At 37.2% G+C, this 64,491-nt stretch overlaps 4 protein-coding genes across 4 annotated transcripts; 2 read left to right on the plus strand and 2 right to left on the minus strand.

The window, feature by feature from the left end:
- Positions 1 to 22,453: 22,453 nt before the first annotated feature.
- On the minus strand, positions 22,454 to 24,744 carry LOC134650644 (putative nuclease HARBI1). The gene is made up of 5 exons (XM_063505577.1): positions 24,521 to 24,744; positions 24,278 to 24,408; positions 23,490 to 23,688; positions 23,158 to 23,302; positions 22,454 to 22,716 (listed from the first exon to the last, which is right to left on the minus strand). The coding sequence occupies exons 1-5, from the start codon at positions 24,707 to 24,709 to the stop codon at positions 22,466 to 22,468; spliced, it is 915 nt and encodes a 304-aa protein (XP_063361647.1). The 5' UTR covers positions 24,710 to 24,744; the 3' UTR covers positions 22,454 to 22,465.
- Positions 24,745 to 31,999: 7,255 nt separating this feature from the next.
- Positions 32,000 to 33,396, plus strand: LOC134650645 (polyglutamylase complex subunit TTLL1-like). The gene has a single exon (XM_063505578.1). It carries the CDS (start codon positions 32,047 to 32,049, stop codon positions 33,304 to 33,306), a length of 1,260 nt encoding a protein of 419 aa, XP_063361648.1. The 5' UTR covers positions 32,000 to 32,046; the 3' UTR covers positions 33,307 to 33,396.
- A 446-nt stretch (positions 33,397 to 33,842) lies between these two features.
- On the minus strand, positions 33,843 to 35,207 carry LOC134650892 (polyglutamylase complex subunit TTLL1-like). The gene has a single exon (XM_063505829.1). It carries the CDS (start codon positions 35,158 to 35,160, stop codon positions 33,859 to 33,861), a length of 1,302 nt encoding a protein of 433 aa, XP_063361899.1. The 5' UTR covers positions 35,161 to 35,207; the 3' UTR covers positions 33,843 to 33,858.
- Positions 35,208 to 56,790: 21,583 nt separating this feature from the next.
- On the plus strand, positions 56,791 to 58,147 carry LOC134650646 (polyglutamylase complex subunit TTLL1-like). The gene has a single exon (XM_063505579.1). It carries the CDS (start codon positions 56,849 to 56,851, stop codon positions 58,145 to 58,147), a length of 1,299 nt encoding a protein of 432 aa, XP_063361649.1. The 5' UTR covers positions 56,791 to 56,848.
- The last annotated feature ends 6,344 nt before the right edge of the window (positions 58,148 to 64,491 follow it).

Here is a 64,491-nt window from a genome sequence, read left to right on the forward strand (position 1 = left end):
TTTTAAAGTGTAATTCTATGGAACTTGCTAACTGTGTTAACAAAAGTCACTAGTAAATTCATCATTCAGAGAACATTTCAACATGGCGGTTTATTTACATAGTTAGCAAGTTCCATAGAATGACACTTTATATACATAGGTATTTGATAAATTTGCATTATTCTGTTTAACCTAGTTACCGATTTAATGGAAAGCTTTACCCATAACTCCCCCTTCCAGCTTTTATAATTATATATGTAGGTCGTTAAACTTTTATAGACTAGTGGTGTGCTGTTGTTTCAATCGCATCCTGCAGCGGTATTGGTCGCATTTTTATCACTTGTCATATCATGCGTCACTTTCGCACTCACAGGCATGATGACAGATGATAAAAAACCGATCATCTTAGCCCTACTGAGCTCTAAGTACCAACCATCTAAGTCGTGAAGATGGAAATATTGTCGCGTAGAGCGATGCTCTTTCTGAAAGTATTTATTTAATATGCAACTCAAAACGCAAAAATGAGGGTTAATATTTTGGGGTAGAATTAGCAGGTAAATTTTAATGCAGAAAAATATATGAAGTATCTAACTTATCCAATTTTAGAATTGTGCATTATTAACTTATAATTAGTGATGGAATTGATTATAATTAGCAATGAGTTTCTGAAAATTCTTTAAAATGAAGAAATATTTTCTCAAGTTTCTGGAAACTTACACGAGAATTTACCTTTTTTTTTAAAGGGGAAATGCTTCACGCATACCACCCGGCGCGGGGACGGGCCGGGATGGTTATGTGGGAGGCCCTGTTGTGGGCTAATGAGACCCCAGGTCAGGTGTACCCACTTAAACCGCCGCCTCGCTGCTATACGGCGAGGCCCCAGGAACGCCGAAGTACTCTTCCGCAACCTCGCCAGACACGAGAATTTACCTAACTTAACTTGTTAGTGATGGAAATTCTCAGACTATAGTTTCAGGAGGCAGTCACTAGACACGCTGTTGGAATACCAGACGGCTCTGGTAAACGCTGCCAGCCAATTTAAAGTTTTAAGCCAGTTATGCTGCAAATAAAAAAGATAGCGAGCCCCCATTCAACTCTCCCTCACATAATGCACTCCCGATATTTCAGTCTATAAAGCTGCGGCTGGGAAACTTATTTTCCGATATTTAACAAGTAATGGTGACTATAATTTAATTTGTATATCGTCGTCTGGTGATATAGTGTCATTCTATAGAATTTGCTAACTATGTAAACAAACAGCCATATTGAAATTGTCTCTGAATAATAAATTTACTAGTGAGTTCTCTGTCGCTCTTGTACCGATAGGCTAAGTCTCAGTCGCTTTCGAAAAAAAAAACCTATTTACTTACGCTAAGCTTAAGAACATTAAAGAGTTTCAATTAGTGATGAGGTTTAAAACCAGTTAATTTTTGGGTTAGGTACTGAAAAAGCAATGAAATAAGTACTTAAGAGCTGCATATTACTTGTGAGTTTAACGACCCCCGGGTAGGCCGCCGTACCGATAACTCGACTTGAGCATCCTGTACTTTGCAAAGACAAGCTATTTTCCATAATCGAATAAGTCGGGAACGCCTCTGGATTGCTTGGGAAGGGGGAGCACAGACATTTGTCTGCATAAACGTCGCATGTAGGTACTTATTTTGGAAATCCAATTCCAGTAAGTAGAGGTACACGAAAGTAACATCTAAACGTTAAATATAAGTTTGTTTTAAAATGTGATGGTATGTATTTTATGAGCATTTCTCAAAAAGTTTGTACATTTCGATCACCTCTTAGATTTCTATAAAAATTGGTATGCTGGTAAAGTACCTACATGAATCTGAACAACTTCCACCATATTTCCCAAAATGTCCCAGAAAGTTTCTATGAAACATTCCTGTTTTGTTACCAGATTTCCTTACACATTTGAAATTTAAGAGGTGATCGAAATGTATAAACTTTTTGAGAAATGCTCTTATATTAAAACAGTATCTTTGAGCAACGTAAATGCCGCCACGACAGTAATAAATGTAATAATTCAACAACAAAGAATCTAAAACAACAATCTAACTTTGAAAATGATAAAAAACTTAATAAAACCACAAACTAATCGGGGACAGTTCTGTCAAACGCCACCATGGCAGACATTTGAGCCTGGGATTTACGTATCGTTAACTAAGTATTTGAGATAATGTGCTACCGAATATGTCTCAAAGTCTCAACGTCGCACTTTAAGACAGTTTTTGTCAGGCGAAGTTATGCGAATTCGGACTTCGATTTTTAACTTTATTTACGATCAAAATCGGGCGTTGTCGCGATGTATGTCAAGCGAAGTCTTATAATATTACTGACACATGTTTTGGGACATGTTTTCCCAAGTGAACCCCTCGTCTTAAAGTCGACGTGACTTAAACTTAACTTTAGCCGAGCTTTAAAGTTCTCACAAGTTATAATGAAAGATAGGATTGAGTTCTACAGAACGTGACTAGCAGACGAATTAGTCCGGTATGTTTGAGTGATCTACTTTGATAATGTCTATGAAGGGTGTTCATTCTGATACCGCTCGACACTTTTACTAAATTCATTATGAAGTTTGAAACTTTTAAATTGTCTTCAATGAACAGAGCCTCGTAAGGTCAAGGCACTTATGGGGCTTTTCGAGGGCACCATCTGTGTAATTTAAACTTTTAAAGCCTTTGGCTTCATTATTAAAACATTTCCAGAGACATAAATAAATTATTCTGGTTTATATCACTCCTAAGGACTATGTAAGGACCCAATTTATATAGTTAGACCAAGAAAAGCCTGCAGCGATTTTGATAGCCCACGCAGTGCAAGTGTTATTTACACGTCATAAATTCATAGAAGTTTGACGTTTAAAATGACACTTGCACTGCGTGGGCTATCAAAATCGCTGCAGACTTTTCTCGGTCTGACTCTAGTATAAAATTTGCCTGCCTATTCAAACTTAGAATAAGGTAGGTAAGAACCAGATCAAGAACCAAGTACTTTAGGCATGAATCTAGTATTAAACTGGATTGGGCATGAGTGGTGGGGTTAACTGACAGAACGGGATAGTCTTAAGTACCTATCTTTCAGTAAGAGTAGCAGAGAAAGCGCTATTGAGCGTTTTCCAAAAAAAGTGTACATTTCATTCATGTCTTCAAAATATTGACTTCTTGGGCTCATTTTACTCAGAATCATTTGTACATTCACGCCTCATACATAAAAAATGTGTCCAAAAATTTCCTTTCCTGATCGTCACATTCTTGTATTAAATTTTTTTTATTTGTATGAACGTGACGCACTGGAAAAAAAAAATTTCATACAAAATTTTGGGACACATTTTTTTATGTATGAGGCGTGAATGTACAAATTATTCTGAGTAAAATGAGCCCAAGAAGTCAATATTTTGAAGACATGAATGAAATGTACACTTTTTTTGGAAAACGCTCTATTATTGTTTGTCCTTGTCGCATTCTCACATTTTTTTTATTCCCCACCGTTAATTTAGTATGTATTATGGTGGGCAACAAATAAATTCGACCAATCATAGTGTCGCATTGCCTATGTTTTGTCCCTCACGGAGGCACGCATATACCACTTCTATAGGATCCTTCCTTCTATGACCTTAGGTTTACACTCGACCCTGTCGTTGGTATTTCCAACAAATCGGGATAGAAGTCGCCTCGCCTTTTCGGTTTGCCTGCACCATCTATGATGATCCGTGGATCCCACTGGGCACCATTTTGACTGAGTTTTGCATGCTCAGGTACATGCGGTAGACATGTCTAGCCCAATATTTTTTTCTGATAGGATAGGCAAAATTACTCATTTGCGTTTAGGCCAATAAGTTTATCACGATCAAAGTCCTTAGCAGGTTTTTATGAAACATTTTTATTCTTTAATGCCATTGTTTTTAATGATTCAGACCATGAGTCATCGTCTCATATCTACCTATCAACGTTCTCTATCTGGGTACCTATATAAAAACCCAAGTATGTTTTAATTTTTAGAGATTATCGATTTTTTGAGAATACGCCTCTATGTAGGCACCGATGAACTAAGATAATAAGGATGGAAAAACGAAATCGTGATACTCCATCCATAAAATTTGAATAAAATTGTACTTTGAATCCGATATGCAATTAACCATTAGGTATTCGAAACACTGAAACGGGGAGAAGAAAAATTAATTGTCCAATTGTAATCAAGCTCCATTATTATCTGCCCATTATTTTTACGTATAAATAAAAATTGTATTCTGTTCACGTATTTTCTTTTGATTTAGTACACGGTAGGTTCGTTCCTAATTGTATGGTATTCTGATAGAATGATTGATGCCTGAATTTTTTACTGCAATGCCGCATTACAATAAGCAGCACTAACGCTGGTGTAGTATGAATCTAAATTTTACCTTAAGCCAAGCCAATAGTAGTTTGTGTAATTTGTGTTACAAGGGATCAAAATGATATATTTCCGTCAAGGGCGTACATTGAATCCTGAATGAAGCGATGGATTCTAAAGTAGAATCCTGAGCGTAATGAGGGATTCAAGTGTTAACGCCTAAGACGAAATAATTTTGATACCGTGTGACATATACTGCTTTTCACATCAACTATGAGGAAAATTAAAAAATCATAGTGTTGACACAATCTGATGCTTAAACAGATTATTTAAGCTAAAAAAATAATGTGCAAAAAATTTTTAAAAGTAATGTGCTAGAACAGAAAAGTGTTACTTTGATCCCTCCTAGCAGGGAGGAAAAGTGCCACTTTGATCCCTCCTTGCAGGGAAAAAAAAAGCTCTTTTCCGAATAGGTGGTGTGAAAAATTTATTGTTCGCAGTGACTAATAGCCGTGAGATTCAGAAAGAACAGTAAAGTTGCCAAGTTTATTGCACTTTTAGCACTACCCAGGACGTGGTGCAATATCGTGGTCAAACTCCTTGATAGAAAACGTCAATCAAGACTAAAACAAAGTATGAAAATAGTCACGTGACTTTTCAAAGCATCTTTCATCGTCATCTCAGTACATTTTTAACCGACTTCCAAATCTCAAAAGGAGGAGGTTATCAATTCAGTTGTATGTTTTTTTTTATGTTTTTTCTTTTCATTTAAGTAGTTTTTGTACCTATACGATTGTCATCTTGGCCCTCCTTATTAGAAATCGGAGGGTTCTGGTAAGTATTTGGGATCACGAAACCATATATTTCAAAAAAGGATTTTTTTTATTTCATACACAAAGTTATATTGAAATAATAATTCATAGTATTATTATTATTGGGGTTTTGTGGGCCTTTGAGTGTCGCTTCGACCAAGCTATGATCTATTGTGACAGCCCTTTAAAGTTCACTACTGATGCCCGTTGAATCCAGGAAGCTCCAGATTCTTTGGGCCGTAATGCTCTGTACCTCATAGGGTTCCAGTATGTGTCGCCCTAGGTAGGTACTTCTTTTGGACATTAGTGGTCCGCAGGAACAGAGAATGTGCATAGCAGTCTCCTCTGACTCCTGACAGAACCTGCATGTCGCATCTTGTTTTTTCCCTATTCGGAACATGTGTTTGTTCAACTTGCAGTGTCCAGTCAAAATTCTAGTCACCGCGCAAGTTTTGTGTCTTTTGAGCCCTAGAAGCTCCTTAGCAGTTTTGCTGTTGAACCCTTTGATTAGAGCTTTCGAGTGTTCTTGTCCTCTGACGAACTTCCACCAATCGATTGCTCTCGCTTTTTCCATGTTGTTGAGCAGAGAATATGCGTCCCGTTTTGTGATTCCACAAAACGGTTCTGGGCCGACCAGGGGTGTGTCTGCGCCCTTCCTAGCAAGTTCATCCGCTTCTTCGTTTCCGTTAATGTGGGAGTGCCCTTGTACCCATCTAAGTATGACTTTGTTGGAGTTAGCCAGTGCATTTAGGTTTGATTTACAGTTCTGGACTAGTTTTGAGTTTGACTCAAGAGATTCTAGTGCCAGCAGAGCAGCCTGGCTGTCTGAGTTGATGTAGATATGCTGGTGTCTCAGGTTTCTATCCAGGTTGATCTCCGCACATTTGTTGATGGCGAAGACTTCTGCCTGGAAGATTGAGGCCTGTGTGCCCATGCTGACGCTAGCTCTGAGCTTAGGTCTCTCACCATAGATCCCACATCCTACATCATTGCCTTTCTTGGAACCATCCGTATACCAATTGAGGCTTCCCTCTTCGACGAACATTTGGTCGTTAGACCATTTGTCTCTAGGAGGTATTTCTACTGTGTACAGTTTAGTAAAGTGACATTGAGTGTGCGTGTCATCTGTGGGCATGCTAAGGGTTCTATTTGCAAAAACCCAGGCCTTTAGTTTGGTTAATGCTTGAGAGCGCCATTTTGGCCTGTTTAGCGTGCAGACTCTGTAGATGCACTGCTTGGCCTCCTTTTGCACCTGCAAGTGGAGTGGTATAATGTCCAGCAGTGCATCTAGGGCCGCCCCCGGCGTCGAGGAGAAGGCGCCTGTTGCTGTTAAACAAGCCGTGCGTTGCAGGCTGTTTAATGTGTCTATTGCTGTCTTTTGGCTGGTTTTGTTACACCAGACTGCGGAAGCGTAGGTGATAATTGGCCTCACTACAGCTGTGTATAACCACATAGCAATTTTGGGTCTTATGCCCCATCTTGCTCCTGCCATGCGACAGCATGACCACATGGCCATTTTCGCTTTTTGTATGATGTTTCTCAGGTGAGGGTTCCAAGTTAACTTTTGGTCGAAAGTGACCCCTAGGTACTTGACCTCGTCTGAGAATGATATTATTTGTCCATTAAGTATTGGTTCTGTGAGCTTTTCGAGCTTCCGTTTTCTTGTGAATGGTACTATCACGGTCTTGCTCGGATTAATGGACAAGTCATTTTCTCGACACCATTTGAATATGGTGTTTAGAGCTCCCTGCATTATGTTTGATATCGTGTGGAGGCAAGGGCCTTTGACGATGACTACAAGGTCGTCGGCATATCCTTGTGTGTCATAGTCTTGGCCTGACATGATTGCAAGAAGTTGGTCCACTGCTAGGGTCCATAAGAGTGGGGATAGAACGCCTCCTTGTGGGCACCCTTTTGTGGTATAAAATTCATGCTCTATAGTATTGAGGGTTAGAGTGGCTACTCTATTGGAGAGCATGCTATGTACCCATCTGGTGGTGGTTTCGTCTACTCCCTTTGATTTCATACCATTAAGTATGGTCTCTGTGGGCGTATTGTCGAAAGCACCCTCGACATCAAGGAACGCACATAGAGCGGTTTGCTTGTCCTCTAGGGTTTTCTGCACCTTGTCAACCAGGTCAAGTAGGGCAGTCTCCGTAGATTTTCCCTTTTGGTAAGCATGTTGATTTACGCTTAGTGGTCTTTCCACAAGGTATTTGGCTCTAATGTGCTGATCAATGATTCTTTCCATCGTTTTGAGTAGGAACGATGTTAGACTAATCGGTCTGAAGGATTTAGGCTGTGAGTAGTCCTTTTTCCCTGCCTTTGGTATAAAGCGTACCTTGACCCGAGTCCATTTATCTGGTATAATTCCCCACGAGAAGCTTGCTCGGAATATTCTGGCCAGATGTGGGAGGAGGAGGTCTTGTCCCTGCTGTAAAAGCGCCGGAATTCATAGTAACATAATGTTCTTGTTCGTACTCACCTATTTGTATTACAGCCATTGTGACGTGTGTAAATAAAATATAGGCTTCTTTCCACAAGAGAATTAGAGAAGCGGATTCGGTTTTAACAATTTTGACATGGTTTTCATCTCATTTTTATACAACCTTGAGTCGGGACATATGGCATCTCACGCGCACCCATAAAGTACGAACGAGATGCCGGGCCTTATCAGACAACTCCTTGTGTTTCGTCGGCACCAATCAGCTGACGCTGATTGGTTCTCAAGGTCACGGTCGTATTAACAAGAAAACCATATCGAATTGTTGTAAATAATACCGTATCTAAAGCACTTAAGGCTCTTTATTCACAAAGTAGATTTTGGCTGGAGAAAAAGCATTGGAAACTTAGCAAAAGATAACTCCAAATTGTAAGATGGGTCATGAGGGGTCATGGCCAAGATACGACACTCTGACAACGTCGATTGTCAAATGTTTGGTGAAGAGGAAGAGACAGAAAAATGTGTGAATATCATGCCCTCGACTCATGGTCGACTGCAATGGGTCGAATTGCCCCCGAAACCATAAGATAAGATATCAAATTCCTGAAACAGAATCGGCCCCAGTGTTTGTTATTGACAGACAAACCGAGCGGTATAAATATTTACACATGTAATCTGCTCACACCAATGTAGCGTAAATGTGTTTAGACAGAAGCGTGTAGTAGACAGATGATAGCAGTACGAATATGTGTGTGAAATCATGTAGGTATAAAAGAGTTACAAAAATCTGGCGTTGTCCGGCCATGCTGAACATTGATAATTTAAAATCTATTAGCATCCTGAATTATTTTATAAGGCTAAATTTAATCGTTCGGTAAAGTAAGGACGCTAAGCATAAAGATTTTCGTAAATTGACCCACCATTTCCTATCTCTGTTGCACGTTAATCGTTTAAAAAAGTTTGCCCACCACTGGTTTAAAACAATTGAAATTGCATTAACGTATAATGCTTTAAACAGTTTACTGTTTGTACGTTACGTACGTACGTACATTTGTTTATATTGCATGTAAAAGCAGTTAATCTGAATGAAATCATTTTAATGTGTGCTGGTGCTGATAGATCATTTTTTTTTCAGTGTAATTAATACGCATAGTGGCATTGATCGCCGGCATCATGAGCTGGACAGCAAAATAATTGATATTAAACTTTCGTGAGACAATATTAAACTGTTTATAGGTACGACAACGGTTTCACTCACTTGAATTTTTAGTCGCTATTGGTGCACGAGTTGCAGTCGCCGCGAGCACTCGAGCCTGAGGAAGGACCCCCGAAAGGCCCGAAACATGTCGCCAATAGCGACTAAAAATTCAAGTGAGTGAAACCGTTGTCGTCTAAACAGCAAAATAATTACCCACAGAGATGAGAAATTACGAGTCTCGTAAGTAGCTATTACTAAAACATAATAAACAACCTGAAAGTATGTTCATTGATCATTATAGGACCTATCACTACACCTTATATAACAAAGTCCCCCACCGCGTCTGGCGGTTTATGCGTATGTTTGTTCGCGATAAACTCAAAAACTACAGAACGGAATTTCATACGGTTTTCACCTATCAACAAAATGATTCTTGAGGAAGGTTTAGATATATAATTTGTTAAGGTTTTGTGTAACCCGTGCGACAGTTAGAAGTACACAGGAACCAATACATAGGGACTCCGTGCATACTGAAGGAGGCACTTAGAACCTGAAGGCACTGCTAGGTTTCATGGGGTGGCTAGAGTAACGCAATATAGGCATAATGGTTGTCGACTTGCGGAAACTGCCCAGTACAACCTGTACAACAAACCCGTGCGAATCCGTGGGTCGCTAGTACCAACTATACTTAGACTGTATAAGTAGCACATATACCTACGCCGCTATTCCTACATGTATAATTAATTCCCCCTGTTCTGACATGTAGTAGCTTAAATTGAGTTCCGATCCCAGCTTAAAGTCCAATTTAGCTGAGTCCATTGTGTAGTTAGGCTCCGAAACTAACTTAATTCTGTATTGTGTGCCTACTGCAGGTTTAGCAGGATAAGTTGACCAAACTCGGATGCATGCAATTATTCTGCACTTCACCGAGAAATTCGTACATTTACTATGAGTTTATCAAAATTATAATTACAGAAAAACAGCCGGAATACAGTTCAGTAGAAAAAATATTAAATTGTACAACGGGACTTAATCGCGTATTTAAGTTTTAAGATTTACCTCCGATGTTTCGAGGACCCCGTGGAGGAGGAGGTTCCGTGGTCTCGGAGAAGACTGGCTAAAGTTGACATCAACATCTTCTAGCCGCGCGAGTTTTTCGAACTACTTTCAAACTTCTATAGTTATTCTAGTGCGTAATGCTATGTAATGCTCAAATTATGCTCAATTTATTGGATCGAGTATGATCACTTAACTCGTGGTAAGGGTGTCGCTTAATAGTGCACGGAAAACTATTGGAACTACCTACACCGACGTCTGCGTGTAATTTAAACTCTGTTTTCACTCCTCATGCTCGTAAAGCTGTTCAAATCGCATGCAAGCGGCATAAAGTTGCTTTTAAAGCTTTAGTGCATAAAGTAAAATCATCTATTGCGAATTTATCTAATTAGCAATAAATTCTGCCATACAAACTACCATTACTACGCTGCAGCTGGCTTAACCTCATTGACATAGATGTCTAGGGACTGGCTTTACGGGCAATAATAATGAGACATGGCATGGGCCAGTACAGCGGTGTGAAACCGCTACAACCCGATTGGTTGATGAGTTCGCATCACGCGCGCGATTGGTTGACGAGTTCGCATTACGCGCGCTATTGGTCGCAACTAGTTGCGTTAGACTGCACGATTAGCTGGAATTCGTGAGTAACACCGCTGAACTAGTACCATTTTTAGTGCCCCGTTAGCCCGTCCTTAGATATTGTACGTCAATGCTTAACCTAACTTTAAATATTTGATATTTCTCGCTTACGATCGGATTGATATATTGTCCCGGATAGAATGGGTTACTTTATGCTCTAATAAAAGCACATAAAATGTTAGTGCTGTACCAACTAGTTAGTAGTGAGGACAGTGAGGTGAGGCATTCATAAAACTTGATACCTCCCACTATCCCCACCCTCATAGAAATAGATTGGTCGATTGAAAATAGAAGTTAGCAAAGTTTTGCTCTTGCCCTGAAGCTAATTATATTACATGGAAAGCCTTTCATTGGTAGGTATACGATAAGTTTATAAGATCTATGTTGTGTATTTTGAACTGTATTTTTTATTTTTGGGGTTCCGTAGAGAGTTATGAACCGTCGCCGATAAGATGGTAAAATAAACGTATATACCGTTCGGATTAAGACTGCACCAGCGTTACTGCTGTGGTATTGCGGCGCGACATTGCTGCCGACTGCATTTATGCTGAAAATACCAAAATCAATGTTTATGCCCAGTTTATTGATTTATTGTATGGCTAGAAGGATCTCTGTAGGTATCGTTTTTCGTATTTTATTTACTACGGAGTTTTACCTGTAATACTTATGGGTTATTGAAAGTGGGCTTTAGTAGAAAATGATATTCAAGTTCCTTTCATACGTGTACATACAGTAGAGTATATAGTATACATTGTATCTGTACTGTATAACTTCAGTTTCACAAAAAAAATACTTACTTTGAATCTTTTGTCCGTCCGTCTGTCACCAGGCTGTATCTCACGAACCGTGATAGCTAGACAGTTGAAATTTTCACAGATGATGTATTTCTGTTGCCGCTATAACAACAAATACTAAAAACAGAATAAAATAAAGATTTAAGTGGGGCTCCCATACAACAAACGTGATTGATCGAAGTTAAGCAACGTCGGGCGGGGTCAGTACTTGGATGGGTGACCGTTTTTTTGCTTGATTTTTTTTTGTTGATGGTGCGGGACCCTCCGTGCGCGAGTCTGACTCGCACTTGGCCGGTTTTTAATTTATTTTGGCAATGAAATTTTTTCGTACCTTTACAATTCCGGAGGGCTATGATGCTTTGTCACCAAATCATTAATCATTTATTGCGTGATATGTGAAATACCTGATAAGTGATTAAATTTGGTAAAAAAGACGCGAGGATAAAGTACAAGTGACTAATGATAGCGTGACATGATTTGAGCTTTTGAAAAATCAATTTTAATCTCGATGACTTAAGGCCTATTTTAAAGAATAGATCACTTAATCACATTCCACCACTTATCTACTTTTGCCATTGATCATAAACATCATCCGTGGTTTGAGCTTTTGAAAAATCAATTCTAAACAAGTTTACTTAAAGCGTATTTTAATGAATGACATCCTATCACCACTTATCCACATGTGACATTTATAGTTAAAAGTTATCCATGGTTAAAGCTTTTGAAATATAAATTCTAATGGCGTTTATTTAAGGTGATTTTTAAAGTGAAACCGATTAAGGTAGACCCGGCTGCAATACTTAATTAACGAAGGCTGATATTTGCTTGTAAATTCATACAAAGTTTTAAGGACAGTAGATCTTATTAACCTCAAATACGGTGAATTGTATACGTCAAACCAAAGAGTAAAGTAAGTACATATATAGGTAAGTATATTCGCCCGTGTTGGATTTACATGGGATTTACACACTGTATAAGATTACAATAGGGAATATTACGCAAAACTCTGCGTAGAGGATGTCACTAGCACAATCACTAGGCCTACTGAGAAACACGAAAATCGAAATTTTTGTTTCTGCCTCTCTATCACACTTATTGGATCGATAGAGAGGCAGATAAAGAAATTTCGATTTTCGCGTTTCGCGGTAGGCCACCTGTCAAACAAACCGCCTTGTTGCATCAATGTCATAGTGAAAACTTGTCAAAAAACTGTTTAAGGCATATAGTATGTATAAATTACTCCATGGTTTAGGAGCTGCACTCTGGCGACAGAACATTGCAGTAATATTCCCTATATTCCTTCACAATGGTCATTTTTTTAGTGTGCCGCACAAACTTTGTTCGCGGTACACTTATTTTGTGGCTGAAGTTATTATGACTCACGAGTCTCACGACAGTATCAATTCGAAAAAAAGTTTACGTGCACATGTAAAGGCCCTTTTCGTGCGTAGCGCGGGCCGCGTGCTTGAAAATGGGGAATGTGGATACAAACACTTGATGTGCACCGTGCGTGGCGTGCGCAGCAGTGGGTTTCCGGCTTAATACGTACCTATGCGTCTACAGAGGCAATGTCTATGAAGGTAAGTACTTAAAAATGTATACTACTGACACTGGTACTCGGTTGATTTTCTTTGTCAATATTGACATTCGTTCATGTTAATTCGTGTATGTACAACTATATTAGCAGAAAATTTGGTATACTTATTATACTACTATATAAGCATGCCTCCGAAAATGTAAGTGCACGACATTAATTATTTACGATACAAGTGCGGAAAAGAGGAAATACGAAACGAGTGGCGATAAAATAAAACACGACCGAAGCGAATGTTTTAAATCGACACGAGTTGCGAATTACCTATTCGCACGTGTATCGTACAACGTTTTACAGTACGTATGGCACTAACTTTCGACATACGCACGGAAAGTGCTCTTTCTCGCACTAGTTCGAGAAGTGACATTTTCTTCACATGTGAGGCAAAGCAATCAAATGCAAATTTTGAGTTGTTTTCTTATGTTTGCTGGTAGAATGTACTAAATTTTGAATGATTTTAATTTTGTCGAATCGAAGATAGTGCGACGTGCCTGTACCCAGGGCGTGCTCTGCCACTGCGGAGATGCTGCAGTCCATCTTCTTTACACTCCGTATGTGTTCTACGAGTCTAGTGGACACGTTGCATCCGGTTTCTCCGATGTAGGACACCGCAATCGCATGGTATCTCGAAGATGCCCGGGTTACCCAGCGGATCCTTGTCCTTTGGAGAGCGCAGCACACTTCTAATTTTTATGAGGACGGAACATTGTCCTAATGCTAAACCTCCGGCGTAATAGGCGTCCAATTTCATCCGTCACTCCCTTAATGTACGGTAGGTAAGCAGGTGCGTAGGTAAGCAGGTGCTCTCTCCGCTGTATGCTTCTTTCGAACCGATGACGAACCTGCTGCCCGCTGGCTCTGTCTCCAACCATACCCATTCCTCTCTAACGCCTGTCGTACATGCCGCAGCTCGCCTTGTATATATTGCGGATCACAGAGACGTAGAGCTCTGTTAATCAGTGCACGTGGGACTGACGACAGTGTGCGGTTCAATGTTAGTATGTCTCACAACAGTTTAAATTCGATGATTCTATTTTGTTTGATATTTTACAGTTAGTATTTCCCTTGTATTGGTATGGCGAAAAATTTTGTTTCACTCGGTGGCAAAATTTGTTTAACCCTCGTGCCTTGAAACCGTCGCAACGCTCAAGATTACATTTTCTTTTTTAATTTTTGAATCTTTCGCTTGCTCGGGTATTTTGCCCCCTTGTAAAACAAATAGGTAACTATTAATAGGTACAATTCTAGTATAGTTCGTTAACTTGGTTGTGATCAAATTTGGCAATGAGCTTCTTTATTTCAGCCGATGCACTGCGCAACAAAAAAGAATATTGTGCGAATATATGTCGAACCACCGCTTATTCGCCAATGGTGAATACAGCGGGCCTCTCGGGGCAGCAGGGCATGAAGCCCAGTGGGCCAAACTAGCCCAAGAGCTGGGTAACTATGGGCCAAAAAAATCGGTACAGGCCTGGAAGGTGGTAAGTAATTACGGTGTAATTTATTATATTAGGGGGAAGTCCCCCAGTGGCCGACGCCTAAGCCTTTTGAAATGAATAAAAGTATTTGAAAAAATATATCGTTATTTATGAATTACTTTAAGTAGTAAACAAACTTTAGAATCGAAATAAAATAATACAAACGCAACTTCTACACAAACTTGTAAAAACGAAAAGTAAAGTTTTGTGAAATAAAACGCACAGGCTTAAAATGGCCACTCATGGCAACTGGAGTAGGTACCTACTGCATCCAGTCTTTGTCATAGTCTCATCTCAACATACTACGAGAAGCTTCAACCAATCGCTGCCGTTTTCCCTCCTTTCTTAACTTCGCTCTTCACTTGTTTAACGGTAGCTGTCGCTGCCCGTGGCCTACCAGAGTGAAAGGTAATTGAGAGTTAAATTACGTTTGTGTTTATCACACATCACACATTTGTCCTTTTATTAAGATTAATACCGCAGATAGGCTAACAATACTACTAAATGTGTAGGTTTAAATATTAGCATATTTTTAATGTCAGACATGGCGCGACATAAGAAGGAAAACGAGGCAAAACAATGCGGCCGCAAACCGTGCTCGCGGAAGGACGGGCAATGTGGTGGAGGTGCCAGCGCTTAGTGAAGAGGACCAGCTGGTGTTATCAGCAATCGGGACAGCGAGCTCGGAGGGAGTGGGCCCTCGAGAAACTGGAATTGGGAATGTGATTAATTGAGTATAATATCTATATATGGTAAGGCTTACCTACAAAAACAAAAGAGAATCCATTGCTTACATACAATAAATAAATAAATATTGGAGGACATCTTACACAGATCAACCTGGCCCCAAACTAAGCAAAGCTTGTACTACGGGTACTAGGCGACGATATACATACTTATATAGATAAATACATACTTATATACATAGAAAACATCCATGACTCCGGAACAAATATTGGTGTTCATCACACAAATAAATGCCCTTACCGGGATTCGACCCCGGGACCATCGGCTTCGCAGGCAGGGTCACTACCCACTAGGCCAGACCTCAACTAATAATAATAATCCAGTAACTTTAGTTATAATTTTCAAATAAATAATAATAAATAATAAATAAATAAATCTTTATTGTTCAAAACATACATGCTACATAAATAATTTAGGGATTCCTTATTCTATAAAGTATCACTTCAAAGGATTGAGTGGCGATTTCCATAGATATGTAAAATTATGGCCTAAGCCAATGATTACAAATGTAAAAAAACAACTCTGCGTTTTAAAAGTATGAATATAATGTTTTCAGCCCTAAATTATATGAAAATGATAAACGAAACGACACAACCATTATTTGTTTGTAAACTATATAAAACTGTTTCTTTTTTGTTAGGTATTAATAATTATCTTTTAAACTTGCATGTGCTGATGACCCCAGTTGACAGACTGCCTGCACTTTATCGCTGCTGGGTGCAGTGATACTACCTTAAATAGCATGGACTTCTTTGCGCCCTCGTCCACACCCATCGCCACTACTACGCATTCCTACGTCTCGCCAGCCAGCCCTGCATATTCCTTCCCTACTCTATCCGCACCTTTCATTTCCGCTCACCCTCCCACTCAGCCTATACGCCTTCCCCCTGCACGTGCAGCTCACGCTTCTTCATATGTTGCCCCCCGAGCCGCCACCCCTCCCCAGCTGGCTGTCCCACAACATCACGCACTCCCACGCACAGCTCAACCAGAGCAGCCCGCCCGTCCTTCCGTCCGCAACCGTGCAGAGCCTGCTACAACCACAAATTTCGTGGAGATGCAGAAAGAACAAAACGGAATTTTAAAAGTAATTACACCCTTATACAGAATAAGCAAGAGTAAACTGACCGGAAACTGACGGTTGTCCCCTTTCATCTTAATGACTTTATTTTCACAGGACATACTACAACAGTTGGTCAAAAGGAACACTATTGAGGAACAAAAACTTCTAGCTTTAAGAGAACGCAATCGGATTTTGGCGAACAGGTAAGAGTAGGGTTTGCACGACGGATCCGAAATGTATGGGAAGATCCGCGGATCCGGATCCAGATCCGGATAATTGCATACATTTCGGATCCGGATTGCAAACCCTAGGTAAGTGTTTTGACATAAACGCGAACTAATTTCTATAAGAAGATCTTTTTTTACTTCCAATATGATTTAAGTAAAGGTTACAGTTAATTTTGAAACAATGTCAAGTAATGCATAAAATTGTAAAAAAGATCCCATATAATTGATCTTAAGTTATAGTTTTCCCCTAATTTTCATTTTACTATTGACTGCTTGTTTAAGTAGATTCAAAAAGTCTATGACAATCTTCTTCACTGCTATTATATTGCACACAACTGTACTTATATATAGACAGGATGTTTGGTGCATTAGGCTAAGCTATCATCATTTTCCTCGCGTTGTCCCTGCATTTTGCCACGGCTCATGGGAGCCTGGGGTCCGCTTGGCAACTAATCCCAGGAATTGGCATAGGCACGTTTTTACGAAAGCGACTGCCATCTGACCTTTCAACCCAGAAGGTAAACTAGGCCCGTATTGGGATTAGTCCGGTTTCCTCACGATGTTTTCCTTCATTTCTGATATTTAATTTATATAATTTCATATAAATAATTTGAAAAAAATAAAAAATTGCTATTTTATTTTTTTCCGAATAAATGCCAAAATTTTTCTTATTTTAATATATACACAAAAAATAAAAAAATCATGAAATAGCCCTACTATTCCTCGTTATAAAAAGTTTACACATGGTATATTTATTTCTAAAAAATGTGAAGAAAAAAAATGTAGACCTTTCGACCACAAGCTCACCGAATAGTATACAACGATGTGTGTTATAGCAATTTTTTATTTTTTATTTTTTTCAAATTATTTATATGAAACCATTTAAATTAACTATCAGAAATGAATTTAGCATCCTTGAGTTACACGAAAATGGTACCAAACTTGACCAAATAGCAAAACTTGATTTTTTACAAATTTCGGGGGGCACCGCCCCTGAAGTCAAAATTTTGCATGAAAAATTCGATTGGCTCCCCTTCCTAAATCAATCTGTGAGTCAAAAGGAGCAACTCTGCAAAAGGAAATTCCATCATCATCATTTGCCGTAAGTCTGCACCATGGACTACTAGCCCACCAGCGCTTATTATATATATATATATATTATATATGTATATAAATAATATATTCTTTTCTTCTTTTCTCTTCCCTCGATTTCAAATTAATGAAGATTGGCTTAGAAGGGTCATTTTTGACAAACTTTTTTTTGATGCCAATCGATCCCATTCCTATTGAGGATCAAAAACTTGTATGGAACAGAAAAAAAAAATCCGGCTAGAAAAGCCACAAATCGAGGATAACTTTTCCCATACAATTTGTATGAAAATGAAAACTCTTATTTTTCACATGATATTTTTGTATGCCAATCGATTCCATTCCTATCAGGTATCAATAGTTTCCTAGGGGTCGGTAGCCTAGCCTTAGGCACTTTCCTAAAGCCATAATATATATATATATATATATAATATATATATATATATATTATGGCTATATATATATATATAGCTAGGGGATTAGGACTAGGGACTTATAACTTCGTAAAATAGTGTCTTATTGATTGATATACAAGAAAACTAATTTCAGTTTTTTTTTATTTTCGCGTTTTTTGTTTCAGGCAAACGACAGGACTAGACGACACGGAAATTTTGGTAGAAAATTACTTGCAATAATTTTAGTAGACACTAACACTAAAAGCTATACCAATTATCATTTTTATTCATGACACTAATAAGATTCTGACTTTTGACAAATGTCATCATTGCCGCACATTTTTGAACAAATTGTCTAAACTAAAGCACTGTCAATGATTATGTAGTCGGTTTTCGTTTTCTTGTAAAAAGTGTTTATTTTCATACAGTTTTTGAATTACCTACACTAGTAAGTACTAGCACCCAAAAGAAAGGGATGTGTATAGTTTTCCTGAAGCTTACTGACTGACAAAGTGTTTATTTTATGTTTTAATAAATTATTTTTTTAAATACTTGTACATTTATTTATTCAAGCGAATTGGCGTCTACAACTCTATGGCCGCTACTCGACGCAACGTCGACACAACTGCACAGCGACGTCATTTTCCATAGCGCTGACCAGACGCCGACGCTCGAAAGACGCTAAATGTGGGGTGGCCCTAAGACACAAACATACACATACAGACAGAGAGAGAAGGACAGAGGTTTGATCCTGACGGCCCGATTCGAATTTTGGTTATTGGACAGATCAGGAGCATATTGGAAACGGATCGAATTACTAAAATTCGAATCGGGCTGTAATAAGTCCAACACAGTGGCGTGGCTAGGCGTGGGCGAACGGGGGCTTCGCCCACGGCCTCGCACTTAGGGGGGGGCTCTCAAAGCCAACCTTTTTAATACCTTGGGAAAACACGTTGAAAAGGGTTTCGCAGTAGTGGTTTTCGCCCACGGTTAGATTGGTTTACGCGACGCCACTGGTCCAATATTCTGCCACGTTTCACTTGAGAAGGCACAGGCAGTCTTACATAAGCTACCATCTGACCTTCTTACTCAGGGAGAAACTTTACTTGGGCATAGCTCGGTTTCCTTAGAATGTTTTCAGGAAGGCAGTGTTAACATAACAAAACAAAATAGTACTAGATAAGATAAGATAAAGATAAAAGATAGTTTATTCAAGTAGGCATAATTACAATGCGCTTATGAACGTCAAATAAAGCTAGGTAGACCGGCTCCAACCCTACACCTCTGCCCCGAGAAGATTTAAATCCCCCCTCAATTGGAGGAGGGTATCCCAATATGGGACCGGCAACAAAACTATACATCTTATAATTAACATGCATTACGAGAAAATAAGGAAAAAAAACAATTTAAATTACTAAAGAATTCATGCAATTATACACATAAGGTGTAATAGAAATAGAGAAAAGGATGGTACGGCCGTGCCTCTTTGTTTTGCTCGACTTGGCGGGGGCACTACCGTGCCCCCAGATTTATATATGTACATGGAATCATACAAATACGTAGCTTTTTCAGAAAACATATCAAATTCTTACAAAAGGAAAAGAAAATAAAGTTATTAAAAATAAATGGGAAAACATATATATAAAAAAAGTTATGAATTACCAACATAAAATATTTGATGTGCTTTCTTAACTGAGCTGTAATCGGAAGATTTACGATCAACCTTAAAAAGTAATGATGTGTCATCAGCAAAAAGGACTATTTCACAAAGATTTTCTACTATACATGGCAAATCATTTATATAAACCAAAAACAGGAATGGACCCAAAATAGAACCTTCTGGTACTCCTAATTGGACTACAGCTCCGCTAGACTGGGTTTTGTTTACAACAACTGTTTGTGTTCTATTGCTAAGGTAAGAAGACATAAAGTTTAGCCACTCACATGATTCCGATTTTAACAAAAGGTGCCCTGAACTGCTCTGCCATTTCGCAGATACGACGGCACAGTGTCATGATATTTTCAAAAATCGATAACTTTACTTCTGCTAAAGCATTTGCAACGATTCTTTTGGTTTTTTAATGATAAAGAAACAAAGAATTTATTTTACTACTATAGCATTGTGCTGTTATAATAAAAATAATTATTAAAAATTCACAAAGTTGACCCAATGAAATAATGTCCGCGTTATAGTAGAAAACTATTTTTAATTAAAAATCTAAATCGATAACGTATCTTTTTTTTGTATTCAATTTAAAGAAGACTTAATAAGCTTTTAATTGGTACTAAACATCTTGATAGCTCACCTATGAAATTGCCGAGTAAAACTAATTCAAATTCCGATAAGAAACTTTCGAATTGCTCAATCTGCTGTGAAACTATATATTATGTTCATGATTTTTTTGTGGCTAATTTAGACACTGAAGTACTAAAATATAGTAAAAAACAGTTTAAGACACTAATAATCTTGAAATAAAATGCATAACTTATGCAATTATAACGATGATAGTAGCTATATAACTTAAAATAACAAAAGAGTATCTACGTACCTACTAAATTTTGGTGTTTTTATAATTGCCGATCACCAACAACCGAACTATACTATTACACTTATAACTACACTAACACGTTTAATACATCCACCATAACACACACTTCACAACATATTAAGCACAATAAACCAATAATAACTATTAACACATAAAATTATACTGATTACAAACGTAAATAAGCCGGTAAACTGACTTCTTCCATCTCAAAAATAAAGATGGCTACCCATTTAGGGTGGAGACACAACAGCGCGCGGTGCAGATGTTCAACAGAAATAGGAACTTTAAAATTGTAATACCTAATTATTTATTTATTTAATCGTATAATTATTTAGTTTATTCAATGTAAATAGCAAAGAAATATTAGTAAATACAAATTATAAGTAAGTAGTAAAAAAAATCCCAAAACGCGTATGCAACGCGTCTAGTACACCACATGCCTTACGATATGCAGAAATGCTTTAAGCAACCACAGTTGCCGGGTTTGTACTTACAATTTACCGTCACATGTTTTGATCGCTAATCCTGTGTAATACACAGTGATTTAATACATTCTATGGTTTATTAATGTAACTTAATAATCGAACTATTTAATGTCTATTGGTTGCTCAAGATATATTTAGTAATCTTAGAAATGTAGGGCATTCAAATAAGAAACACGTCAAGAATCTACAGAACTATTGTTTTGAAGTGATATTATTTGGTCATCAATATTAAGTAGGTCTAAAATATAGTTTTAAACTAATAGACCAATAAACGCGGAGTAGTTTAATATACATTACTAATAGAAATATCTAAATTTGAATACTTGAGGCATTTTAAAACACGCAGCAACTTTTTACACATCGCACTTCCTGAACAACTTGCAAAGTAAAATAGATAAGAAATACTGTGGTTGTGTCTATATGGTTGAAACATTTTTTAAATATTGTCACGTTGGTAGTCTGTATTTTAAAAATTGTTTATACCGTATCTGTGCAGCCCTTCACAGATAATAAATAAAAAACCGCATACACTCCTTTTGCAACTCGAGTTGCGACGATCATTTTAGAGGTGCGCAATCTTGAAACTCTAGTTGCTGGAATCATGTGAGTGGTTAGGGCATTTTCTGACAGATCATAGTGTTCTAATTTCAAAATGAGCGTTCCATGATCCACACAATCAAATGCTTTAGAAAGATCACAAAATATGCCAATTGCATCACAAGAATTTTCCCAAATATTATAAATATGTTTAATGAGTACCGAAGCAGCATCGGTCGTGGAACGGCCCTAGGCCCCGTGGAACGGAACTAGGCGAAATAATCGTTTATTAATTGGGCACGTTTTTCCTGTGCCACCCTTAACAGAAGTCCGTTTTGCGGATAATGCATCCCACCTTGAGCAGCGTCTTCTTCAAATACTGCCTCTGGTTCTATTACTGGCAGAATTCTGGAACAAGGAAATACCTATATCAAAGAGAATTTAGTAAAGAGGCGTATTGTCAAAGTAAATTTTGTAGTCACAGTAAATTTACTGCCATCTTTAGACACATGATTAAAACTTGTAGAACGCCATTTGACTTTGAACCTTGTTCTTTCACTGATATGTGTTAAATTTGTGAAATTTCAAACACCTTTAAATGTTTTTTGCGGATGTATGCTGGTTTCCTCACGATGTTTTCCTTCATAGCTAACTGTAAAAATAAAATAGTTACAGGCCATCAAACAATAAATGTTTCAATTTACCCCCGTCTACCCTAGTCTAATTGTTGAGTAATTTTAATGTTTTTATAAAGTGTTATCCTCCTAAATCTTAAATGGGTCATTCTCAAAAAAATATGTCAGTGGTTTAATTACGCGACAACCGGACGGATAGAAAGATTCGAGTGATCATACAAGGGTTACTATATAGGTATTAGGTTCTTTAGTTTTGAGCAGCGGAGCCAAACCTTATTATTTGCGGTAGGCAAACCTTATCTTTTCGTGAACCTACTACCTAGGTACAAGTACTGTATTTTAAAACATTTTTGTAACATACCTACTTGATTCTCTATGTAAATGCTAGAGCTCACTTACTTGTAATGCTCCATTATGTTATATAGTGTACAGCAAGCATAAATAATAGCCGAAGCCTTAGCCGGGCTATAATGGAGCACACGGTCGTGCCCCAGACAGCGGAATATATTTTTTAAGTATCCATTTGTTCTTTCTATTGTGTTTCGCACGCGGCAGTGCCAGGCCGTGAACCTTTGTTCCGGACTATTCGGGGCAGCGTTCATCACGGGCGTCATGAGCCATGGCTCAAGAGCGTACCCCGAATCACCTGAAATGTTTATATTTATATTTTATTTTGGTGTTCTACGTTTTCGGACATACCTATATATATTTTAGCACGCTAAGTTTACACCGACTAGTCAGTCTTGGCCGTGGCAATCGATGTAACCCTGCCGAAATATTACATGGTCACTTTACGAATTTAATTAATTAATTCATTCATTTACAATTTTTATTTATTTACAATTTATGTTTAGTATAAACTAAAACATTATAACAATGGTTATATTTTATGTAATATCTTAATTATCTTCAAAATAACAAAATACTCGACCACCTATTTATATCCTAATTTAGTTGAATGAATATTAGGTGTTTTTTTATTAAATAACAGTAAGAACAGAAAGATAAAGGCTTTTATAAAAGATTAAACTTATGAAAAAATACTTATTTCCATGATAATACGAGTATATTATAACTTGCTGCTTACCCAGAAGAAAGTATTCTCCAATATGCTCGTTATGCAATCTTCGTAACTCGTCTTTTATTGAAGAATTATTGAAAATGAACGAGTCATGTACCCGGCCCGGAAACCTCGCATTCACCGACAGTATTTTGCAGTTAACGTCCGCAATCTAAAAACGTGTACTTAATTAAATAAGATGTTTACCAGTTATTTGTAACAAAACGTACCAGTCTGTGGTGAAGCAACGCTAATAGGGATTACTTTACTTTGGCGATCTTATGGTTTACAAGCAAACGAAATGCATTAGATTTATTCAAAATTATCAAATTATGAGTTTGAAGTTATTATTTACATACCAACTGAACGTTGAGTGCATGATTTCCTTTTCTGTTTAAATACTGTACACCGTGTGGTAACGGAGGTGGAAATATTTTTACTTGGGTGCAGTCTACTGTACCCAAGATGTTAGCAACCCCATATGCCTCCTGAAAACCTCTGGCGATGGATTGCCGGGACTGCTCGTCTCCTGGAAAGAGTATCCATTTGTCCTTGAGTCTGTAAACAATCCACCACTTTAATGATTTGGTACCTTAGCTACATGTAGCTAATATTGAATAATACTTACATAAATATGGAAGTAATAACAAAAGTTAGGTATGATTATTATGCAATTAAATATTTTGAAACAATTCAAATTCCCTATAAAAGTACAAAATTAAAAAAAAAAATTATAACACATTCAAGCCTAATAAATTTCTATTTCATACCTATACGGCTACCATCAGTTTGGCACTGACATAAACGCCGTCGAGAACGTAATTTACTTTCTATACATCTCGTTTGCACTAATATGCGAGTACGAGCGAGATGTATAGAAAGTAAATTACGTTCTCGATAGCGTAAATGTCAGTTTTGACACTGTCAGAGACTCATGGTACGGGCTCTAGTCCCCAAAATTCTGCGTAAGAAAAAAGATTTAATATGATGTTACTGACTGAGTCATTTTTGCGTTCCAATGTATCTGATTGTAGTGATTACGCCGTATAAAAGGAACATCATTATAGAAAAAATATCTCACTGCACTCTTATATTTTTACCTTGTTACCCCCTGTTTCAGTGGTGTTAAGTACCAAAATAGACATACCTTCTATTGACTGCAGTAACAAATTGGTCCAGGTACTTGCTGACAGTGGACTGAGCAATAGACAAGCCATGGTCTTGACCAGTTCCCCTTTGGTAACTACCGTCAGCCAATAGGTGCAGTGATGTTAGAACCTAAAACAAAGAGTTGTAAGTTGGTATGTCATTATTAAATAAGTATTATGATCAAGGTGGTGCTAAAAGTGACAATAATGATTTGAGGAATAGTGCAACATTATATCTTTACTTTAAGATGTGCCGGCAATCCATCGTCATGGTTAGGTTTGAGGTCGGCGTCGAGTTCGGCACACAAATAGAGTGCCAACTCTTTGCGCACTCTATATATGTGCCGAAACTCTTCGTTGGGCATATCAAAGGGGTTGCATATGTCCCTTATGGCCCGTCGCTGGATTTTCCTTTGTTGCTTTTCTTCCATGACAGCCGCGGCCAAGAAGAAGTGATATCTTGCCATTCCTACAAATAATGTAATGATATTGTTATATGGAAACAAATGGAGTTCAAATTGTACCTATATATTATATTGAAAAAAAAAACAGATACTTACTGATATTTAAGTAATTCCAAAAATAAATATTTTTCACCACTTTTAAAACACGAGAGCACCTTATCGTGACCCAGTGAGCACTACGATAAATTAATCAAAGGCTAGCCGTCAAAAATCGACTATATGTCTAATTATCCAACAAACGTAGCCATTTACCGTCTATCGCTGTCAAAGTGGACAAAACGGTATGAATGTTATAAAAATGTATAAATCTAGACAAGTGTCTTTTATATCATTTAACTTATCCACTTATCAACTAAGTTTAAGTTGGAAAAGTAGACAAATGACATATTATCCAACGACCATGTTATGCAGTTAATCATTTAACGACTATCGCTGTCAAAAGTGGAAAAGACGACAAATCAATAAAAACTGGATAAAATGTCAGTTTTATCACCATTTATACAGCTATATCATTTATACAGTCGACCATCATAGCCCTACTGTACGGATATGATGGTCGTTCTTGTCTACGTGACAGCGTGATAAAACGGTGTCCGTCACTTTCTTTCCCACGGTGTTAAACAGTGACAGTTATTTTATCACGTGGATAAAGATGGATAAAGCTATCCATAATAGGCTGGCTGGTTTCTGTAATGTTGATAAATAATCTACATTGAAAAATAAAACGACAATCAACTGACAAAGGACGGTATTACTCGTAGGTACTAACGTTCAGAGTTATTAGGGTTCCGTAGCCAAATGGCAAAAAACGGAACCCTTATGAATTCGTCATGTCTGTCTGTCTGTCCGTCTGTCCGTCCGTATGTCACAGCCACTTTTTTCCGAAACTATAAGAACTATACTGTTGAAACTTGGTAAGCAGATGTATTCTGTGAACCGCATTAAGATTTTCACACAAAAATAGAAAAAAAGAACAATAAATTTTGGGGGTTCCCCATACTTAGAACTGAAACTCAAAAAATTTTTTTTCATCAAACCCATACGTCTGGGGTATCTATCGGTCTTAAAAAATGATATTAAGGTTTCTAATATCATTTTTTTCTAAACTGAATAGTTTGCGCGAGAGACACTTCCAAAGTGGTAAAATGTGTCCCCCCCCCCCCTTGTAACGATGCACGTTACTATAGGCATCTAAATCAAAAGTATTTTTTAAAATAATGTGAAATTAAGAAATTAACATAACATTTCTGTGCGCGACTGTACTTTCCGCCGAACGGCGATGTCAGCAGTTTTACCCTTCTTATACCACCGGCCATCACTCCGCGCCCCACTCTGCGCTCGATCGTCTTTAGGGATAGACGCTGCCGGTCGCGTTCACGGCCGTGTGCCGTGTCCTCTCACGCGCCGGCGCAAGTCGGCCTAGCCAAGTGTAGCTAAATCTTTAAAATTTGCTATAAGCAAATGATTTTAAGTACTAGTTAGTTCTACCCGTCCTGCACCCCGTTTGGGTAAGTGTTGAACGTTACTTAGTTTTAAGAATCTAGTGTGCTAAATTCTATTGTGCTAAAACGCTTATTTTCACCTTATTTTTACCTAATGTTAATTGTGCCTTGCCGGTGTCATGTATTTTAAAATAATTCCTTTCTAGTAAGAGCTGTTAGCCGCCGCGTCGCGGCGTAACGGTAAAAGTACCGTTATAACATGGCGTCTCATACATTTTGCCCAGCGTGTTATTTAACTTCAGATTATTAATAGCCTTAGCTCACAAGCTTAGCTTATAGCATTTTTATCATTTTAGTTGATCCCCATTATTGTAATTTAATTTTCTAATCTTGCACTCTGCTTTTGGTACCTACTTGCCATATCACATAACCGCTGTAACTCCGTTCTGGTTATGAACACCCACCATCTACTTTTTGCTACTCCCTTGCTTACTTAGCGTCATCGTTGGGGTTCATACCGAGCGGCCAATTAATACGTGGACATAAAGCTGGACGATGTACATTCCAGGGTGCAATTAGACGGCTTAAAACTACGGCGGCAGGGGGGACCTGCTGATCCGACCGCAGAGTAGGAGGCCCTCCAGAGGCTTCCCGGCTTCACGCACCAGCTGACCTCGGCGCTTCCCGAGACGTCCCGGCGTCCGAACACAGGGCTCGCACGACCACCTTGCCACGTCAGGGGAGTACCCACCTACGTCAGTGAAATCAGACAGGCTAATTTGAAATTTAACGGACCACTACCACGACCACCGCTCGGGTTTTTTTTTTTAATAAATTTATTTGTTATAAAGCGTTTGGGACTTTAATTTAAACCTCCCAACCCTAACCGCTTAACATCTAAAATAAGAGAATGATAAAACTAAAAAAAATATATGATGTACATTACCATGCAACCTTCCACCGAAAATTAGTTTGAACGAAATCTAGTAAGTAGTTTTTTTTTTAATACGTCATAAATCCCCTAAATACGGAACCCTTCATGAGCGAGTCCGACACGCACTTGGCCGCTTTTCGTTTTACGCCACCGTAACTGACCACACGAAACGTGGAAAACGGAATGTAAAACATTTTAAATACGCGACAGGCAACATGTGTCGCGTAAAAATAAAAACACAGACATAAAAGGACCGTTGTGACAGCGGATAACGACAAAAAAGTATACAACAACACTGAAAGTCCGCACACGGCAAAATATTACTTTGTAATCTTAGCTCCACATGAAACTCAAAGAATACGTCGAATGAAATTCTCGATACGTAAGTCGGGTCACGTAGCGGCTTAACTTAACACACATAAATTCAAGTCAGGGCCACGCAAAAATGATGGCTTCAAAAGCCTCTACATTTCTCAAACTAAGAATTTCCCCCTTGATTGCGTATCCTTGAAAACAAAGGGAAATAAAACTGAAAGCGTTTGGAAAACACACGGCAGGATTGGTGGAGACAGGGGCTGGTAAATATAATAAGAACGACAACTTCTAGTGTCGTATTCCACCGCGTACTTGTACAAATAGGTATAAATTCAATTTTAGTTTTGTAGTCTCTACTGTTTGTAGAAATGTTTGTAGAAATAAAATAAAGTTCCAAATTCAATAGCGCAAAAATTTGCCTAATAGGTCGAGACTATCTGCCGTATTCGAACTTCAAGATATTCACACGAGACGACACGTACTAGATCCATTCTAGATACGTTATAGTTTAGATTTCAACTTCTTTCAAACTTTCTCTTTTGCAGCGCAATTCGGGCAACCAATGTCACTTTTACGATAGATATCTATTAGATGTGAATTAAATCTCTATATTAATATTATATTTTTGGCATTATGCAGTTCTGTTGTCAGTCTCCTGCATTTACTGGCCTCTAGGAGCTTACCGGGATTCAGGCGATGTGCGAAGTCATTCGTACGCCCGAGTTCGTCCTTAAAATATTGTCGTTTTTATACTTTGCTGGCTTGAACGGGAGGAAATTGTTTTCTGATTGGGTAAACAGCTGTGAAAGGAGATCAAGGGGCCAGGTTTTTGCTGTTATCTAATATTGGACCAAAAGTGTTCGTGACATTTTGCGGGTTGTAAAATAGCGACTCCATCTAGCGGGATTTAAAATAAAAATAAAAGATTTCAAGTATGGAATGGACTCGCGCGCGAGAACGCAACTCATGCTAGCCAGCCAGAGTTGTAAGTAAAAATGTCCTGAAAAAAATAAACATACATAATAGTACTGTATATATACGAGGAAATAAGAACCGTGTGTGAAATTAAAATAAATATTTATTGTATGCAGAGCTTATACTACTTAATTTAGATGTTAAAATTAACAAAAATATATTCTCAATGAACCGTTTCATAAAATTGTTCTTTTTCCTACTTTTCAAGCTAAAACAGGACAATAATGGTTTTATTTTTATTTTATTTGAGTTTGAACATAAAGAAGTACTTTCCGTACTATTTTAGCTACAACAAGGTGAACATTACCGAGCATATTGGAGAAAAAGAGTTATTTCCATTTCTCGCATCTCATCCATTCTCGCAAAATAAAACAACATCGAACTGCAGTGCAAAAGCGGGAATACATCTTTACGAGCGGATTGTCCATTAAAATCGAATGGAAATTGGCGTAGCTAAGGTTTTTTTGTACAAATGCCATTTGCAGAAATAACAACGTGAAATGCTTTTATGGGAATCTCGCGATCGTGATTCAAAGAGTTGAATTGACAATTTAGTTTTTTTTTTAAGACAGAATGTGACTTGCTAACCATACTAGCATTTTTGTGATTAAGTATACGTTCTATCATTTATTTATTTATTTGTGTTACAGATGTAGTGCATGACTATTTTTCTTCGTATTTTTACGGAAAAGTCTCGGTACCTACAAAAAGTACTGAAGTTGATTGAATTAGCATGATAATTACAAACGTTTCCGAGAAAATACAATTAAATGCACTATATCTGTAGTTTAAAGGAATCTCAGGGTTCGGTTCGAAACTAGTTTTTTAGTGCTACGTATTTTATAAATAATTAGTCAAAACTAGTTTTCACCAAAAAACTTTACGAAAACTATTTTGACTGAAACACCTCAGTTAAAAATAGTTTTCACCGAGGCGTTTCGAAAAACTGATTTTAACTAGTGAAAATGTGTTTTCACTAAGGCGACAAGGAACATTACATTTAAACATAATAATTTTACGACTGCATAAAGTGAATTGAGACAGCAAATCGGTTCGGATAGATAATACAATACCAAAAGCGAGCTTCTAGATAAACAATTGCCGTACGCGAGATTGGAGGGTTAGGTATATGAGAAGACAAATAGCAAACTTGTGAAATATGGTACGAATGATAAATGGAGTGCTCCAGCATTATTAGACGCGGCATGTAAACATGCAGATGCAAAACATATGTTTGTGGGCTGACATGTTTCCATTTATGTCACTATCAAGGCTTTATTTATGGATATAAATATAATTATACAGATATAGTGCATAATTTTTTTCCTTCGTATTTTTACGGAAACGTATAACCGTGTCTCGCTATTTCAGTCAGTATCGAAAAAAGTGCTGAGGTTGACTGAAGTAGCATGACAAATATGAACATTTCCGAGAAAATACGGAGGAAAATAAATATGCACTACATCTGTACCTGTAGGTTAGTCAGGGTTGACAAGATTTTATATGGCGTTCGCCATATTGCGGATTTTGAGTGAAAGAAAATAAAAGAAGACGAAGTTTATTAAGGTAAGTAAATTATAGTTTTTCAAAGGACTGTCTCATTTCAAACATAGAGAGAATCATACTATATTTTTCTTACACTGATCTTTGACAAATTGGTTTGACCAATCTTTAATCACGAATATTGTTCCACGGAAAAGCGCTCATATTTTTCGCTCCAAAAATAAAACAATTCGAGTTCCATATTTCAATAGTAGTTACCCGTATTCACAATAGGAAATAGGACTGCTGGCAATTCGCGCTGTTGAATTCAAAGTTGGTTTGAATTTATAGGAGGAAGTTATCAGACTGGGTGCCGCTTAGTTATGACCTATGTCGAGTGTTCAGTACAAGGGAGGTAAAAACTCCTACGGCAGAAAGCCGTCTGAAAATGCCATTTGGGCTATGCGAGCTCCAAATAGTTATTATATTGCTACGAGTCCTTTGAATGCTCTGCGACAGCGAGGCGTGAGTCGGAAATGTTCAGGCACGCGAACGTATAAAAATTAACGCGTTTAATGTCGCGTAAACGTATTTCGTTTTCGTATTTCGGGATTTCGCGGAATGCAGGAAGAGCGGTAAGTATTCGTTTGTTTTTCGTAACTTATGACGTGTCAAATGCTTGTGGTCATCATCATCATCAATATTGGCGTAAGAAGCCAACATTTTTTTGCATTTGCAAAGTAAACATTTCTCCCATTTTTAAAGCTTTTATACATTTCTGGTTAGCGGAAAGGGTTATTAAAGTATTATTTTAAAGTGTCACAAGAAATTATTAGATGCCGCGACAAACCTTGACAGAATGAAGGTCTTAAATACAAGATGGATGGCGTCCTTATAAGATCTCAGGGGCTCATCGAAGAGAACATAATTTATGGTTGTCCCGAGTTAAGTGAAGTTCGATCAAAAGTTCTTTGGGTTTGAAGCTGACACTTGTTTAACGACCTTGGTAACTTTAGTATCATCGTTTAAATTGCGAATTCATTGGGCACGCTGTCATTTTGACTAAACTTCATGAGAAACTTTTAGACAATTGTGATTGTACTTAATGTTAGTTTGAAGATGAAATACTAAGTTCAAGTGTTGACAAACTTACTTAGGTAGGTTAACTTACATAGTAAAGTAAAAATAAATAATTAGATAGTAAGTTTATTTTATTAAGTTTAAATTTAAGTATTTTTATAGTTGTTTACTTATATATATGTTTTGCATGCGGTGTTTACCTGTAAGTGATTGTGACACCACTCCTTATAGGTATGTATTAGCTAGTACGTTTTTAATGTATCGATGTCAACAATTGTTGGTGAACCTTAAATAAATAAAATAAAATAAAAATGGCATGAAGAGGTTGTGCCCGTTGTCATCTTATCTTCTGATCTAAACCGAAAACATAAATTCAACATTAACACTACATCAAATAACGTTATGTAGATAAGTACATCCTTGTCGAAGGCCTTTGTCTAGCAGTGATTTTCAGTTGATAATGTTACAACATGAAGATGAAAAATATTAGCTTAAAAACGATGTAGGTACTCAAGACTGCAGTTCCGCGACTACCTACAGGAGGCAGCTACATGCTGATATAAGTGAGAAAGTACAGATAATTATAATGTTATTAGATCTGACTCTGTTCGATACGATAGCTGAATGATTTTTAATGTATACCGTACAAAACGTTGTTCGCGGTACACTTATTTTAACTACGAGCAGGACCGACCGTGAGAATTTGAAGGTAAAGCCTGACTAGTAATATATGATCGTTGTCAAGAGGGCGCTGTTATTCTCATGTATAAGATGACAGTTCAAGATAGTATGAAAAGATCAGTCCCAGTGAAATTCCGCAACATGGCGCGTGATCATATTCCTGGTCAGGCAACGCACTGAAACGTTTTGGTTCTCTGTGATACTTTCTGTTCTGTGATATATTCTTAGCCTACTTGAATTTCCGAACGATTAACGGCAATATTAAAAATAAAATCATTTTATTGTCACTCAATGTCATTTGTCACATGTCCATATTGTACAAAAAAACGTACGTATTTGTAGTACGTATTGTAAGTTATTGAAAGATTGGAAGGTTGCCAAAATATTAATTCGTGATGATTCCATTTTCAAACGGATTTAGCATGTACGGCCAACTAAAATCAATCACCAACAAACCACCGAAGCAGCTTACATTCTGCACGGATTTCGACAAAACTATAGTTATTAACACGTTTATCGAACGGGGGTGGAAGCAAGTCGAGCCCACAGAAGCTTGGAATGTGTACTGGGCGAACACAAGCAACTGCCGTTCCATATTCAGCGCAGATAATGGCATCATACTCAACGACTACCAACTCATCAACCATTTCCCAAAACACTACGAATTAGTTCGTAAAGACTTACTAGTCCGAAACATAAAGAAATACCGCAAAGAATTAGAAAAAGAAGGAAACCCTCTAGCGGAAAAAAGTGAATATACTCAAGGTGATCACAAAGGCACTCGCTATGTGCATTTAGATTTTATTCCAGCAACCTATGTCTTGCCTTCAGATTATAATCTGTTCGTGGAGGAATACCGACGCTATCCAAACACTACATGGATCCTCAAACCAACAAGCAAATCGCAAGGAGAAGGCATTTTCCTCATAAACAATTTGTCAAGACTAAAGAAATGGTCTCGAGAATCAAGGATATACTTACAGCATCGATTCACCAACAAGGACTCTTACGTTATATCGCGCTACATAGATAATCCGCTTTTGATTGGAGGGAAGAAATTCGATTTGCGGATTTACGTCCTCGTTACGTCTTTTCGGCCTTTAAAGGCTTACATGTTCCGACAAGGCTTTTGCAGGTTCTGTGCGATGAAGTACGATTCGAGTGTGGCTGAACTGGACAACATGTACGTGCATCTGACGAATGTGAGCGTTCAGAAGCATGGTGAAGACTACAACCGTTTGCATGGCGGCAAACTTGGTATTCAAAATTTAAAGTTATATTTAGAAGGTACGCGTGGTCGGGAAGTAACTGAGCGGTTGTTTTGTGAGATACAATGGCTTATAGTGCATTCGCTAAAAGCTGTGGCGCCGGTTATAGCGAACGACCGCCATTGTTTTGAATGTTATGGTTACGATATTATTATAGATGCGGATTTGAAGCCGTGGCTTATCGAAGTGAACTCGTCGCCGTCGACGACACCGACGACGAGGAACGACGGTATCCTGAAGAGGAAACTGCTGGAGAATATGCTGTCTGTGATACTTCCTCCCAACGGGATACCTGATGCTCGCTGGAAGAAGACGCCGAGCGACAAAGCTTTGGGGGACTTTGAACTGTTAATAGATGAAAGTAGGTTATGTACAGAAGAGTCATAGGTGTGCCTAAAAATATGTTTAAACAAGCATATTTGATTTGAAATATTTCTTTAATGTGAACAACGATATAAATACATACTTATTATGTATTGTTGTTTAATAAAAATAGCTTAAATTAAATGTCTTTAATATTGTCTTCGATTACCGTGATGGTTACTCATGAAATAAAACTATTAAAACGGATTATATCGCGAATTCGTGATATTGAATAACACATCCCTATACCAGATGGATGGATGGATTATGGATGGATGGATGGGATGTAGTATAAGTTCAATATACTCGATATAATCCGTTTTTATTAATAGTTTTATTTCTTAAATGTTTTTATTTTTTAAACTGTTGTGGGAAATTATCAATGGTTTTGTAAATTCACTGTTGACGGTGGCGATATAAATATTAGTTCATTTCATGGCAGGCCTTTTTAACCTATCTGCAAAAAGTAGGGAGGTTTACAGATAAAAACAGTATAATAATATAGACCAATGATAATTTTTCAAGATTTACTTATAAAATCCCAATACAAAAAAAAAAATACGATAAACATAAAAATCACACTCTAAAGCGGCGACTATTCGCTATGTAGTGACGTAGATTACATTCTTCCTTTTCCATGAACTCCTCGTCGATTAATAGATCGAAGTCACCGAGCGCCTCAGGGGACGGGGTCTTGTTCCATCTCGCGTCTGGAACTCCGTCCCGCGGCACAACCACAGACACGATATTATCAATCAGTTTATACTTCAGAATTCTATCGTTGTGTGTAGTAGACTGCAACGAAGGCGAAGCATTCACCTCTACCAGCCACGGCTTGAGCGCATCATCAATAATTATGTCATAACCGTAACATTCAAAACAGTGGCGATCGTTTGCCATCACGGGGGCGACTGCTTTCAATGAATGCACGATAAGCCATTGCATTTCCGCGAACAATTTATCCGTCACCGTTCGACCGCGAGTGCCTTCCAAATATAAACGGAAATTTTGAATGCTCATCTTTCCACCGTGCAGACTATTGTAATCTCCGCCATGCTTCTGTACGCTAACATTAGTTAAATGAACGTACATATTATCCAACTCCGTAACACTCGTGTCATACTTAACTGTACAGAAGCGGCAGAACCCGTGCTGAAATAAATAAGCTTTAAGAGGACGAAATGACGTCACTAACACATATAACCTCAGATCGAACTTTTTACCGCCAATCAAAAGCGGATTGTCGATGTAACGTGATATTACATAACTTTCCTTGCTGCTGAATTGGGGGTGGAAGGGAGTTTTCGCTTCTCGCGACCACTTCTTTAGTTTGGAAAGTTTGTTTATTAAGAAAATTCCGGCGCCTTGAGACTTGCCGCACGGCTTCATTATCCAAGTGCTTTGGGGAGATTTCCGGTATTCTTCGACGAACATATTGTAGTCAGCGGGCAGGACATACGTCACAGGTATAAAATCTAGATGAATATATCGAACGCCGACATGACCGTTCGGTAGTTGCACCTCGGCCTTTTCTGCTAAAGGACTGCCCTCTTTTTCTAAATCTTTTCTGTATCGCTTGATGTTTTTCACGAGTAAATCCTTCCTTGACAGTTCGTAGTGGTTTGGAAAGTGGTTTATAATTTGGTTGTCGTTCATTCTGTATCCGCTTTCAATGCTGAATATATTTCGGCAGTTGGTGGTGAAGGACCAGTAGAAGTTCCACTCGTCGTCCGGGCCTACCTGGACCCAGCCCCTGCGCTCGAAGTTGGAGATGATCACGGACTTTTCCAGGTCAGTACAATAAGTCACTCTACTTTTCTCGTTACATGTCGGACTTTTGCTAAAACTTGGTAGGCTTTTTTTCGCGTCCTGATTCATAATTTAAAAGTTTTTTTTATAAATTTGAAAAGAAAATAATTAAATAAGAAAATGCGTGTTAAATACTAAAAAATGTTTGTCATTTAATTGACGTTACATTGTCAACGGTGAATAATAGGGTTGTTACGGATAGTACATTTAAACCTTTTTGCGTTTAGTATTTAGAATTTGTCAAACCAATTTGTCAGTAGGTAAATAAGAACAAAAAAAACTATACTCATCCTTTTCTTTTGGGTGCTAGTACTAGTGTAAGATAAAGATAAAACGGTTCTCTCTATGTTTGAAATGAGACAGTCGTATGACAAACTATATTTGTCATATTCACTCGTATATATAGTTACATATATTATATAAAGTTTATTAGTATAAGAGTAAACCTATCCGGTGGCGAATGCACTAGTCCCAAAACGCACTATTAGTCAATACACTCTAATTTCGAAAGCCCCTCTTCTCATAAGAAACTAGGCCCAAAATACCATATTTCCAAAAAGGCTCATTCTCGATTTACACGAGAACCATTGAGAACTAGTCCCAAAATACACCTTTCCCAAAATACCCCAAATTGTGTTCACCTGTGCGTGGCGTAATACTTTATTCTCATAATGCGTAGGTCTCAAAACACTCTAGTTCCAAAATACCCTATTTTTTTGGAATGTCTCTTTGTGACTGCTTTCAGCCGTAATCATTACCCGTTTGATGCCTAAAATTTTTTTTTCAAAAATAGGATTTATTTAATTATTATTTTGAGCTATACAGGGTGTAATCGTTAAGTGTTGCTCGGCGATAGTTCCGTAAATATAGCAGATATCAGAAAATTTCAAATTGATATCGAAAGTGCATATAGTGAAAGTGAAGGGCAATATACACACGAGTGTTTTAATGCCTGTGTTGATAAAGCAGTGTATGGAACTATCATAATTAGGTGGGCGAGAAACTACCCTCATTTATGGCATTAAATAATTAAATAATGCCATAAATGAGGGTAGTTTCTCGCCCACCTAATTATGATAGTTCCATACACTGCTTTATCAACACAGGCATTAAAACACTCGTGTGTATATTGCCCTTCACTTTCACTATATGCACTTTCGATATCAATTTGAAATTTTCTGATATCTGCTATATTTACGGAACTATCGCCGAGCAACACTTAACGATTACACCCTGTATAGCTCAAAATAATAATTAAATACGTAAATCCTATTTTTGAAAAAAATATTTTAGGCATCAAACGGGTAATGATTACGGCTGAAAGCAGTCACAAAGAGACATTCCAAAAAAATAGGGTATTTTGGAACTAGAGTGTTTTGAGACCTACGCATTATGAGAATAAAGTATTACGCCACGCACAGGTGAACACAATTTGGGGTATTTTGGGAAAGGTGTATTTTGGGACTAGTTCTCAATGGTTCTCGTGTAAATCGAGAATGAGCCTTTTTGGAAATATGGTATTTTGGGCCTAGTTTCTTATGAGAAGAGGGGCTTTCGAAATTAGAGTGTATTGACTAATAGTGCGTTTTGGGACTAGTGCATTCGCCACCGGATAGGAGTAAACAATGATGTTCAATTTCTGATCAGGCGCACCTTACAAGGGCTGAAATTACCAGAAATTAAGCACCTTAATCTCTGTAATGGTTACGGAATAGTGTCACCTCCCGAAACCCCTCAAGTTAACATAACTATGAAGCCACTCATATGGGGCTTTGGGATTGTTCATCAATTTCATCATGTCATAAGATATTGTCCAGTTAACATTATGTCAAGTAAGTATTATGTAAAAGTTCAACAAAAGAGCCCATCAAAGTGCACACTAGCGCCACTGCTAAATAATCGTGATTATTTCAATTTAACAAAATATATTTAAATAATTAATTAAAAATTAAAAAAACACGACTGCAGTTTAAAAGCGAACTGAAAAGCCAAAAATAATTTTAGTTATGTTAGTTACTCAACTTAATGAATGTAAATTAGAATATAAGTGTTCAGGCAGGGTCATAATCAGCAAATGCAAAAGCTTAGGCTCATTTAAGATCGTGACTGTACCTGCATATTTTATTTCAATTGCAGTCGGGGACCTTGATGTATTAAAATTTTCCCATTTAAAAGGTCCCCGACTGCAATCAAAATAAAATATACAGGTACAGTCACGATCCTAAATGAGCCTAAACTTTTGAATTTGCTGTTTATGACCCTGCCTGAACACTTATATTCTAATTTACATTAATTAAGTTGAGTAACTAACATAACTAAAATTATTTTTGGCTTTTCAGTTCGCTTTTAAACTGCAGTCGTGTTTTTTTAATTTTTAATTAATTATTTTTATTTTATACATTTTAGTGATCATACAGACTAACCATATTTTTTATGATTTAAGGCAATGTAGTTCCTTCAAGGAGCTTTCATCATGCTGATTTTTGATATGTTACCATGAAACGTGCTTGTAAACCTAAATAGGTCGGACCCAAAAACCAGACGTATTGAAAAGTGCTGGAGCTTACTATCTCTGCAACTACATATTTCCTATAATATCTTTAATACCGCATAATTATAATACCGATATTTAGATAATAATATATGTAGGTACATGGTAGCCATTACTCAGAATTGCATGTACCTAATGCTGATACAGATGGCGCTGATTTATTCGGATCTAAAGTAACACTCGTGGAGGTTTATTTACGTGATTACCTCCTCATCAGTTAATCAACGGATTTGAGCAAAAGTTGTGGCATCTGATAGATATTACTGCGATTTAGGTTAATAGTACAAGCATAAAATATGTGGGCTTATAGCGAGCTGTAAAAGTGTCTTCGACCCTTTGTGGACCTTGGTCTTCGGCCTTTATAATTTAGATACTTGTATAATATTGTTTCTGTGTTTGAAGAACTAGTAAGCATGGACGCGAGCTTGCGTGGAAACGATCCTCTCTTGGACGCTTCGAGCCATCGGCCTCTAATTGGAGCTTTGGCCTTCGGCCTTTGCAATTAAGAAACTTGGGGAAGTTCCAAAAAGCACGCACCTGGCTTACGCTCCGGGCCTTACGGCCCTACGCGGAGCTCGACCTTCGGAATTGAGGTGCTTGGGGAAGTTGGAAGCGCGCACCGAGCCTGGCTCCGGGCCTTCGGCCCTACTCGGAGCTCGGCCTTCGGTCTTCGCAATTAAGAAACTTGGGGAAGATAAAAAAAAGCACGCACCTGGCTTACGCTCCGGGCCCTACGCGGAGTTCGGCCTTCGGTATGATTATGCTTGGGGAAGTTGGAAGCACGCACCGAGCCTGGCTCCAGGCCTTCGGCCCTACGCGGAGCTCGGCCTTCGGCCTTCGCAATTAAGAAACTTAGGGAACTTACAAAAAGCACGCACCTGCCTTACGCTCCAGTCCTTCGGCCCTGCGAGGAGCTCGGCTTTCGGCTTTTGCAATTAGAATACTTGGGGATTTTGTATAAAGCGCGCACCGGGTTTGTCTTACGCTCCGGGCCTTCGTGTAGGGTATGCAGCTCGGCCTTTGGCCTTTGAAAAAATGTAGATTTTACAAAAAAATACGTTATTAATGACACTTTCACACTTTTTTCTGTCAAAGTCGGTACAGAGTTAGCTTAGACGGACTCTACAATCGTATTGATTAATAAATATAAGTTATTTGTACACATTTCGATTCCATTAGCGCAATTTGGAACATAGGTATTGGCGGCTTTTAAAACATGTGTTTCAAACTTTAAGTAGTATAATGTAATATGTACTATATATATGTTTTTTTATGATCGGCGGTCAAAACCTTCCTTTTAATATCCGATTCAATAATAATATTTGGTTTCATGGGATTTGCTTTTCTTAACATATTTTGAAAATTCTTACTTTCTCAAAATTAGACTTAAACCAACATGTTTCATATATATTATTACTCGCCTTTCAAAGCTCTACATTTTGATACCCTACTCGATAGGTTTGCAAGATATTTTTTTCTTAAGGTTGCGTAATTTAGCGTATTAAGTCCGCCATATTGATTTTGTAATGACGTCACATAGCCTATGTCACCCGGGATGATGTAAGGATTCTAATGATATATCATACATCTAAATCGGTTAAGGCATTCTGAAGTTATCGTGGAATAAAGAAACTCACATACATATATACATACAAACATGAACGCTGAAAACAATACACTCTTTTTTTTGGGCAGTCGTGTAAAAAGGGGGCCGCTACGGACTGTATCTTGTATTAAAGTACCTTTTGAATACATCAAACTAGTTTCTATGTTGCTGGATTCGTCAATCTATAAACTCAAAACAAAAACGGCCGTTTTAACATTGGACGCATGGATTGACGAATCCAGCAACATAGAAACTAGTAGAATGGCGTTCTCATTACTTTTAGCTCATCCACTACGCACTTCGCACTTAACCAATACTCTCTAAAAACGACTTGATTTTGATGCCCTTGAGTAACTTGAAAACATAGCACGTTTTCCAACCCAAACAAAATATTGCGCATCCTAAAAATGGCCATCAGTAAAACAGAACGCGTCGCTGAAAAAAAGGCAAATTATACAAATGAAATCTTGATTGATAGTCGTGCGGTGAAAAGGATTTTCCCGCTCAACCGAGGTAGAAATAAGACCGTGGCAAGCTTTAGTTCACTATCCAATTCCAGTCAAGGCAACTTCAATTCCCTAAAGAAATCTCTCTCAATATTTTTTGTCTAGCGTTTTGTTTGTATTATTATATCTGAAATGTCTTGGGTTTGCGGTTGCTACGATATTTTAATATTATTATTTCGTACGAAACCGTAAACTTTAAGGACGGATATCTGTAGGATTTAGTTGGGTATTGGCCGTATTGGTGTTGGAATCAAATATCAAATACTGTAGCTTAACGTGGACTTACTGAAAAGGGAAGAAATATAAAGACTATTTCATAGTGTACATAGGTAAGTACGTAAGTGTAGTGGTGTAGTGTGAGAGGTGTTTAAAATTATCTGAATGGTCACCTATATATACCTTATACCTTGTCTTCTATTTGTGATGCAAATTTAAGCCTTAAGTGTTAAATAATTTATCTCTAGAGTCAGTAGAGAAGTGACAAAGTCTGGAAGTAATTCAGAATTCAAAAAAATTATAATTAAAAAATGTGTTCTGTAAGTAGGTATTTAGGCCTCGGCTCTTGCACAAATCAATACACAACATTTAAATATATTAACCTACATTTCATCTGAAAACATCTGAAAATATGGAGTTTACTATGTTACAGAGAGTCTGTCTCGGGTTAGCTTAGACTAACTCCAGATAAGGTAAAGGGCCCCAAGTTCGTGTTAGTACGTTATTTCGTTAGTTTTGTTTCTGGCGCAAATAATAAGGAATACAAATATTTTTTATTCAAATTATACATATGAAAAAAATCTGTATTATTTAATCTCTTCAATAAAATAATAACCAATATTTTAGTGATTAAACTGAGAGTAATACGACGGTCGAAACTGTCAGACGGCCGCGAACAGCTGTGTTGTATGCGTGCACTTTTTTTAGGCGTAAGGTGCGCGCTCTCACTTGTTAAGCTTATAGGAAGAAAAAGCTAAACCCATTCGAAAAAAAGTTTTTGGGAGTGTTTCTGTGGGTTCCTTAGTAATTGATTTGATAAGAAAAAAGATTGAATATATGCATAGAAATACCTTAAAATTGCAATAAATATACGAAATAGCGGTCATTATATTTTTCATGTGTCTCCTGTTTCGTGCCACTAACGAATCAAGGATTTTCTAGATACATTTTGAGTGCTTGTTTTTAAATATAACAACGAAGATAATTAAAAAAATAAATTAGAAAACAATTAATGTATTTCATGAAGTTTCGTATGAGCGAAATTCGGTATATGTTTTTTTCACTAGAATTCTCATAAAACGAGTTTGAATGTGACCCGAGTTTAAATTTTTAAGGTACGAGTATATTCCACGTATATTCTCAATTTCTCATATTAACTACTAGCACAATTTTATTTATAATTTAATTTATTTTTATGTATGTTTATATTTAACGTATAAGATAGTTAATATTTTTTTTGTAAAAAAAAAATTGGTAAAAAAAAGTTTTTATTTTATTTTTTATTTATATAGTTTCGGCTTTAAAGCAAATATTAAAGTACCCATATGGTTTACGAAGTCTTAATTCAACCATTAAAGTCGACGAGTACAAAAAGCTTTAAGCTACTTAGCTCTCAATTAATTTTTTTTTTCAATATTATTTTTAATTTGACCTTACAATTACTCGTAAGTAGGTAATTTAAAATGATTATCAGCAAATTATCACCTATTACTCTAAGAAAACGTTATTACGAAACAGGGGACACGAATTCACGAACTTAGGAGCTGAGCTAAATTTGTATCACGAAATGGGAGCCAAATAAGAGGTTCACGAAAAAATTCATATAAAAAAAAGTTTCAACTAAAACCCTATAGTTTATACATTAAATTATTAACAAAGAACTAATATAACTTACTCAAAAGCGTTCAAGGTGTTGATATGATTAGTAATATTAAAAAAAAATGCTTGGTAATATACAAACTCTCAAGAGACTTAACCTGCCGAAACAGGGGCCCTTTACCTTAAGTGTTACTTTTTATACCTAGCAATACTCGAATTTTAGAAACTTTGTATAATTATTTACAAGACTTTTTTACTTCTTCGTGAATTTTTTCTGAACATAACATATCAGACAAAGATGTGCAAATCATCTGCAGTCACATCTGCTTTTGACATAATATAACAACGGATCCGGTTGAAATCGAAGAATTTTTCTCAGAGCCTTTTCGTCAAATCAGTCCCCCGAAGAATAGCTCAATTTTTATACAGATAAAATCAAAGGGACGCAAAAAGGCTTGACAGTTCGCATGACGAAGGGCGCGATTGGTAGGAAATCGCTATTGTCAATCTTTTCACACTGGATTGTATTCCGGAAGGTTTTCTTAAATTCTCACTATTAAAATTTACTATGGTTTTGGTTTGCATATATGAATTTTAGAAATAAAGCTCAGGTCAGGTTTTGAATAATAATAGGCTATATTGACTTTTATAACCTTAAAATAATTTAATAAGGGCGTGAAATTGTCAGCAAATTTTAAGTTATTTTTTTAAGTCTTTAAACTGACCAAAGATAGTAGGTATTATCCTATAGGTAGGTATAGTAGTTATAGGTCTTTCTATCAAAGGAAGATTCCAAGTATTTTCTCCGGCGTTTTCTCTACGGCTCATATGGGACCCACTACTGCTGTGCTATAGCAAACTATTATAGTAGACATCGTTATTTTAATAACAAAACTTCCGTGAGACACAGACATATTAAATATATTAAAAACGGGTCACTCACGTATTTTTAGTCGAAAAACGCATCATCGTCATCGTCATCGTTATATATATATATTTTTTTTGTACGAATTTCAAAAGATATTACTTAGTCATGATGACATTGATGACAAAACGCAAACTTCACCTTTGCGTTTTCCCACAATTTTTGTCGCAAAGCATTAAGTCCTTGACCCCAAAAAATTTATAAAATACTTTCCACGAGCGAAGTGGAGTGAAAATCTCAACAAATTGGGGGTCGTCTAATGGGCCGTGCTAGCGGTTGAGATCGCTCTTGATTCCGGCCCTTGTTCTGTTAATGAAAACAAGACGGAAATTCACGGCATTTTAGCCACATTTTCGCCTGGTACAGCTGTTTTGTGAAATGCATTTAAAAATGAACCTTTTGTTGTATTAAGGTTAAACTAGGTAACCTTTTTAAATATTACGAATCTACATATATGAGTATGCGTGGGTTTTATATTACTACATACTACTTATATTACGCAGGGAACTACGGCTAAAGTAACTACCTACATATGAAAGCACCAAACAATGTTTAAACGTAAAGATATCTAAGAAATTTTACCGTAGGAAAACTATGCCATATAGCAATATCTCTGTTTACAAACTGAAAATTATATTTAAAAAATCGAAAAAAAAAGCTTTTGTAATACGTTACTGATATTTTATTCAACTGTTTCGAAAGGTACGGTTTGAGGATTTTTCTTTTTGTCACACTTCGTGACTCTAATAAGTAGGTCAACGGAAGCACACGGAAGGTACCCTGTAGGTTTCGATTCCCTGTGGATAAAATAATGAAATGTGACTAAGGCTTAATTTCAACTTTAAATACTTATTAACTCACATTTATAGACGGGTATATCGCGAAATTTATTTTATTACCTTTATTCACCGACGTTTCGACAGTTTAAATATTATATTGATTTATACTTTCACACTTTCTTAGGCGTACAACGAAGTGTCTAATATGGTTCAACCCGAGAAAAAATCTTAATCAATGCACGCAAAGGAATCTCAATAATTTCTTATTGAATAATTCCCGTCCCTTAATTAAACGTACCTTTACAATTTCAGCCAACGTCACGTATTCGAAATTGAGCTCAAGACTCTTGTCTTGGCCTAATTTTTCCTTATTAGTAAAATAACGTGAGTGTTCCGATGAGAAAGCAGCTGTTTCTGTCCTCTACGGGGCAAAATCACGAGAAATGATCTTTAGTGCTGGACTATGATCATTCCTTGCATTTTTCGCACATTTTTTATTACTCGACTAGGGAACTAGGTTATTTTTATTTTATCTATTCTAATATGTATAGGTTAGTCTATCAATGTCATGATGGTAGAATGTTAATAAATTCTTTTACGCGGATGACACTGGCTATATTTCAGAGTTTGAAAGAGGAAGTTTTTTGCGGAAATATTAATCGTAGGTACAAAGACACTAATTAAATATATATGCTAACCAATGCTCTACATATGTACATATGTTTTTTGCATGCCTGTTGGTCAAATATAGCGACACCACTTATTGTAAGATTACCATCACTGTATGTACTACCTATATTTGCAAATAAAACATTTTGAATTTGAATTTGAGTTTGAACCATTTTCTAGACTCACAGCTAAGAACATATCCGATCATTGGTTAAAAATAACGCAGTAAAAACTTTCTCGTTTTCTTAATTTAAAAGCCTTGCGGGCAGCGGCAACCGGCAACCCGTTTAACTTTTAACCTTAAATGAAATAGAGCTGGCGCGGAATTTAATATCTTGCTCGGTGATTACTATGATATTTTAAAAGTGCAGGCCGCGTAGTTCTTCGTATTGCTAGCCGAGCGTCGCGTCGGCGAGTCGAAATCTCAGGCATTTGATCTTCAAATTTGGCCTAGGCAAAAACCATCGCATATATTTTAACCTTTTATCCGCCATAGAATACGTCTTCGAGCGTGCTCGTGTCGCCGGGGGGTACAAAGTTACACGAGTGTTTTGTCTTATTTATCAGACAGCGGCGAAATAAGCCCGATTTTGTATGTCTTATATATCAGTCTATGGCGGCTAAAAGGTTAAAGATACATACGCATTTCATAACAAAAAATAATGTCGGGTGTAAAGGAGCCGGGAATTAGAAATACGTAATAAAAAGACGTTTTATTATAAGTTTCCGCGTTTAGACATATTTTATTGAATACGTAAGGAAACCTCTAAGTTTAAGATTGATATACTTGCACTGATACCAGTGATACATCAGCAAAAGTTTTGCCAGGGCTTTCACGGCTGTTATACTCGACGGAGCAGAATAAATACATGAAAGTAGTAGAAAAGAATTATTTCGTACTCTAACGTTTACTCTGAACTGTTTTGACTATACCTGCGTTTGGTCTGTGAGCGATGGAAACAGGAAAAGTCTTGTAAGAGATATGTTTTACAATTTTAATACAGGGTGGCCAAATAAGAGGTATACACTTTATTTTTGAAATTTTATTCTATAAAACATAAAAAATATTAAGTATTCCTTATTAAATATAATACGTAGGGTCAGCAATTACACATGGAAAATAATGTCAGACAAATGTCCACCTCTAGCAGCATGGCAGATGCGAACCCTTTTCATCGCGTTTTTCATCACTTTTTCACACATTTCTGGCGTTATCTCAGCGACAGTGTTTCGAATATTTTGTTTTAATTGCTGAAGGTTCGTTGGCCTAATAGCATAGACACGTCCCTTTAGATAGCCCCACAGAAAAAAGTCAGGAGCTGTTAAATCAGGCGATCTTGGGGGCCGGTCAATGTCACCGTTTCTCGAAATTAATCGACCGGGAAACGTTACTTTTAATTTTTCTATTGTTTTTAATGATTAAAATAATTTGCCGTATCTACACAAACTAATTTTCATGCAATAACTGTCATATTTACCGCCAAAATAAAATGGCGGCAAAAAAAAGGTTGTATACCTCTAAGTTGGCCACCCTGTACGAATGGTTTTTAATTAAAATGGTGATTCATTACGACATTCATTTCATGTTTATAATTATTTCGTAACTTAGGTACCTTTCAGGAGCGGTCTTTGATTTTGCTTGACTAAATGCAAACTTATTTTATATTTAAACCATTACATGGGTGAAATTTTACTAGCCATACTCTGTGACTTTATAGGTCATACTGGACAACTATTACTATGGGGCCAATGCCGAAATCGTGAAAAAAGAAAATTGTCTCATAGAAATCAGCGGCCTCAAGAATGTAAGAAACAGGCAAATTTATTCTCGATTTCGTGATTGGTACCAATAAGGTACCATATAAAGTCACTTAGCAGAGTATGGCTAGTGAATAAATGGAACCCTGTATGTTCTTAAATGAGGAAAGGCATTTTTGTTAATGAAATAAATTTTCATTTTTGCTGGAGTCTTTAATGACATTTAATCAAAACAGAAGGTATTGCATATCGGACCATATTACTACAACATTTTATCTCTGTGCAGCAAGTAAGCGTTGCTAGATTTGGACGCACCGTTAATAATTAAAAGAAATCTCGCGAAACTTCTCATTACAGCATAGTCAGCATTCATGAGGCGAAAAGCTGAACTTTCCACTTTGCAGTTATAAAAGCAAGTGTAGTAAAAATAACACTTATTAACTTCCGTGAGGTTTATGTTGGTGAACTTTGAAAGGGTTATTCACTTTAATACTTTTATGTACCTAGCTAACGTACCTAAATACCCGTTGACGGCGATGTAGGGCAATTTTTAACAAGCTTTTATTAAGTCGACCTGTATGTGACTATGTAATGGAATCTTGCAAGTTAAATTTTATCCATTTCACGGTTTCCGATTGAGCTGAAATTTTGCATACACATGTAAGTCGGGTGACAATGCAATATTATGGTACCATCGAGCTGATCTGATGATGGAGACAGGAGGTGGCCATAGGAACTCTGTGATGAAACAAAGCAACCTAATTGTGTTAGGGGTTTTTAGAATTGTCTCGATGAGTATTAGTTGTCTGTCGTAAGAAAAGTACAGTCAGCGATAAAAGCTTGTACCAAAAATGAAATTTTTGTCAAAAACTTATTTTACCTGTAGTGTAGTAGGTTTAATAAGTGTTATTATGTTGATTTTTGAAGTGAAAACTTCTATAGCGGCGCAGTGCACTTTTTGTGATGGAGAAAAAATGTTAAACTTGCGACAGGTCACGTGACCGTAAGATTCGTAAGACGTAAGACGGACACGTGACCTGATCGAAAAACTGTTACAATGTCATTGAGTTTTCACTTTTGCCGGCACTCCCGGAGTACAAACCGTTGTTTTTTTTTTAGTTTTGTGTGTTAATAAACCTTATTACACTTTTTAAAATCATAGTTTTGATATAAGGTACCTATGTTACTTATTCACAATTTAAAATGAGAATGTGCTTTTTTCTCGGTTACAGAAAAAGGAAAGCTTTTTATGATAGCAACTATAGGTATTAGGTTGACTCAAGTAGACTTTTAACTTAACTATTTAAATCAATAACATACAAAGAGCAACACTCTTAACTGTCCATCGTACCCTTGGTGGTGGCCTTTTGTAATAAAGTTTACGAACTGTTAGTTAACAGTGTGGGCGATGGTACATAAGTGTAAGGAAGGCCTGAGTGGACGCTCGGAGCGGAGCGTTCGGCGGAGCGTGCAGCGTGGCGTCGGGCTCACAATTAATTTGAGCAGCGTGTACTAAGGCCGCTCCTATACGCTTGCATTTGTTTAACATGCAGCTCGCCCCGCTGCACGCCAAACTCGAGCGTCCACTCAAGCCTTACACTAAGGGTCGGTTGCACCAAAGTGTTCGTATCGTTAAAGTGTTCGCTAAATTTTTATGTATGGAAAGTTTCGTAGTAAAGCGCCGGGGCGCGCCGGCTGACGTTGATCAGTCTGTCAAATGTGGTTGGTGCAACTGGCCCTAAGTGTAAGGCCTGAGTGGACACTCGAGTTGGGCGTGCAGCGGGGCGGGGCGTGCGGCGTGCATGTTAAACTAATGCAAGCGTATAGGAGCGGCCTTAGTGCACGCTGCTCAAATTACTTGTGATCCCGACGCCACGCTGCACGCCCCGCCGAACGCTCCGCTTCGAGCGTCCACTCAGGCCTTACACTAACAGTCCCAGCAACGGAGCAGTCATAAAGAAAAGCTACGAAACGAACATGTCTCAGAAGACAAGTCAAGCATGTGTGTACGTGGAAATTGGACCGGATCCGGACGTAGGGGGCCTTTGATCGATGCCGCACGTTCGGAGGGGAGCCTACGTTGCGTGTTGCTACGTATAATAACGTAGGCTACGTTATTATATGTCGCAGTACTTATAAATAAAGTATGCTTCAGTAAAATTGTACACTCCCTAGTGTACCCCACCCCCCCTAGTAGTGGCCCCCTGCCCAGATATGGCAAACGGCGGAAATTATTTTTCGTATTCTAATAATCAAATATTTAAAGAATGTTTCAGTTTATGCAAAAAATGTGACATTTTATCAATTTACAAGTTTTGTTAACTTTTTGAAGACACTAAAAACTTTTTGAAGATAACTTATATGAATTCGTAAATTTAAATTGCTACACTATAGTTATTGCACATGCTCGTTGCTCGTATATTTTTTATAATAATAAAAATATTTGTTCTAAATTAGTGACGTGAATAGGTGATGGTAAGTAGAAGCGACTGCAGATCCTTACTAACATTGTAAATGCCAATTAGGTACGAGTACATTAGTAATAAAATCAAACGACAACCTTCATAATAAAAATACAAAAGGCAATAACAACTTAAGACTAGCTTGAGTCTAGTCAAAAAGTCCCCCGTGAGTTGTCCCTGGCGCAAAGGTACCCATCACACTAGCCGCGTTACCACGTTGAATTCCACCTTCATAATCGCCAAAGCCTTTATCAATGTCAAATGTCAGTACCTTATATTTCGGTTAGTGAAACCCGATGTGCGCCCATTCGAAATTCGAGCGCAAATTATCTAACGGCTCAAGCCTTTGTATAATCAGCTGTGTGATCAACGAATCTATCGGCAGAGCTATCACTATCACACTAACCCGGGGTTAACCCGTTACACCTTTAACCTAGTGTCAAATTGTACTGGTAACCATGGTAACTCCAGGTTTAACTGATTAACCCCGGGATAGTGGGATGGTACAAGTAGCGCTAAAGGATATTTCTGTGTAAACGAGTAGACCTATAATTTATATGTATTAGGTAAAATTTCCGCTCTACTAGGCCAAGCTGAAAATTTCACCTGCGGGCGCAGCATGGTTCCATCTTTATCGCCTGTCACTATGCCCGTCACTTTCGCACTTATACACTTATGGTGACAAGAGATAAAAATGCGACCGTGCTACCGCCGCTGATATACTTACAGGGCGACCCTAAATAAGTACGTTTTCAAAATATTTGTATGTACCTATATAGTAACATTGTTGATAATTTAAACAAAGTTTTGCGTTTGTGTATCAAAACAAAACCCTATTATTAACTGTAAATATACAAAATACAAGAATACAAAATAGTTTATTTACTTAGTTTTAACCCTCATTAATAATAATCTTACCAAATTTGCGAAAACCCATGTCAGAATATGGCGCTGGCGTTAAGTAAATTATATAAATGGAGAGAAAAATTCGAATGTGTCTCTTACTTCGCTACATTAAACCGGATATCTTTAATGTTTATTACAGGAGGCGTATTCTGATTGTAATAACAGTTAATGACTTTGATCTGGATTTTATATCGATAATATATGATCTGTCAGCGTCAAAGTGTCATTTTTCTTAGCCAGAAACGTACTTATGAACATGATCTAGATTTGATATGGATCATTCAGTGTCAAAGAAGTAATTTCTTCAAAAAGAAACGTCAGTTTTGAAATTGACAGATCATATTCATAACAAATCCAGATCGAATTCATAAACTGTTTTGTTAAATCAGAATACGCCTCCAGTATAATTCGCTCACGGCGTTAAATGGTTTGGAAATGCGATAGTTGGGCTTACTGTACGCATTCGTTATCCTGCTCACACTATACGGCGTAAGGTGAGTAGGGAATAGTGGCGCTTACGTCCTTTGCATTAAAGTGGGAGTTCCTAAATCATACTGAACGTACTTGTAAGTTAGCGGAGTGTGTTTGTAAAGTGTTTTAAGTGATTTATGTGAACAATTACAAGTGATGGTTTTGATAGACTTTACTGCGGCAAAAAAAAAATATTTTCATTTCATCACTAATGTTTGAATGGTGGTAAATTCAGTTAATCACACTTCCTCTTCTCTTTTTCATAATATAAATAATATAGAAAATATTTTTAAGTTATTTGATGTATGTACATTAAACACGGCTTTGTCCCACATCGCTCATTTGATTTTTTGATGATTACAGGCGTTAGAAACTTTTAAAAATTTGTATGTAATTTTTCATTCCGCTCCTCTTATAATATTCAAAATATCTATAAAGTCAAGCGATGGGACATAAATATGGTTAATATTATATACTAAGCGACATCAAAACCATAAGTTGTAAAATCAGAATCGGCCCCGGGAGAAGTGGCGTACACGGAGAGAGGCCTTTACGCAGTGGGATATTAAAATTATGATGATGATGAAAAATAAACATAAAAAAGGTTCTTTATAATCCCGGCTTCTTTTCCCATACAAATACTTCCAAATATAAATTTGTACACTGAGTAAACTTACTGCATCTCAAAAGGATTCAATCTCGGTATTTCTCGGTATTTCTCGGTGTGAAATCCTGTCGCAAACTACATCAATCACCTAAAGGGCTCGGCTTACAATCCCGTGTCGTATAAGGGTTAAGTGCACTTATAAATCGAAGTCACTTACGCCCTTTTTGCTTTAGACAGTATATTTCTGGTCGCAAAATGTTGGAATTCTAAACTCTCCTGGGATTTCATCGTGTCCTTTGTCCGTCCGAAACGGGCGGCGATGGTATCAGGTAAATACGCATAAAAATCGTAAAAACCATTGAAAAAATCATTCAATTATTAACCGTATTCCTGGGTAATAGATTCTAAATTCGAAATGACTTTCTAATGGCTGTAACAGCTCTGAATCAAATGAAAACAGACGCTACCTTCGCGTTTTGAATTTTTATTTAAAATTTTGGATCATTAATACACCATGGAATTGAATACCTATGTAGCTTTTGTACCTAAGTATATACTTTTTCCTTATACCGGATGCTTTTTTGGTATCATTGAGGGGCTACCGCGAAAACCGAAATTCGCAAATTGCGGGATCTTTCTCTTTTACTCCAATGAAGGTGTAATTAGAGAGACAGAGACAGATGTCCGCAATTTGCGAACTTCTATTTTCGCGGTTATAGCCCTGACCAAACTCTGAGGTGTGAATATGTAGGTCATACTCAACAACTTTTACTGACTAAAATAACTCAATCATATTATCAAAGTTTCGCTGACAAACTTTGGACCCAGTGACCTGAGTTATGGGTATCTGTATGCCGTAGTTCAAGACATAGCCGCTATTTCAATAATCCGGCCAGTGTAATGTGACCCTGAAAATCGTAACCAATGGGTAGTTGGCACATTACCTCTACCACGCACGGCACGCACGCACATACGCACACACACATGCGCGCGCGCGCGCTCACACACGCACACACACGCACACACACACACACGCGCACACGCACGCGCGCGCACACACACACACCCACACACCCACACACACACACACACACACACACACACACACGCACACACACACACACACACACACACACACGCACACACCACATTAATATTTTGAATGTTCGAATGTGGTTGGTTTGCCTAAGCTTTCGCCTCGCCCATGCTCGGTAAAGTAATGGAATACATAAGACTCGTAAGATCTTATTTCGAGTCGCTTCAATCAACCGAATATGCGGGATAAGCAGAAATTTCCGATCGTAGAGCATAAATCTAAAATTGGATTCCTGCTGACTCGACTCGACTCTATCGGAAAATTGTACCTAGATATTTCAATTTCAATTTCAATAATCATTTATTTCAAATAACAAGGTCTCATAATACATGGTTAGTAACATAATATTCACATTATCTTATCCTCTACGTTAGTATTCGTATATCTATCCTAAGATTTTTGTACATATTAAGTAAAAAAATTATACTCGTATTATTAAGTAGTTGTTATTAGTAATTTATTTATGTGCCATAAATTTGTGTTGTGTTTTGTACAATAAAGAGTTTATACATACATACATACATACATACTTACTTAGTAGAATTATGCTTATAATCTGACCAAAATATATTTTTATGACAAAAATTTAAGTTATGTAGGTACTTACTATAATCTGCAAAAGTGCACATCCACTAAAGATGGAATTAATTCATACTCCCCCAAACAAGGTTTTATTTGGCCATCAACAAACAAGAGTAAAATTACAAAACGATTCAATTAAAATTTGTGTTATATAACGAGAAACAGAAAACAAGCAACAACGTTTGCACTCCGGGAGTGCCGATAGAAGTGAAAACTCACCTCACTATGTTACCGACGCTCGGTAACACGATACATACGTTTAGCGGAGGTATTCTATTTATTTATTAAATATTATTATCATTCTCAAATAAGATCACACTTTTTCATTGACATGTTTATTTACATACTGCCATGACAACGTCAAATTATTTGAACATAGGTAAAGAGTCTTGAAAAGGAGTCCGCAACATAAATGTCAAATAACATTGAGTTTTTCTTTATTGATTTAAATGCCATCTAAATTATAAGTGGCCACCTTACGCCCCCTACCGTCACGTGATCGCCTTACGCTGTCTCGAGTTTATCATTTTTTTCCCACCTCAAAAAGTGCCCAGCGCCGCTAAAGAAGTTTTCACTTCAAAAACGATGGATATCAGATAAAAATAAGTAGTTCTGTTTTCAACGAACAGGTTTGATTTATAATTGATTTTTCTGTTAACGTGTTTTTATTGTCGTTACTTACTGTATTAATTTACTGCCGCAGTATTTCAGCAGAAAACTAATTAAAAAGTAACACCAGTGTCGATTTGTAAAACTTTAAATATGGTTTTCATTACACTATTTTGACTTTTACAATAATTTTCGTACTTTACAACAAACACTAGTTCGAACACTGATTCGTAAATGCGGTTCCCCATGTAATAATAATAACCTCGTAAGACCCAGGGCAATTATGACCCAGGGCAAATATGATATCTTTTATTTCTATATGAGTTCAAAACTCGAATTTAATTTGTAATAGTACAAGTACACGGGGACTTACGAGGATAAAATACATTTTTTTTCACGAGTACAGAGTTGATAAAGCGCCAACATCCGGTACCAATTCCCCGGCCATAGAGAGACAAGAAGTAGATAAATAGATGCTTTGTTTTGTTCAGTTCAATTGAAGAAGTCTCACAACATGTGTCGCTGGCACCCGTCCAAGAAACTTGCCGTGAGACTAGGGTTACTAGAAATCCAGATTTTTTCGGCATTTCCCGATTTTCAACTACGGAATTTGGTTTTGAAGTTTGGGAATCCAATTCAGCTAAAACTAATAAATGACTAGCCCCGTCAAATGACTAAGTAAATGTTTTTTTCAATATCAAGAACAAAACTTAAATGTAGAAATTATGTTGATTATTTTTTGTTAATGAGCGGTAGTGTTAAATTGTAAATTAATCATATTTATATTGATTTCCAGCAAATACAAATCAATTATTATGTGGAGCGGCCATATTATTCGGCCACAGACATCGCATGGATAAATATAACCTTAGTTTTGTTTGAACTGAACAAATTGAACTTCTAAATTCAATAGTTCAATACCCTCCTTCAATTGAGGGGGATTTAAATCTTCTCGAAGCAGAGGTGTAGGGTTGGAGCCGGTGTAGCTTTATTTGACGTACATAAGCGCATTGTAATATGCCTACCTACTTGAATAAACTATCTTTTATCTTTATCAATAGTTGAAAATCGGGACGTCCAGGTAAAATCAGGAAGCCTGGTCGCCCCACATGCGACGATAAATTGTCTGCACGACTCGGTTAATCGGGTATACTTGCTGCAATTGCTGTTATTTCCTGATGGTCCCCGCTTTTGAGTTGTTTCCTTTATTTTTACCGCGCGGAAATAGTCAGGTTGGTTACTTGATTAACAGACATCTTCAGAATCGAAGAAAAAATCTACGCTTTGTCAAACAAATTGGTGTTATTTTAATTTTATTACCGTAAAATGGGGTGAGTAGGGTTCGCGGGGAGAGTTGGGTTATGAATGGGGAGAGAAGGGTTTAAAGGGGGGTGAGATGGATTTTTAATCCTACTGCTAAAAAAATAATGTATTCCAATTTAAAATGGAGCTATAGGAATCCTCATAATAAAAAAAAATCGATCCAACAATCTTCCAAAATCACCTTTGTATGAAAACCCAACTCACCCCAAATACGAGGGACTACGGGGTGAGGTGGGTTTTCCTGTTTATCGTCAAAGTTATGAAACGGAACTATCCAAAATAAAATAAAAACTAAAATACAAACGTCCGGAACACTTATTATATACACCATTCAGTTTGCATATGTAAAAATAAAATGTTATCGAGGTTTGAATGTCAGTTTTGCGCCTACTCACCCCATTTTACGGTACGTTTCGGCTCACTCGACATAATTTCTTCCGATACCTACTTGTTTCATGACCTACTAGTAACCTGATGATGCAGTCGCAAGGTAGACAACGTTCTGAAGTAACAACGCGAACCCATCAAGTTTTGACTGATTGGGAAGATCTCTAAAAGTCCTTAATAAACAACAATTGAGACGAAGTACAATCAGCAATAAAAGTGTGTAAAGTAGGTAAGTTATTATAGGTACTGTTTTAAGCACAGAACAAGTTAGAATGGCGATGCGAGCAGGGTACGTGTCGCCGCCGGTTTTGAGCAAACGCTCGCATGCTACTCGCGCGGCTGACCAAAAAACGAAGTAAACATGACTTTTGCGCCACAAATGCCACAATAACCTTTAGATTAAGAAGCCAGACATCAAATCTGTCTAAAGGAGGTGTATCCATTCACCACGCACACAAGTTTTTACTACCGTTTAGGGTTTGCAATCCGGATCCGAAATGTATGAAATTATCCGGATCTGGATCCGGATCCGCGGATATTCCCATACTTTTCGGATCCGTCGTGCAAACCCTACAGTACCGTTGCGCGAGTGTTACTAAATGTGGAGAGGAACGAGCGGCGACACCGGTTCCGATACTAACTACGCGCGATAGCCATTCTACCTCTTTAATATGTTCTGTGGTTTTAAGTTGTATATAATTTCTAAGTCAGTATATTTTTTATTTATTTAGTTACTCTTATTATTACCCGACACTTCCGTGATGCTATTGTAAGACTACGACGTTTGCAGATAAATTATAAAGTTGGCAACATTGTATCATGACAACGGATGTCGCTGTCTGTTAATTCCCTGTTTGTTGGTAATACGATAAACAAAGGAACATCATTTTTGGCACACTATACTAAAACGCTAAAACGTACCCCGAGAATGGCTTAAGGTGACAGTCCATTTCTAACCGCAGCTGCACTACTGCTCATTTTACTATGGAAATTGACAGTAACAGCGACGCGTTCAGTACTAGTAGTGCAGCTGCGGTCAGAAATGGAATGTTAGCCTTAAGGTACCGTCTGCGTTACTGCTGCAGTATTGCAGCACGACATTACTGCCGAGTGCATTGCTCCCACATGTCAAAAATTCGGGCAGCGATATTGATTTTGACATTTGCGGCAGCAATACAGTCGGCACGTAAGTGCTGTCGCCATCTGAATGTAACTTTTACGCATTGGGGGCTTAGTTTAGAAACTTAAAATGAAACTGCCAGTATTCGACTACAGCTACAATGTAACTTTGCACCAGCTAGTGCAATAAGTTATTTCGTTCGACACGTTCTTTATTCAGGTAATATATTTCAGTACTTTATTTTTGCTAAGGCAGAGGCTAGTAAATAGAGTAGACGTACAATGCCGTAATAATCTTCAATGTTGTGGATGGCGCTAAACATGAGTATTTAGTTTGTAAGGTCAATGTGGCTAATTCCGTCATAGGGACTATTCCGTCCATTAGCAATTTTCTCGAACAACGAATAACATTGAGAAATTCATCGACAAAGCAGCGATTGCTTTTAGTTTCAGCAATCAAAAGCAAATGTTTTTCTTTTCTACGATTGAAAATCAAAGAAATATTACGCTCGTGGACGGAATAGGCTCTATGACGGAATTAGCCACATTCGGCGCGATTCGGAAAATAAATAAGAGATTACTAGATATGAAATAGTAAAGATATGTGACGTTCCACGGCAAAAGGTACCATTGCCCTGGCTGAATATTGGAGCGGCGTTTAGTAATAGCGTAAGCCCCAGCCGCCATAAGGTACATTTTGCCGTGGAACGTCACATATCTTTATTATTTAATATCTAGTGAATCACTAATTCATTGCCCGAATCGCGCCGATTGACCTTATGTTTTGTATCTATATTTTTTTAACTATAAAACACGTGTATTTGCCTTATTAATACAGAAAAGGGATGAGGAAATACCCTTGTAACGGTAAAAGTGTCCTGTTTTTTCCTGTTTGTTTAACCTTTGTTATTTTCGCCTTAATTTTATTTTCCTCTTTTTGTAATGGCTTTTTTTTGGTAAAAAAGTAAATTATTATCTTTTGTTCGTATTTTTACATAAGTACTTAGCAATATTTATTATTCAGAAGAAAAAAAAAAACAAATGTTTAAATGTGTAGCAGGAAACAAAAAGTTCTATTATTTTTATCCTTCAATACATTGTCAATGAACATAAATACTTATACTAAATATTTAATTTGCAGCGCAATCTTACCTTGCGACAACAATGCAAAACATGGCGAGAGAAAATACCTAGGTTATTTCATGCCAAGTATTTATGGAGCTTATAGGGATATGTAATGTATGTTTTCTAACTGAAAAGTTAGCGTGGTTAGAGTTTACCATTAATGTGGCGTAACTATGTAACTTACTTAAATATTGTTTGGACGTACAGTCGCTAATATTTAGTTCACGAGCTGACGTTAAAATAAGTAAATTAATACCTCCCGTTACTCTCCAAATGCTTCTATTTACAAACTAGCAGCGACACGCGAAAAACTCAACAAAAATCAATACGGGCCCGTGTTTACACGTAGTCATAGTGAAATGAGCGCTGTTCGCTATTACCCTTGCAGCTTTATTTGCCTGTGCCTCAAATATTTGGGCAATGGACCGAACTTTCTGCCTGACTACACGGGACCAGCAACAATGAATCAGGAAGCCAAAAAAATAGCTACTAGCCTGTACGGGAGAGTGAACGTGCCAGCTGTCGAAAGGTGCCGCGTGAACTTTTGCACGGATTTAGAAAAGTCTGTTTTGCTGAGCAACTTCGAGCGGCGCGGATGGAACCAAGTTGGACCAGATGACGAATGGAATATCTACTGGGCCTCCACGCAAACCTGCAGAAACCTGTTCAGCGTCGAAAGCGGCTACCGAATGAACGACAACCAAATGATAAATCACTTTCCAAACCACTACGAGTTATCAAGAAAGGATCTCCTCGTCAAAAATATTAAGCGATACCGAAAAGAACTTGAAAGAGAAGGCAGTTTACTAGCTGAAAAAGCTGAAGTAGTACTACCAGGAGGTCAAGTAGTCACGCGTTATATACATCTTGACTTCGTGCCGATAACCTTCGTCTTGCCAGCGGATTATAATATGTTCGTCGAGGAATACCGCAAGTCACCGCAGAGCACTTGGATCATGAAGCCGTGTGGAAAATCTCAAGGCACCGGAATTTTCCTAATAAACAAACTATCGAAGCTGAAAAAATGGTCCCGTGAAGCGAAAACTCCTTTCCACCCGCAGCTAAGCAAGGAAAGCTACGTTATTTCCCGTTACATAGACAATCCTCTTCTAATCGGCGGCAAAAAGTTCGATTTAAGACTTTACGTGTTGGTCACTTCTTTCCGCCCTCTTAAGGCTTATCTGTTCCAACTCGGCTTCTGTAGATTCTGTACAGTGAAATACGATACTAGTGTTACGGAACTAGACAACATGTACGTGCATCTTACGAATGTTAGTGTTCAGAAGCATGGCGGGGACTACAACAGCATACACGGGGGGAAAATGAGTGTGGAGAATTTGAGATTGTATTTGGAGGGTACGCGAGGTAGGGCTGTTACGGAGAAGTTGTTTACTGCAATGCAGTGGCTTATCGTGCATTCCCTGAAGGCAGTTGCGCCGGTGATGGCGAACGACAGGCATTGTTTTGAGTGTTATGGTTATGATATCATCATAGATAACCAGTTGAAGCCTTGGTTGGTGGAAGTGAATGCTTCGCCTTCGTTAACGTCTACAACAGTGAATGACAGGATATTGAAGTATAAGTTAATAGACAACATTTTATCTGTGGTGCTGCCACCGGATGGAGTACCGGATGTCCGGTGGAACAAGCTTCCGAATGCTGAATCTTTGGGGAGCTTTGAGCTGCTGATCGATGAGGAGCTTTTGGAAAAAGATGAACCTAGTTCAGGGGCACGTGGAAGGAATAGTAAATATAAGTAAGACATTTTTTGCATACACTTGTATGCTACACACTTATGCAAATTATTTACTATCTATAGATTTTTTAATCCGTGTACCTATATTGTAGATTTATAGAATGGTCTTATTACTTGTGTCTCAATAACTGTAGGTATCTACTATTTATTATAGAATAATGTCGTTAATATATAATTGTGTGTGTGTAATAAGAGTTGTTACACAACGATGAATCAAAGTTTATCGATATCGACTTATAAAGCAACTTTCATTTGCCCTAGGACTATTTAACGTCAAACTAAAATTACCCCAAGCAGACCAGGGTATGGTTATAAACCCGATGGTATCTTTACAAGCCTCGACCGAATTCGCGCAAATCTATTTAAAGCTGACGCTGCACCATAAAGTGCAAGTAAAGTAGCACATGCTGCTTATTTACATTCTAATGTCAGCTCCGGAAAAATAACACCAGCCACAGGCCATTCTATATGCTAATAACCCCCCTTCCCCCTCCCCCTAACTTCTAGTTAATGCTGTACAAGTTTATCCGAACTTGAGTCTCAGAGGGAGAGTTTAAAATCTGGCACTTATTGCCAGTTGTACAGTTTTAGTTTTATTATAATGCTCATGTGCCTTTATCTGTGAGTTAGTCGAAGAAACTGTTTGAAATAGTCTACTTTTCTTTGTATAATTTTTAAAGTTAAGTTAAAAAATAATCCCTATACTATAGTAATTGTTATAACTGCGAAAGTAGCTCTGTCTGACTGTCTATAACCTCGTCACGATTAAACCGTAACAGATTTAGATGAAATTTGGTATGCAGATAGCTTGAGGCCCGGGGAAGGACATATTTGTTTTTATTGAAATATATGACACCAATAAATACAAAACTATTAGTTTTTTATCTCTGGCTTCGATTATTGATTTTCCAGTAAATTAGATACGTTTCGATTTCTATTCAATTCTTTATTCAAGGGTAAAAACACGAGCCCAAAGCTAACACATAATTTATATCTTTGGTTTAAATAAATAAAATATTAGCAAAGTATCGTATAACCTTTACTTGAAGCAGCCCTACGTCTCAAGGGTGCAGTATTAATTAGAGCTCCCGATACACGTGTTACACGCTGACACGGGTACCCGTGTTCTTAAGCCCGGCGGTACTAAGAACCCGAACTACACGAACCCGCCCGGATCCAGAAACGTTTACACGGGTACCCGTGTACACGGGTACACGGGTACACGAAAGAACGGATCTTATTTACCCGCGGGTTCAACCGTTCATTTTCGTGTAGCAGAGATTCGTGCTATGAAGAGATACGGTGGAATATAAGAGAGATTATGAAAGTTCGATTACTTTGCAGTTTAACGTGTTATTGATTGGTAATGTCAATAATAAAGTAGACTTTGTTTCAATAATTCATATGTTTTGTTTTACTCTAATTAAATTAAAATTAACAATAACTTAGGTACCGTTGAGTTCATTTATATAATTTTCCTCATTGATGTAATTTTTTGATAATGAAAGTAAACCTATTCTTTGTTGTATTGTCATCTATAGTCATGCTCATTATACATCAGCTGTTATAATTTGAGGATGGTAGGTACATACAATGACACCCTGTTAGGGCACTCCATATTTGTTAAGTCTAGGTAGGTACATGCATTTTATACGTATAGCAATGAAATCTATATTTATAATTTAATATTTAACGACCTAAATGATTATCTAACTAAGACAAAAGTAGATAGTAAGCATAACTGAAACTACCACGAACGGGGTACTAACAAAATGAGATTAAGTATTTTAAATTGCCATATCGTGTGAAAAACAAAATACATGACATAGATAATAAACAAAGTGCAGAAGTTTTATTCAATAGAACGTGTTGTTTTTACAACATGCGTTGGTGCTTTTGGTCTTATCTCTTTGTGATAAGCTAGACACATCTACAAAAAAATACAACAACTAATCTTTCGGGTAGGATTATTCTATTGTTTTGTTGCCGCGCGGCTGTAAAAAGCATTTTACTAGTGACAGAGACAGCAAACAATGAATAATATCTATGCCTAAGATTTAAAAAGTATCTCATAGAACTTTAGTTAGACTCCAGTTCGCCTATTGGTCAGTTGGATACTAAAGTCTATCTACGTTAATCGTACCGTTTTGTTGTTTTATTAATAGTTTTTGTTTTGTTGTTTACTGTTAAGAAGTTGGGTGTGGAACTTTGCCAGATCCGGTGACAATTGCTCTTTGTGCAATGACCGGGCAAATAACGAGTTTTCGTGCCATGGTGGTTCAACAGGAGCCATAGGAAGACATTTGTTATCAATACATCAAAAATCACCCACCATGACGACCCCTGAGTAAGTACATTTCTTCCTACTTCGTATGGTGAAACCAAAAACTGCGTTAAAATGAATGCGATTTTTTACATTTATAACAGTTATAATTTATTAGAGCAACATAAATAAACAGTTCTGTAGTATATTTGTAATTAAGGTATTGAAACAATAAGGGTCAGAATGGGAATGAGGATGGGATTTAAAACTACCGTTCTTATTATTGTGTGGTATATGATATATAATGAAGTTTTTATCAATCAATCAATAAATCAACTAATGAAATTTTCACATTTTACTTGTAGATACTTTAAGTTTAAAGTAATCAATTCAGAAAATATTATGCACCATAAACAGTCACTACATATTACAAATAATTTTGTGATTAATGGGTCTTTTCTATATGGAAACAAGCATTTTACCATTTGTGACAATTTGTAGAAAAACAATTTTTTATATCTTTGAAAATTACTGTTTAATTTAAAATAAGTTTTTAGCAAATATTTCATTTTTGTTACACGCTTTTATCCCTGACTGTACTTTTCTTACGACAGACAACTAATACTCATCGAGACAATTCTAAAAAACCCTAACACAATTAGGTTGCGTTGTTTCATCACAGAGTTCCTATGGCCACCTCCTGTCTTTATCATCAGATCAGCACGATGGTACCATAATATTGCATTGTCACCCGACTTACATATGTATGCAAAATTTCAGCTCAATCGGAAACCGGGAAGTGGATCAAATTTAACTTGCAAGATTCCATTACAATTTAGTTACATACAGGTCGATCTAATAAAAGCGTGTTAAAAATGAGAACCGTTGTAAAGCATTTCACAGCCTGTGTCGAATAATAATAGCATTTATGTTTCTTTTTATAATACAATTTGATATTTTAACTAGTACACAAAAATAAATATTTTCATTTCTGTTCACTCTACCAATAACGGTGTCGTTTTTAGCAATTATTTGAAAGCAATATTAAGCGATTAAAATAAGCGGGTCCTGGAGTATTCAAATAAAGAATAAATAAGTTTTTGGCAAAACTTTCATTTTTGGTACGAGATTTTATCGCTGACTGTACTTTTCTTTCCACGAGTATATTCTAAAAACCCCAAACACAATTCGGTTGTTATATCACAGAGTTCATATGGCCTCCTCCTGTCTCCATCATCAGTTTAGCTCCATTAATATTGCATTGTCACCCGACTTACACACGTATGGAAATTTTCAGCTTCATCGGAAGTGGGTCAAATATAACTTGCAAGTCCGAATTTGAAAATCCGATAAAACTGGTAAACAATCCTGGGGATCCTGGGGCTCCTGACCCTGAATCTGTGTTTTATTTAAAGCTATACATAACTTTAATCTCCGCTACACGTCAAGAACGGGTTAGACCCGCGTGTATTTAAGATCCGTTTCGCCGTGTACACGGGTACACGGGTACACGGATACACGGATCTTAATTACACGTGTACCCGTCTACACGTGTAGAACGGGTCAGAAAACCGTGTACGTGTAGTACGGAAACGGGTACCGAACACGTGTACACGAAACCCGGACACGACCGCGAGCCCTAGTATTAATGTATATAGAAAGCTATTTAGTTCACCTAAGCCTGCCTAGATCTGGACTTGGGGTAGCTAATCGAGTAGGTGACTAAGTCGGTGTACTTCCGTTTGGCCCAAATACATTTCGCCAAATTTCACTTCCCAACAAACTTATCGCAATAGTTTCATTTCCCAAAAGAACCTTTAGCAAAGTTACACTTCGCATATAACTTATTTGGTCAAATTATCATTTGGCATGATTTTACTTTGTCAAATGTTATTAGGACAAAAACTTATTTAGCAAACGTTTTTTATTGGCTAATATTATATCCCAAAAAGATGTTTGCTCAAATTGTCACTTCGCAAATTTGGCAAATAGGCATCTCTATTTAAATTTGAACCTAAATTCGTTCTGTTAGAATTTTGAATTAATATAATATTTCTACTCAGGATCAGTAGCTTTCCCCATTCTTACTGAGAAAAAATGTCCACAAGTTTTTGGTGCATTTGTATGAAATTGGGGCCACTTTTTACTCGTATTAGGGTCGAAAGAGCTCGTGATTCTGACTGGAAATAATACAAAAAATCACAGTTCTGTGTAATGCAGATTGGGGGTAATCTTCATAAATTAAGTTATACAATGCAGTACCAAAAAAAATGTTTTATGTCAAAATCAAGTCAATTTCATTTCTAATCAAATCGATCGATTTGATCATCCCGTCTGGATACCGCTTTACCAGTTACACTACACTGAATGGGATTGGCAACTGTCAATGGTTTGCATAGATGGCACCATCATAGCTTGCCGGGGCTTGCCCCTTCTCTAGTTGAGTTCTATGAGATTTGGCTTAAAGGGCTGGCATCTAGGGCATAAAATTCTATATAAAAAACAAGAATTTGACACAATTCTGGGGATTGACAGAGCAATCTATGCTGGCGCCATCTGCTAAATACTTTGACCGGCCAATCCCATTGATTACCGAATCTTAATTACTTAATTTTTATTTTAGGTCCTTATATAATTCTAAAATATTATATATTACAGATATGTTCATGGTTCAACAAATTACATCCGTTTGCGTAGGTAAAACATAACCAAAATGATAAAGTATTTCAAATGAAAGCAAAAATAAAAAATACTGCAGGCCCTCTATTGGTATGTAAATTGTATCCCATGTAATATTTTGGGACATGTAAGTTATGCTTAATGATACATTTGACTAAATAATACTTGGTAAAATGAAACTTGACCAAGTAATTATTTGCTAAACAATACTTTGCCAAAAAAGACTTTTGCTAACTGAAAAATTGCGATAAGTTGTTTTGCCAAACATTTTTTTGGGAAATGATAATTTGGGAAACATAGTTTGGGATGTGATACTTTGGGAAACGTTTTTGGCCCATTCATTAGTAAACCGACTAAGTCACCTATTAAGTCTTAGCCTTTGCAGTCGGACAAAAATATCACTTTTCTTGAAACAGAATGTGGTTATAAATGCTAAATAAATGTTTAGTTATTACTTTTACATAAGTTATTCTTGACTTTTAGAAAAAAATTTTTTTTGCTAGCTGTATATTTTGTTTTTAAATTTCTACGATCTTTATTACCGACAACAAGCTAGTACAAAAATTTTAGTTTTCTCTTCAACTTTAAAAATGTACACATACTAATGATTAAATACCTACTAGTATTATTTCAGCCTAAAAATGTTTACCTATTTATTTGTGCTCTTTAAACATTCTTTTTTTATCTAACTTGCTTCATTTAGGGAATCCTAGTTCAGGCATTTGTAAATCACTTGTCTTTATAAATTCTTAGTCTTTAAGAGCAACCACTGTACTATACTTTTCTCAATAAATTATTTGTATTTGTATTTGTATTTGTATTTGTATTTGTATTTAAAATTGTGGATACAGGAATGACAGCAACGAGTAACATTTCCCGTAGGTAAGCCCCACCACAGGCCCCATCAAGGGCTCATTTAGACGGTGCGAGAACTCGCATGCGAGTTTGATTACATTGCGTCGTTTGATCGGTCGGCTGAATTGATGTAACCTCAATGGTCCGCAATGTAACTAAAATCGTATACGAGTTTGCGCGCCGTCTAAATGAGCCCTTAAAATCTCAAAAGTAACTCGGGGATTGGCTCGCATCGACTACACGTCTTCGTGAATATTTTAACGTCACGTTTTTTCGCCGAAAGCTTAAGAACTTAGATTGGATGCCCCGAAAAACGCCACTTCACCGCTTGAATTATTAGTGATATTAGAATGTTTTGGGCTGTTTGATGTCTTGGAGGGGTCGTCGATAAATTACCTTAAAATATGGCAATATTTTGGTATGATTTGTTTAGTTAGAGACGCTACGTTTCATCTCGTTTGTGGCCGGGAATTTGAACAGCGGGAGACTTGACTTGATTAAATATAAAAAATATTATAAGATGAATACCGATATTTATCAAGAGGATTTCA

This window comes from Cydia amplana, chromosome 9 (genome assembly GCF_948474715.1).
Source record: "Cydia amplana chromosome 9, ilCydAmpl1.1, whole genome shotgun sequence".
Classification (NCBI taxonomy): domain Eukaryota; kingdom Metazoa; phylum Arthropoda; class Insecta; order Lepidoptera; family Tortricidae; genus Cydia; species Cydia amplana.

Coding starts and splice junctions, on each gene's coding strand:
- LOC134650644 (XM_063505577.1), bottom strand. CDS start 24,709: ATGGAAGAAAAGCAACAAAGGAAAATCCAGCGACGGGCCATAAGGGAC. Junction 23,689..24,277: donor GTTACTGCAGTCAATAGAAG/GTATGTCTATTT, acceptor GATTGTTTACAG/ACTCAAGGACAAATGGATAC. Junction 22,717..23,157: donor TGGAGAATACTTTCTTCTGG/GTAAGCAGCAAG, acceptor TAAACATTTCAG/GTGATTCGGGGTACGCTCTT.
- LOC134650645 (XM_063505578.1), top strand. CDS start 32,047: ATGATTCCATTTTCAAACGGATTTAGCATGTACGGCCAACTAAAATCA.
- LOC134650892 (XM_063505829.1), bottom strand. CDS start 35,160: ATGAATCAGGACGCGAAAAAAAGCCTACCAAGTTTTAGCAAAAGTCCG.
- LOC134650646 (XM_063505579.1), top strand. CDS start 56,849: ATGAATCAGGAAGCCAAAAAAATAGCTACTAGCCTGTACGGGAGAGTG.